Source organism: Miscanthus floridulus, chromosome 10 (assembly GCF_019320115.1).
Source record: "Miscanthus floridulus cultivar M001 chromosome 10, ASM1932011v1, whole genome shotgun sequence".
NCBI lineage: Eukaryota > Viridiplantae > Streptophyta > Magnoliopsida > Poales > Poaceae > Miscanthus > Miscanthus floridulus.
The window spans coordinates 50,116,218-50,188,306 of record NC_089589.1 but is presented as its reverse complement, the minus strand read 5'-3'; the positions used below and the strand labels follow the sequence as shown (position 1 = coordinate 50,188,306).

Sequence of the window (72,089 nt, the reverse complement as noted above, 5' to 3'; positions counted from 1 at the left end):
GCAAAAGAGTCGTGATCCTGATGAACAATATAAACAAGATGCTTACTTGAATTAGAAGTTGATTGCCAGAGACATCTCAGAAGCAAGCTCAAGTAGAACTTGGATCCACCAAGGTACAAGCCGTTAGAGAGAGCACCGATAGCCGGACACCTCCTCCAAACTCTTACCTCACTCTCTATCTCACTATTTCTATTAATAAGACTAGATCCTATGGAGGACTAATCTTCTCTTGATTGCTGGCTCTGATGCTGAAGATATGAATTAGGGTATCAGGGATGGCTCCAGGGAGGGGGTACAGGGCTGTATATATAGGGGGTAGCATCAATTCTAGACCCTCGGATCAAACCGACTTGAATAAACAGGGTAGATGCAATCTTTAAGGCGGTGGAGAACCGACGTTCTAAGGAGGGGCTGCCAGATGGGGACAGGAGACCGATCGACCTGCAGGTGGGGTCGGTCGGCCCCACCTAGCAGTGCCTCGAGCCAGGTTTGGTGGAGTGCCCTCTAGAGTCCTCTGGAACCTTCTGGTGCTATTTACGCCATGGATAATCGATGATTTACTTTGACGAATAGGTCCACCTTGACGGTTTTCTGGATAAACCCTGCTGGAAACACAGATTCACCAAAACTCATGAAATTTATTAGTTTAAACCCCCTAAACTTATGTTTAGTGATGAATTAAGTATATATGCAGGTTATGTTGACGGTTTATGATTGATGTTAATGACCGTCAACAAGCTCCCCTAAGCTTAACCTTTGCCAGTCCCTAAGCAAAGCTAAACTCAGCAATGGATCAGGAGTTGCTACAATGCTTTCACGCCTTAAAAGTACACATGCGTTCAATCAAGAATTCTCCTCTGGATTAGAATAAACTGATCTAACTTTCAAACTTACCCATATTACCTTCAACCATGGAGCTTCTTAGCCTTCACTTGGGTCTTGAGCAATTGAAAGATAGAACGATCAAGTTCAAGCACTATGTCTCAAGTTCTTTGTTTCACCATTGTTCTAGAGTTTTTATAAATTTTAAAATAAAACTCAGAGATTGCCATTGTATAACACTCTGAAGTCTCTCAATATATGTGGTATTTGTGGATCCTCACTAAGGCAATAAAGATGTTATGCCTTTTCTCTTCCTACCACTAAGGCTTATGTATGAGTTCATAGGTAGGGAGAAAGCTAGAGCATACTTGCAATACATATATTGTAAAGTCAAACAACGGATCCAAAGAGAGTTGAGTCATACAATCAAATCAAGATGTGCATGTGTGTGGATATATGGTGGATATATATAGTGGCTAACTGAAAGGTCTCTAGTTTGGTTTTGGTAATTAAGTGACAACCTAGGTGGACTAATGTGTTTATGAGAGATACACAGAAGATTAGTCCACAGGTGAACATGTGATGAAGGAGCTTATTGCATATGAGACATGACATTGAGTCATGTGAGCAAGGTGGAGAAGATCAAGACAAGGCTTGGCTTAACGGACTAGTTGCAAGTGTGAACGGCAAGTTGAGTAATGACTTGGAGGCAATGGACTGAAGCAACAGTGAAGAGCAAGTGAAGTCAAGATCGATGAACCAATGCGGTCACGTGATGATATGAAGTGGATCATATCATTTGGTGATATGGTTGGTGCATACATTGCATTAACATCGGAGGAGATGGAATGGAATGCGCAAGGCAAAGGTATAACCTAGGGCATTTCATTTCGCCGGCCTAGGGCATTTCATTTCGCCGGTCATAGGTGTGTCAAGAAGTTTATGACCGTGTTTAGGATAGATGGCCATACTATCAAGAGGGGCAAACTTATTTGTATATCGGTCATCTAGTGCCATTCAAGTGATCTAACTTTGTATCGTTGCTAGGATCGAGTGGCTTGTCAAGGTGAGTGATTAACCCTTGAAAAATGTTTAGAAAAATGCTAACACACTTGCACTTGGTGGTGTACACTTGGTGGCGTTAGCACATTTGAAAGGGTGGTGAAAAAGAGAAGAAGTAGCACTTAAAAGAATGAAATTAGTAGTGCTATCTCTCAACAAGCCATTCTCTTTTCTAACCAAGAAATTCTTGTTGAAGAATAGTAGGGGGACAAGCTTGCATGCGTGTGTCAGTGAGAGAGAGAAGAGCTCAACAAGCAATTTCTGTTTGTGACCAAGAAATTCTTGTTGAAGATAGTGTTTGAAAGCGACAGTCAGCCAATAGGAATGCAGCGGGCACCACCTAGCAGGCTTCGAGACCTGGTCGTGGTCCTCGGACCCGGTGGCATGGGTCCGGCTCTCCAACGCTGGGACTGAGGCGCGCACGCTTGGCACTTTTGGATCGAGGAAGCAAGTTGCGGGTCCGACACAGGGTATTACCGGGTCCGGTCGGCCTGTTTGGGTTCGACATAGAGTGAGCGTTAGCGCGTGGCTTCGGATCGCAAGGAGCTGCGTGGATTAGTCACTTGGTCGCACGGGTTCGATGCTGGCTAATGGGTCGGACTAGGGGCGCCGTCGACATTGGAGGATTCAATGGATTTCTCTTTGTTCATCATGTGTTGAATCAAGTTATGAAGCTTAGTGCACATCCAAACCCAATGTCAAGTGAAAATTGAGTGAAGTCTAAATGCTACTACATACAAGTGCTATAATTCAAGTTGTGGATGATTTATTGGATTATTTGATGACTTGCAAATAATTGAGTTGAAGCTTGCTACAGATGATCATGAGCTAACCAAGGTATATCTCTAGTTGATCTTATTCATTTGGGTGCATATGAGTTGGTTGAATTAGATAAATATGCAATGTTGCTTGTTATGACATGTTTAAATGGATAAATAGCTTAGTAATCAAGTTTGGATTGATTTGCGTTGGATAAATTCATGAGATAACTTTGAGTAAGTGGATTAAATGGATATATGTCTTTTGAAAGTATTCAAACAAGTTAGTTTCAAGTTTGATTCACATTTGATGAAATATAGCTCAAGTGATTGAAATCTGTCCTATATTTAAAAATCTGAGTGAGCTGTGATCTTAGCCATGTTTGAGTGATCAAAACTTATTGAATTGGCATTAAAATTGGTGTACATGCTCTAGATTTATGGTATAATATGCTGTGCAAATTTCATGAGAATTGGATAAGAGATGCTTCGGTTTTGGAGTAGATCTTGTCAGCTATAGTGCAGCAGTTTTCAGCCTTAGCAGTGGTGGACGAATTAAAATCTGGTAGCAATCTAGAAGTCAAATAATGCCCAATTTTTTACAGCTTCTAGATGACTTAGTGAACAACATATACACCAAATTTGTGGTATTTGGATCTATACATTGGGATATATAGTTTTTTTTGAGGAGTACAGAATCTGCTAGAAAAGTAACATCTATTGGATTGATCAAGAGTCACTTTTATTGAAAAGTCCTCAAGTTGGAAACATGTTTATAAGTGATTGAGGCATCTAAGTTTGGTTTTGAGAGGATCTAGAAGCATGACAAGCAAAGAGTACGTGGCCGTTTGATTGTGGAGTATACTTGGCACACAATTGGTACTCAATTGAAGATTAAGACCAAGCTCAAGATGAAGATGAAGTTTAAGTTCTAGTGCTTGTTGAAGATCATTTGGCAGAAAGAAAAGGACTTAGACAAGTGAAAAGAAAAAGGACTTAAAGATGGATTCAAGGTTAATCATCAAGTTAAGTTTATCACTTGTATCAATCAATCAAGATATTTCAAGTGAGTGTCAAAAATGGTTCTTTGGAGAGAGGTCACTTCTCCCTAGTGTAGGAGCGTGCTGCCTTTTGTAGGTAAACCAAGTGTGGTGCTTGGAATGCTAATATGGAAGTGGTGATCTAAGGGACATTTGAGATGCTTAGTTGAAGCAATCAAAAGGGTTAATCAAGAAAAGCAAGCAACATCCAAAAGAGAGCTAGTCATGATATTTTAAGTGGTATTCATACAAGTGGTATCTAGCACATCAAATGGTGGTTCCACAAGTGATCCTCAACTTTAAGTGATCATCAAGAAAAACAAGTTCCCTCATCTACAAGAGCTCAAGTCTATCAAATGGATGACCCATGCTATGACATAGGGGGAGGTGCCCCACCGATTGGTATCAAGGTCAAAGATCCTACATGAGGTATCACAAGGGCTACAAGTGGTGTCATTCCAACATATTTAGTAGTGTCCAAAAAATGGAAGATTCAAGTGTCAACCATCTACCCCAATGCAGTCCTTTGTATCAATAAGAAGCACACCTTTTATGAAAATTGATGACAAAGGGGGAGAAGTTGGAAGAAAGATATGAAAATGCATGGGGAGAAGTAGATGTTGGACATGGACAAAGAGGGAGCAAAACGTTGGACCTAGAAAAAGAGGGAGCAACATTGAAGAATTGAGAAGGATCAAAATTCTTGGATAAGAAAAGCACACAAGTAGGGGGAGCAAGCTCATGAACTTTGATTGGTTGCATTTGATTTGTGCATATTCATGTACTTGCTTGTATTGCATAAGTTTTAAAATTTGATATGCATGCTTGTGTGGTGTATGCTAGTTGTAGAATTTAATTGATGAAATGGAAACTTGCATGCATAGGATGATAGCTAGACACTTGGTTTGTTTTTCAAGTAATACTAGTACCTTGCTTCTAATGTTGATCTCATGGGGTATCTAGTGTTTTTGTTTCCATGTGGCATCTAGCTAACCATGGTGCTAAGGATGAACTTAAAGGTGCAACTCCGATTGGTATATCATGCTTCAAAGGTTTATTCTTTACACCTTAGCATCATTTGGTAGTAATTACTCTCCCACAATTCTAATCTATGTATATGTGCGAGCTTCAAACCAAACACTCTAGCACATATGTAGGGGGAGCTAATACTACCAATTCGGGTTTGTGGTACTTGTCCAAAATCATTTACACATGGTAAAATTGTTTGGGCAACCAACATGAATCCACTAGAGCTTAATTTCTATATCTTTGTAGAGTTGTCATCAATTACCAAAAAGGGGGAGATTGAAAGGTCCCTGGTTTGGTTTTGGTAATTGATTGACAACCTAGGTAGACTAATGTGTTTATGAGAGATACACAGAAGATTAGTCCACAGGTGAACATGTGATGAAGGAGCTCATTGCATATGAGACATGACATTGAGTCATGTGACCAAGGTGGAGAAGATCAAGACAAGGCTTGGCTTAACGGACTAGTTGCAAGTGTGAATGGCAAGTTGAGTGATGACTTGGCACCAATGGACCGAAGCAACAGTGAAGAGCAAGTGAAGTCAAGATCGATGAACCAATGCGGTCACGTGATGATATGAAGTGGATCATATCATTTGGTGACATGGTTGGTGCATACATTGCATCAACATCGGAGGAGATGGAATGGAATGCGCAAGGCAAAGGTATAACCTAAGGCATTTTATTTCACCAGTCATAGGTGTGTAGAGAAGTTTATGACCGGGTTTAGGATAGATGGTCGTACTATCAAGAGGGGCAAACTTGTTTGTATATCGATCATCAGCCATTTGAGTGATCTAACTTTGCATCGTTGCTAGGATCGAGTGGCGTGTCAAGGTGAGTGATTAACCCTTGAAAAATGTTTAGAAAAATGCTAACACACTTGCATTTGGTGGTGTTAGCACATTTGAAAGGGTGGTGAAAAAGAGAAGTAGCACTTAAAAGAATGAAATTAGTAGTGCTATCTCTCAACAAGCAATTCTCTTTTCTAACCAAGAAATTCTTGTTGAAGAATAGTAGGGGGACAAGCTTGCATGCGTGTGTCAGTGAGAGAGAGAAGAGCTCAACAAGCAATTTCCGTTTGTGACCAAGAAATTCTTGTTGAAGATAGTGCTTGAAAGCGACGGTCAGCCAAGAGGAATGCAACGGGCACCACCTAGCAGGCTTCGGAACCTAGTCATGGTCCTTGGACCCGGTGGCATGGGTCCGGCTCTCCAATGCTAGGACTAAGGCACACACTTGGCGCTTTTGGACTGAGGAAGCAAGTTGCGGGTTTGACGTAGGGTATTACCGGATCTGGTCGGACCGTTTGGGTTCGACGTAGAGTGAGCATTAGCGCGTGGCTTCTGATCATGAGGAGTTACGTGGGTTCGTCACTTGGTTGGACGGGTTCGATGCTAGCTAACGGTTCCGACTAGGGGAGCCATCACAGGCTGAGGTAAGGAGGGACACGGGTTTGATGCAGCGCCACGCGGGATTGCTATAGTAGGGTCTCGGCCCTATCCTTAGTCCCTAGAGATAGAGCGAGTCTAGCCTTGGGGAAAGGAGCAGCGCAACTAATGGGTAGGCTAGCGCTCGCTCGGCTTTGGACCATGGGTGGAGGAGAGTTCAGACCCAAGCGCTCGGTTCCGGCTGCGGCAAGGAGGAATGTGGCTTCGCACACTCTCTCTAGACTTAGGAGCACCATGATCAGCGCTGCTCACATAGCGTCAGACCCTGTGCTGTGCTGGCCTTGGTCCATAGCGGGAGAGTCTAGTTTCCTCATAGTTTTTCGCACGAGTATGAAGGGGGTACGTCTCCACTATGGGTTCGATAGGAGGTGGCGTCGGACTCCTAGAGACAGTCCAGATGCTGGGTCCGAACAAGGTCTGAAGGTTTTTCCCCTCTCTGGAACCTTTTTGTTAGGGTCCGGACCCTGAGGGAGTTGGTCCAGATCTAGGGTCCAGATCGTGAGTTCGGTTTCATGCAAATAGAATGATAAATAGTGACCATTGGGATTTAACAGGCGCTGTTAAACATGGGGACACGTGGCGCAATCTGGGGGTTAGGACCTTCACTGTAGATGGTCCAGACCATGGGTCTAAAGCCTGGGTTTGGACCTCCCCGAAGACTTTTTATGCAACGGCTCTTTTAGCCCGTTGGGGATATAAGTAGTGACCTTGGCCGTCCTTGGGCTTGATGCTGAGCACCCTCATGCCTATGTGGCTTGTGTAGGAGTGCTTGGATGCCCTCTAACTCACTTGTGCTTGCAAGAGTGTGAATCAATTACGTGTGAGTGATTCTAGTGCGTTGCTTTGAGAGATTGCATCGAGTGGCACTAGGTGTTCATGTTGCAAGCCGGTGGTGCTTGTTACTCTTGGAGGTTGCCATCTCCTAGATGGCTTGGTGGCAAGTTCTCTGTCGTGAATCCCATGAGAAGATTGTGCGTAGCTCCAGAGAAGGATTTGTGAGAGGCATTGTGCTCGCCCCGCGGGAGCAGCGAAGAGAAACTCTAGTAGAGCATGTCATTGAGCTACCCTCACTTGTGGGTAGGTTCTTGCGGTGCCCAACATGTGGGTATGGCGGGTGATGCCAATTAGCTGCCAAACCACCAAGTAAGCAGTCAACACAACGGGGACTATCATGTTGGCAAGCACGTGAACCTCGGGAGAAAAATCACCGTGTCAACCTTGTTCTTCCCATTGGTTTATAATCCCCCAACACAAGCTTGTATTTACTTTCATATATCTTGTGCTTGTGTTGTATAACTAGTTGTGCTTGTGTAGCTTGCTAGTTACCATCTTGCTTGTGTAGCATAGAAGTAGCTCTTGCGTGACTAATTTGATTTGAGTAACCTTGTTAGTCACATTGCTTAGTTTGTGTAGCTAAGTTTTTTGCGCTTTGTAATTTGGCATTAGTTGCCTTGTTATTGAGCATTGCTAGTGAGCTTAAGCTTTGTGCTTTTGCATACTAGTTGTGTAGGAGCTCCCCTATGTTTGAAGTACTAGCGGCATATGTTTCTGTGACCTTGCAAGCTAGAATTATTTAGAAGAGCTCTAGCTAACCCGACACCTTTGTTGCCTTATTAGGATCTTTTCTAAGGTGCTTGTGAACTTATATAGAGGGGTGTAGTCTTGGATAGATCGGTAGTTTTAATTTCGCATTTGTTTTGGTTAGCTGGCATGATTAATTTTTTAGAAAAGACTATTCATCCCCATTCTAGTTCGCCATCTCGACCCTACACAAACCTAATTCTACTTTGCTCCTTGAAAACTTATCTCTCTTTTGAAACTTGGAAACATTTGCTAGAGAACCATCTCTTCTTTTTTTAGGCGGGCATCTAAGTACCCATTGTTTTAGATATCTCAGACACTTGTTCATTTTTTCTCAACTCATTTTTTCTCTCTTTTTGTCGATGCAAAAAAAATGACCAACAAGTAAATATTTGTAGTTTTGCCGTGCGTTGTGATCGGATGTGGCCTAGCACTCAATAACATAGGATTTATACTGGTTCAGGCAATATGCCCTATGTCCAGTTTCAGTCGGTCGGTGACTTTATTCCTGAGCCCAGGTGCTCGAAGTTTGCTGTGGGGTTACAAACGAGTAAGAAGGGGGTGTTAAAGGCCTAGTCGGACTCTGAACCGAGGGGCCGAGAGTGACGGGGGCTCTAAGGTGCGCTAAGTATTGGAGTGTATGCTCTGTGTAGCTTTAGAGTTCTAGAGCTATTGAGCTATTCAAGTTCTCAGGTCGTTGAGTGCTCGAATCATCTAACTTCTCTTTTTTAGGAGAGCCAGAGAGCTAGAGTTAGAATAGCCAGATCCCTTTTCAGAAGAGAGCTCATTCCCTTTTATAGTTGAAGGGGATGGGCTCTTACAAGTCAGAGAAAGAGAGAGAATGTATACATTTGCTACCTAGTCTTGTTGCCCACGCTATTGGATACGAGACGGTCATCTACGCCCACAATACTATTTATGTCTAGATGCATGTGGCAGGTTCTACCGTGTTTGCCTGGTATGGCAAATGTCGGTGCCTATAATACTATTTGGCTTCTAACATGCCTGGAAGGTGGCATAGTGCCTATCTAGCATGGCCTGGTGGCACCATCCTGCAGGTGTGCAGGGTATGGCAGGGTATGGTCCTTGGTATTGAGGTTTGACTTGAGCGCCTTACCTTATCTGCTTCGCCTAATCTCCGGGCTCTTACCGAGTGCGTGTCCCTGGTCGGTTGTTCCTAGTTGGCCCCGACCGTGTCGGTTAGGGAAGAGCTGCAAGTAGAGGTCCAGCGTATCCCTAGTTAGAAAAGGAGGTCGGAGTCGGACTATGTCCCCACCTTGGCTAGACCTTCCAGTTGGGGACCGAATCATTCTCCTGGCCTGTCATTAGGTATCTGGGCTAGCTCGGGTGGCATGAGTTGTCTCTACATCGTCTGCTAGGCCAAGTTTTTGCTACAAAGTGGGCCCATTGGGGACCCTAGGTTTATGAACCTGATAGGAGCCTTCGAGCCCTTTTAGGACTTCTATGAAGTCGTGAAGGGGTTGTTTACACTCGTTTCACAAGCGCACCCGGTGGGTGTAAGATCATGGGTCACCGTCGGATGAGACAGAGCTCCAACCCAAGTGTCAGGCATGGCTGAGGGGTCGGGCGAGATGGAGCGCCATCCCAAGTGTTGGGCATGGCCGAGGGGTCGGGCGAGACGGAGCGCCAACCCAAGTGTCGGGTGCCAACCCAAGTGTGGGGCATGGCTGAGGGGTCAGGCGAGATGGAGTGCCAACCCAAGTGTTGGGCGCCAAACCAAGTGTGGGCACGCAGCCGAGGGGTCAGGCGAGATGGGGCGCCAACCCAAGTGTCGGGTGCGACCGAGGGGTTGGGCAAGGCGGAGCGCCAACCCAAGTGTCGGGCGCCAACCCAAGTGTGGGCCACGGCCGAGGGGTCAGGCGAGATGGGGCGCCAACCCAAGTGTCGGGCGTGACCGAGGGGTCGGGTGAGGTGGAGCGCCAACCCAAGTGTTGGGCGCAGTCGAGGGGTTCGGCGAGACGGAGCGCCAACCCAAGTGTGGGGCACGGCCAAGGGGTCGGGCGAGACGGAGCGCCAACCCAAGTGTCGGGCACCAACCCAAGTGGTAGGCATGGCCAAGGGGCCAGTCTAGTTTCGTGTGTTACCCCATTCGTGGTTTTCACAACCAAAGGGGTTGAGCTAACGTCGCTTGCCTTGATGGCTCTAGTGACATGCTCGGTGACCTTAATAATGGGTATGTTTGAGTGGAATTCGGGTCCATCATTTGTAACGGGGTCAGCATAGCCCTCATGTGGCATTCCACTGCTCCTTAACCTACCTCCTAGTAGATGTCCGAGCTATTCTAGAGACCGACATAGGTGGCCCGCTGGCCTCCCCTCGATGGAGATTCTATGGGCATGGCTCGAGGTCAGGATCGAACAAGAAGGTCAAGATGACCTTGTCCGCTTCTAAGTGGATCGGGCAAGGGCCACTAGGGCTCACCTGCGGTTTCTCCCCTAGCTCTGTTTGACGTGAGGTGGCCTCGAGCCCTTTGCGGGTTGACCTTCGAACCTCGGTCGGTCGTCGCTCATATCGAATGAGGCGACTACCGCTTCGTGACGCAACACGAAGCATTGTGATGCAACAACTACATGTACAATGCTTGGATGTATGGGATGAATGTATGAATGCATGCATGAGAATGGATGAATGGTTATGCACTAGGAAACAAAAAAGGGGGTTTGATAAGGTTACCTCGATGGCTCGAGTGAAGGGTCTGGGGAGCTCCTATCAAATATGTCCGAATGGGATCCGTGTCCGTCATTTGTGATGTGGTCAGCATAACCCACATGAGGCATCCCGCTACTCCTTACCTATCACTCGGTAGCCGCTCGAGCCATCCGATCAACTCGGGTGGCCCGTTGGCCTCTCCTCGATGGAGATTTCGTTGGTGGGCCCTTCCAAATCCTGCTTGGGAAGGCGGAGGATCATTTGCATGCAATTGCGCCTGATTTCCCATGCCAGGGTTGTGGTAGTGGTAGGCCCTACCTAGACCATGTCCCGCTAACTGGGCAATGTTTCATCGGGCAGGGCGTGTCCCATCAGCCAGGGCCACGCCCCGCCGCACGCTTTTTTGCATTAAATAGGGGGAAGGGAGAGGATTTAACTCCCATTCTTTTGCCTTCCTTCAACTGCTATCATTCCTGCTTCCTCCCTTTCACCAAGTCTATTGATGTGCCATGGCGGTTTCTAGGAGAGAGGAGGGTAGAGCGAGGGAGAGGAGAACTCACAGATTTATTCATAAATTCAAGGCGCGATGTCGAACTGGAGGCCTTCCAATGTGGATGAGGAGGTGTTGGCCGCCTTCGACGAGAAGGGGCTGCTCCCATCGAAGGAGGTGGTGCATTAGAGGGTTCCTGTGCCAGGGGAAGTTGTTCCGCAACCCTAGGCCGATGAGGTCATCTCCTTCCTTGCCTTCCACGAGTGTGGGCTCAGGTATCCCATGCACTGGTTCTGGCGTGGGCTCCTCAACGAGTGGGGCCTAGAGATGCAGCACCACAACCTGACTGGGCTACTGCACATCACCAGCTTCATCACCATTTGTGAGGCCTTCCTTGGGATGGCGCCGCATGTGGACCTCTTCCAGTAGATCTTCAGCTGGTAAGCCCTGTCTGAAGGGAAGCCACCTAGAATCACACCGGTTGGGGGATTCGCCTTGCAGAAGAAGCCGAAGCCATCGGTCCCCTACCCTGCGTACTCCCCCTATGACTCCAACTGGGGGTGGCACGGTGAGTAGTTCTACATTAGGAACCCAGCAGAAGCGCCATTCCCAACGTTCACTGGTAAAAGGCCGGAGAGGTGGGAAAGCTAGTCATGGGGTCCCGCCGGTCGGCAGAACAAGTTGAAGGTTATCGAGATAGAGCTTTAGAAGCTTGTGCAGCATGGCCTCAATGGGTTGTGGGTCTTCCATACCTTCTTCCACCATCGGGTTGCCCCGTTGGTGGAAAGAACATGGCCAATGTGGGAATACTTTGGCCCGATGGATCCCAACCGCCCGTCACCGGAGGAGTTGCCAAAGGTTGAAGTCTGGAGTTGTCTCAATCAGGTGCTATAGTTGAGGGAGTTGAGGGATAAAGACTCCCTCAAAGGGATGCCTAGTCCCCTTCATGCCATGAAGCTGTCCAATTTGGTATGCCCCCCTTTTTTGTGACCTTTTCCTTCTTGTTTTGATGTTTCGATTGATTTTGAGTTGCCCATTTTGAAGGGACTCGTAGGCTATAAATCCCAGCTGCATCTTTCGAGAGGGCCAAAAGGCACGGCTCGCTAAGCTACCTAGAGGGAGGCGGTGCTTGCCAACAAGAAGAAGAAAGCCAAAAAGGCCTAGAGGAGGTTCGATAAGGAGAAGGAGATCAACCGACGGGTTTGGGGGGGGGGCGAGAGGAGTGACGTGGAGGCGGAGCTTGAGTCGGAGGAGCCCACGGAGATGGGTGACGACACAAGTGCCTCGGAGGAAGAAGAAGTTAGGGGTGCTGTTGTGACCTCAATGGAGCACCGTGAGCCAGTAGCTGCGTCCATCGGTGGCGGGCGTGATGTGGAGATGCACAGCGATGTTCCTAAGTCGAGGAAGTGTGGGTCACTGCGCCCTTCAGAGGCATCATCGGCTTCGTGCCCCTCTGCTCTGAGTATGGTGGAGCATGCTGGTCGGTTGGGGGACGTGATCGTTCCCCTGCATCTTTGGGGTCGGTGCATGTGCACAACCCCCAACGTGGGGATGCCCCACCAGTTGCTCCAGTGTTTTCACCATGAGCTGGCGGTAACAGCCGTTCGTGGGCTGATCGGGGACCGGCTGGGTCAGCCCCTCCCTCGGCCGATGTGAGGTGGCATGAGTCATGACCTGTGAGTGGTCCTCATCCGGTTGGCTCGTCATCAACTGGTTGGGGATTTAGGGCTCTGCCACTTTCATCTAGGTATGCATTTATGCTTCTTTTTGTTCTCATAGTTGAGTTTTTGAGTGTGGCTAACCTATGGTTGTTTGATAGCGGCTAGGGGCTAGCGGGACTATAAATCTCCCCGCCTCCCATGTGAGAAGAGTGGAGAACCAGCCTACAGCGGGTCGCATTGAGTGGCGGGGGAAGCTGGTTGGCGGCGACGCAACCTTCCCTACTAGGGGTTGTGTCTTCCCGACTGGTCGTGAGAATGGCGGCAGCGGCTGTGATGGCAGCGATCCCCATGGTGATGGCGGAGGTCGGGTCAGAGGTGACTCTCGTGGTCCCTCCCCTAATAGTTTTGGAGGCGGAGAGGAGAGAAATCAGGCTCCCTGCCTCACCTAGTGGAGGAGCGCACGGTTCACCCACCTAGTCAGAGCTAGAGGGCTCTGGGGAATCATGGCTAGGCTAGAGGTTGTGCATCCAATGATGAGCCGTGGAGTCCTGGCGGTGGATATCCCCTTCTCCGGCGAGGAAGATACCAGGGTGGAGCCATCGGCCATCTCGCTGTCCCGGGAGCTAGTGATGATTCGATCGTCGCATGATACTACAATGGCTAGATCTTCTAGTGGTCTAGGGGCGACCCACGAGCTAGTGTGGCCTTACCCTGGTGCACTAGGAAAGGCCCGATTCATCCTTCGTGATGAGGATGAGGTGAAGCTCTAGCGCCTGCTCGGGGAGAGAGGACTATCGATGGAGTCCGATATCGCCCTTACCAAGGCGAGGCTCAAGGAGGCCTTGGAGAGGGTTGAGCTCATCCATCAGGCTATGACAGCCGACCTGCCACATGTTGCAGAGGTAAGTTCTCTATATTTTCAGTGTTGTCCATCACTCCTTGGCCTTTCAATAGTTGTCTCAGCATGTCTGCTTCTTGTCTCGTAGGATCTAGAGATGATGTCGATCCGTAAGTATTGATTTCTTCGGGAGGAGCACGGTCGGATGGAGTAGGAAGTGATGGCATCATGGTGGGTTAACGAGCTCAGGCACCAGCTGGAGTTTGTCCACCATGAGTCCCAAGACTAGGCGGCCGATGCGATAGGAGCACGGGTGGCAGAGCTACGTGCGGTCGAGTGGTGATTGCTACCTGAGCGGGAACTTGACACGATAAAGGACCACTTGGTAGAGACCGAGGTGGTGCTTTAGAAGTCCTTGGAGGCTCTAGAGGTGGAGCGAAAGGCCCGGTGGGATGCTAACAAGAAGTGGTTGCGCTCCAAGGGCAGATGCTCGGGGTAGAGGAGTCGAACGCTCGACTACTCGAGAGGGTGACCCATCAAGAGTAAGGGCTCTCCATTCTTGAAAGCCCCTACCTTGGTACGTACCTATTCCACCCTTGGTTGATACCTTGATTTTTCCTTTCCTTTGCTCCTAAATTTGATTGTCTTTTTCTAGAAGTGGGTGGAAAGATCGCCTCTCTAGAGCAAGAGCTGGAGACGGTCAAAGCCGCGGTCGGTCAGGGCACGGAGGCACTAGCCTAGTCCCTTGAGGAGTGACATGCTCTCGAGGGGGAGCTCAACTAGATTTGCAACATCGCGCAGGTGGTCGTCTACGAGGTGTTCGGGTTGGGACCGAGCACTAGTACGACCATCGTCCAGCTAGCGGAGGTCCCGAATGAAGTTTGGGTGCTCATCTCCAATGGCATGTTCTATGGAACAACGGGGGTGTTAACCTCGGTGGTGACCCATCACCCCGATCTGGACTTTGTGGCCATCTAGTAGAGGATACACCAATGGGTGGAGCGCAGACAAAATCCATGCATTGGGGGAGAGTTTGGTGCCACATGCACAGATGGTTGTGGAGCAGGTCACCGTGTAGTGGGTGATGCAGGCTCAGCCATTCAGTCCGTGGCTGAAGACGTGCGCCAAGAAGATGTCAATCTAGCCTATGGTGGGAGTGGATACCAGGGTCAGAGGTGAGCGTCGTCCTGCCCCCAATAGAGCCGAACGTCGTCTTGATCAGAAGCGAGCTGCCTTCGTCCTTGTCGACCAGTACCGACAGCCGATACTACCGGGGGGCCACAATAGAGTTTAGGGTAGAAATAGTTAGTTCATGTAAGAGATGAGTTCATGGGGGAGCCCCTGTGTGAATAGCTTTACATTCGTGAATATTCTAAGTTCATTTTGTGATGAAATCACTCGTGAGGGGAAGCTTGTCCCATCCGCCCTTGTTTTTACCCTAGCATAGCTTTGTTTTTTGTCCTTTCTTTTTCGCACCTGCCCGTTGACCCATAGGTTGCAACCTTAAGAACCCGAGCGTGGCCCACGAGGCTCAGCTACTCATAACCATAGGTCATGGTGGGGTGTGATCCGTCAGGAGGTTAAAACACAAGTTACATAGGGTAATCAAAGGAATGGAGTGCCCTTTCGTTGGGGCGATGCCCTTGCAGTTTGGGTGAAAAGTATTAGTATATGATAGTAAAAGAGGAGGGTGGTATCGCACCCCCTAGAGCCCCTGAGCGACCTAGGCCAAGAGTGCTTGGGCTGGGGTGTTGTAGGAGCAAATGTTGAATGGAAAGAGAATGGTAAGACCGAGTTTTAAGGGAAGAAACGACGTAACTGTTCAATGTTCCATGTGTTGGCGAGAATGTTGCCATTGTCGTCCTTCAGTCGGTAGTCACAGTGTAGGGTCGCCGTGTAGGGTCCTTCCCATGGTGGAGAGAGTTTATGTTTCTCTTTGGGTGACTGGGTCCTTTGGAGTACAAGGTCACCGACCTCGAGGATCCTCCCCAAGATTTTTCTTTCATGGTTCCCGCAGAGAGTTTGTTGGTAATGAGTGGAGCCAATGACGGTCGTCTCATGAGCCTCCTCAAACAGGTCGACCACATCCTGCTGAGCCTCCATGGCTCAGTCTTGGTTGAAGGCCTTTACTCTCGGGGTGCCGTGATTGAGGTCGGAGGGCAACACTGCTTCAGGCTCCGTATGCGAGGAAGAAAGGGGTGAACCCTATGGACTGATTTGGCATCAGTTCTTAGGCTCCAGAGGATCGCTGGAACTTGTGCAACCCATCGCTCGGCATACTTCTTGAGTCAGTCAAAGATGCGGGGCTTGAGTCCTTGGAGGACCATACCATTGGCCCGCTCGACCTGACCATTGGTACGCGGGTACCCGACCGAGGCCCAATCGATCCTGATGCCGTATCGTCATAGAAGTCCAGGAACTTCTTCCCAGTGAAGTTTGTTCTGTGGTCGGTGATGATATAGTTTAGAACACCAAACCAATAGATGATGTTGAGGAAGAACTTGATCGCCTCTTCTGAGCGGATATTGGTGATGGGCTTTGCCTCTATCCACTTGGTGGATTTGTCCACTACTACAAGCAGGTGAGTGAAGCCTCCCAGGGCCTTTTTGAGGGGTCCGACCATGTCAAGACCCCTAGACCACGAATGGCCAGGTGATGGGGATGGTCTGAAGCTCTTGTGCTGGCAGATGAGTTTGCTGAGCATAGAACTGGCATCCTTCGCACCTATGGACAACCTCCCCTACATCTCATAGCATAGTGGGCCAGTAAAAACATTGGCAAAAAGCTTTCTTGACCAATGACCTAGGGCCACGTGATGTCCATAGATTCTAGCATGGACCTCAAGGAGGAGCTGCTTCCCTTGGTCGGTCAGGATGCACTCCATGAGTACTCCTGATGGACTTCGCTTGTAAAGTTCAACACCGATGGCGACGATCGTCTTGACGTGTCGAGTGATTCATCGTGCTTTAGTCCTTTCTGGTGGGAGAACCTCTTGAGGAGGTAGGCGAGTAGTGGTGCTCTCCAGTTAGCCTAATTGAGTGCCACCATGGCGACGTCGGCGAGCGACATCGTTAGGAAGGTGACAAGGTTAGAGCCCCCGAGCACTTGGTCGGGGTTAGGGCACGTCGGGAAGTCGGAGCCCCTGAGTGCTAGATTGGTGTCAGAGTGTGTTTGGATCGGATCCTCTAGAACATGGGTAGATGGTTCATGGAGATCGTTGATGAAGACCCATCTGGAGATGGAACCCACCTGCCCACCAGTTTTGCGAGGAAATTAGCGGCATCATTGTCCTTTCAGGGGACATGATGTAGTTCGATCCCTCAGAACTTGTCCTCGAGCTTGCACACCTCCTGGTAGTATGCTACCATGAGAGGGCTCTTGTAGGAGGACTCCTTCATGACTTGGTCGACGACCAACTCTGAGTCACCATGGACGTACAGCCACGTAGCGCCGAGCTCGATGGCGATGCGTAGTCTATTGATGAAGGCCTCATACTCTGCGACGTTGTTTGAGGCCAAAAAAAGGAGACAAATCGCATAGCGGAGCCTGCTCCCATCCAGGGAGATAAGAACCACTCTAGCCCCCGAGCCAGGCACCATAACCGACCCATCGAAGTACATTGTCTAGTACGCATGGGTGATGTCCGGGGACAGGAGCTGGGCTTCTGTCCATTCGGTGATGAAGTCGGCGAGAGCCTAGACTTGATAGCGGTGCGAGGGACATACCTGATGTGTCATGACCCATGAGCTCAAGAACCCACTTGGAGATTCGTCCCGTGGCATTGCGGTTGCGGATGATGTCTCCTAGCGGGTACGAGGTGACAACCATGACCTCGTGGTTGGTGAAGTAATGCAGGAGCATTCGGGTCACCATCAGAATAGCGTACAGAAGTTTCTGCACCTAGGGGTATTGAGCCTTGGCATCGGTGAGTACCTCACCGATGAAGTACACCACTCGTTGCACCTTCAGGGGGTGTCCTAGCTCCTCCCTTTTGACAACGAGGGCAGTGCTCACAACATGGTTGTTTGCCACGATGTAGGAGGAGGAGCTCTCCCTATTCTAGGACCGACGAGGACTAGGGCCGATGTGAGTGTTGCTTTGAGGCTTTCCAAGGCCTATTGTGCCTCTTCTGTCTAGATGAATGCATCTGTCTTCTTGAGAAGTTTATAGAGAGGCATCCCCTATTCCCCTAGTCAGGAGATGAACTGGCTTAGGGTGGCCAATGAGCCGGTGAGCCTCTGTACGCCCTTGACGTTGCATATAGGGCCCATGTTGGAGATGGTCGTGATTTTTTCGAGGTTAGCTTCGATGTCGCGCTCAGACACAATGTATCCAAGGAGCTTCCCCTTCGAAACTTTGAACACACATTTTTCGTGATTCAATTTGATATTGAACCTTCGGAGGTTTGCAAATGTTGTGGCCAAATTTGCGATCAGGTCGCTAGCTTGAGCCGTTTTCACCACTACGGCATCTACATAGACGGCGATTGTTAGTTTTGGCCGCTCGACTTGGTCAGGCTGGTCGGGCGGGTCGATTTGGTCGGCAAAGCATCGCTGCATACACCGTTGATAGGTGGTGCCAATGTTCTTTAGGACCGAAAGGTATGGTTACGTAGCAGTACGAACCATATAGGGTGACGAATGAAGTCGTGACCTGGTCAGACTCTTTCATCGTGATCTAGAGGTAGCCTTAGTAGGCATCCAGAAAGGAGAGGATTTCACATCCTGAGGTGGAAGTCGACTATCTAGTCTATGCGTGGCAAAGTAAAATAATCCTTTGGACATGCCTTGTTGAGGCTAGTATAATCAACACGCATTCTCCATTTCCTGGTCTTTTTTCACAAGAATAGGATTAGCTAGCCAGTCAGAGTGGTATACCTCTTTGATGAACCCAACTGCTAGGAGTTTGGCGATCTCCTCGCCTATGGCCCTATGCCTCTCATCGTCAAAGCGACGCAAGCATTGCTTGGTAGGCTCGATGACCTCCCTTGGTATGCTCGGCATGTCAGAAGGTTTCCATGTGAAGACATCGCGATTGGCACATAGAAAGTCGGCGAGCTCGCTTTCTTATTTGGCCAAGAGCTTGGGCCCGATCCGCACCATCTTGGTTGGGTCGGCGGGGTCGATCCCCACCACCTTGGTTTCCTCGGTCGGGTGGAAGGCACTCGAGGAGGTCGGCTCATTGCATTCTGGGACTGCTGGAGTCGACGAATTCCTAAGCTTCGGGAGTTCGGCAGAGTTGATGACGGTCGTGGCGAGCTCGTGATGCTCATGGTCGCACATATAGGCATGCAAAAAGGCGCTACCCATGGTGATGATGCCATTTAGTCCTAGCATATTCAACTTGAGGTAGGTGTAGTTGGGGATTGCCATGAACTTGGTGTACCATGGCCACCCCAAGATGGTGTGGTAAGACCCTGGAAAGTCCACCACCTAAAGGTGAGGACCTCCGAGCAGAAGTTGGCTCAGTCGCCAAACATGACAGGTAGGTTGATCTGCCTGAGTGGGTACGCCTGCATCCCTGGGATCATGCCATGGAAGGGAGAGCTCACTGGGTGGAGCTCCGACCAGGGGATGTGCATGGCGTCGAGGGTGTCGACATAGAGAATGTTGAGGCTACTGCCTCTGTCCATCAGCACCTTGGTGAGGTGCTTCTTGCGGATGATGGGGTCGATGATTAGCGGGTAGCGACCCAGTTGAGCAACATGGGAAGGATGGTCTCTCTAATGAAAAGTGATCGAGGAGTCTGACCAGCTAAGGAAAGAGGGGACGACCGTCTAGGTGACACATGCCTCTTTGTAGCGTACCTTGTGCTGGTGCTTGGAGTAGATGGCATCGGATCCCCCAAAGATCATGAGGCATTCCTCGGGGTTGGGGAAGCCATCATCATCCTTGCCCACCGTGCCTCCTTTCTTGGCTGCCTCCTACCCTTCCCTTCCTTTGCCTTGCCGGCCTATCGTAGAAAGCGCTTGAGGAGCCCGCAGTCCTTGTAGAGGTGCTTGATAGGGTAGGCATGGTTGGTGCATGGAATCTCCATGAGCTTGTCAAAATGGTTGGGCTGGCCCTGTTGGGGCTGCTTGCCCACACGATTAGCTACGGTGACCAAAGCTAGGTTGGCCGGTCGGTGCCGATCCTTCTTAGTTCTTCTTGCCCCTTGGCGTGGAGGGGCCCTCGCCTTGGTCCTCAGTGCTTGGACTTGCCCTTGTCCTAACCATCGTGGAAGACCGCCCCGACCACCTCCTCGCTAGAGGCATGGTTCGTGGTGATGTCAAGTAGGTCACGAGTGGTACAGGTGCTTCAGACAAGCTGAGCTTATGGATCAATTATTCACAGGTTGTCCCTAGAGAGGAACACGCTGATGATGTCCGGGTCAATGACATCAGGAAGGGAGTTGCACCAGTTTTGAGAACCTGCGGATGTAATCCCGTAGGGACTCATTGGGCTCCTGCTGGCAGCTCTTTAGGTCTCAAGAATTCTCAGGATGGACATATGTCCCCTAGAAATTCCTAACGAAGACCCTCTTGAGATCCGCCCAGTCGCAGATGCTGTCGGGCAGGAGGAATTTGAGCCATGCTTGAACATGCTCCCCCATGCAGATGGGGCAGATACTAAATGATGAAGTGGTCATCATCCACTCCTTTGGCTCGGTAGGAGAGCCAAAAGTCTTCGAGCCATATTCCAGGGTTCATTTCCTGAGTGTATCTAGTGATGTTGGTGGGTGGTTGAAAGCGTTGTGGGAGTAGCGCTCTCTAGATACTATGACCAAAGGCCCATGGCCCCAGGGCCATTCGAGCTGGGGCTCCGGTCGCTTTGTCGGCCACCATGCTTGGGATGCATGTCCCCACACTCCTCGATAGTCAGGCCAGGGCCCAGTGCCAGCCTGCTCTCGCCACCACTTGATGGACGTCATCATCATGCCAGGCATGGCATCGATTGTTGATGACACCACGAGCGTCACGATTTGGCCCGAGCCATTCGCGCATAGGTGGTCGGTGTGGAACAGGCAGCCGGGTCAGGCTATGGTGCAGCTATAGCCTCCTGCCCCATGCTCGACAACTGTAGTGGTGAAAGGATGGAGTGATTCAACAGGTGTGGCCTCATTCCCCCTGTGGGGCAAGAGGCCATGAGCCGGTGTCATGACGTGGAGCTCTCTGCCTATTGAATGATAGCGGTTTCCACCTGCGCCCTAGAGGTTCTAGGTGGATTGCCCATTCCTGGGGGTCGGCAGGCTCAGGAAGGCCACATAGAAGCATCGCCGCAACAGCGATGTTCTGGCTAGCCCAAGCAAATTGTGGAGGATCGTTCCCCCCATCTAGGATGTTACGTTGGACCTAGGTGGGCAGTGACCCTGAGCAGTCGCTCATCGGGTTACGCGCACGTGGCACGGCGTGCTGCACCAAGCATGCCAACGCACAGTGGCAGCTGACTCTACCGCCTTTGTTGTAACTCCTCGCTGTGCTCCTGTGCACGTGCGAGGGCCTTCACATGAGGGTTCAAGAGGGGTGTGAGTCTGTAGAGATTCTGCTACCACCGGTGGCTGTCCCGAGGCAGTCCGCCATAGTGCACTCCGAGGATAGAGGGTGACATCACCTGATGCTGGAGCCGTCGCTTTTGACCTCATCATCTACGAGGTCATGAAAGGAGACGGGAGCATAGCCCGCCATCCCCATGAATTCAGATGTGAGAGGGGGCGGCGTTAGCATCTTTTGAAGCCCCCGCACACGCGTCCACGGGGGACGCGAAGCCATAGGGGAACCGGTCGTACAGCGGTCGCGGTGAGGACAACGGGGTCCCTTCGGAGAGTCAACGGAAGGTGTTAAATAGTGAATAAAGAACAATATGTATGTTACTCACCAAGGAGTTTGAACCCAGTATGGGCTCGAGGCAAAGCACGGGTGTCTTGACGTTGAGGTCGTCGAGTGGCCCGGGGCCAGCAGAGGGCGCTCTTCCTCCAGTGGACGCCGAGATGAGCGCCTCCTCACTGGAGGTAGAGTACGCTGAGCCGGTCAGCGATGAAGTCTAGACTCCCAAAGAGGAAGGTTTGGAGTGGCACAAAGACGGGAGGAACCCACATTCCAACAGGTGGGAGCATGGGGAACTTTAGTGAGCCAAAGCGAATCATATCGCTTGAGCCCGACATGAGGAAGATGGTGGAAAGGTGGGCCATCCGATGACAAAAAAATATTTGTAGTTTTACCGTGCGTTGGGATCGGATGTGGCCTAGCACTCAATAAAATAGGATTTATACTAGTTCAGGCAACATGCCCTACGTCCAGTTTCAGTCGGTCGGTGACTTTATTCCTGAGCCTAGGTGCTCGAAGTTTGCTATGGGGTTACAAACAAGTAGGAATAAGAAGGGGGGTGTTAAAGGCCCGGTCGGAACTCTAAACTGAGGGGCCGAGAGTGATGGGGGCTCTAGCATGCGCTAAGTATTAGAGCGTATGCTCTGTGTAGCTTTAGAGTTCTAGAGCTATTGAGCTATTCAAGTTCTTGGGTCCATGAAGTGCTTGAATCATCTAACTTCTCTTTTTTGAGGAGAGCCAGAGAGCCAGAGTCAGAATAGCTGGATCCCTTTTCAGGAGAGAGCTCATCCCCTTTTATAGTCGAAGGGGATGGGCTCTTACAAGTCAGAGAAAGAGAGAGAATGTATACATTTGCTACCTAGTCTTGCTGCCCACTGCTGTCGGGTACTGAGACGGTCGTTCGGCGCCCACAATACTGTTTATGTCCTAGATGCATGTGGCAGGCTCTACCGTGTTCACCTGGTATGGCAAATGTTCAGCGCCTACAATACTGTTTGGGTTCTGACACGCCTAGGAAGGTTGCATAGTGCCTATCTAGCATGGCCTGGTGGCACCGTCCTATAGGTGCGCCGGGTATGGTACGGTGCGGTCCTCGGTATTACGGTTTGACTTATGCACCTTACCTTATCTGCTCTGCCTGATCCCCGTGCTCTTACATAGTGGGCATCCTGGGTCGGTTCGTTCCCTAGTCGGCCCCGACCAGTGTCGGTCGGGGAAGAGCTACAAGCAGAGGTTCGGCGTATCCCTAGATGGAAAAGGGTCCTGACCTTGGCCAGGCCTTCTTGTCGGGGACCAGATTGTTCTCCAGGCCTATCATTAGGTATCTGGGCCGGTCCGAGCGGCACGCGTTGTCGCTACATCGTCCGCTAGGCCGAGTTTTTGCTGGGAAGCGGGTCCATTGGGGACGCCGGGTTTATGAACCCGACACTTTTTTTATATGAATAACTTTTGCATCCCCATGCCTCTTTTCTACAATAAAACTTTTGAGAGATAGCAACAAGAACTTGAAGCATTTATTTGGTGGATGAAAAACCTATCAAGCATGTTTTTGTGTTCACTCACAGTGTAGGAGTAGAACATTTTTGGATGGATCTAGATGGAAGGCATGTTTTTGCGCCTACCCCCAGTGTAGGAGTAGTGCATATTTGGGTGGTGTGTACGTGATCTTGATTTTAAGAGCATGACAAACCTCACATAAGGGTCATAAAGCTTGACAAAACTCAATGCAAAGGCAAACAACATATATGTAGAAGTTTTCCTAGCCTAAATAACATATATGGCTCTGGTGAGAATTCAAGCTTTGTCATACAGGAACTCATCATGTAGCATTTTTGTGTTTTTCAAAAAGTAAATCTTCAGAACTTTAGTGTCACTTGGAACAAGATAAACAGCAGCTCAGACCTTCTCATATCATATCCGTCAATTACCTAGACTTAGATCAAGCATATGCCACCCATGAGTTTCAAGTTCAGAGTAAATCCTTATATCAAAACAATTTTATCCAAAACTCAGGAGAATTCAAGGCTGAAAACTAGGTACTTGAAAGGAATTACAACAAAGCAACTATTCATCATTTCTATTTAAGAGATTATTCTGAGTCCTCTTTATTTTATTCCGCTCTTAAAAACAAATTAAAGAAAACTAGACACACCTTGTTATTTTGTGTTTCAATTTTACTAGATGACACATTATTACTATAAATGACTAATGCAAAGTTAAATTTTTATTTTGTTTTTTATTCAACATTTTTGAACTAATTAAAAGAAAACTAAAACTAAAACAAAAAGGGGAAAGAATACTTACCTAGATACTCAGGAGTACTTCTCTCCCCTAGCTAGCTCTTTCGGTGAGGGTTCGGTGTTGTAAGTTCTTTGAGCCGGACTTCTCTTTGTGAAGTTCATTGATCAAGTACCTTGATTCGCTCTGAAGATGAGGATTCTTGAGGTGGCGCCTCTAATGGTGATGCCACCTTCTTTCGCCAAACCCGTCTTGGTTTTGAGTTTAACAGGTTCAGAACTTTCACTTGTAGAAATCTAGGGAATCGATTGACTCCCCCACACTTTGCTTGAAATGTGTCCTGCTCATAGAAACAAGGTAGAGATCAGTACATGGGCTCTGTTGGTAGAAAAACACCAACTAGAACCAAAACTTTATTTATTCTTCTCTAGCCTAAGGCATATAGAACAAGATGAAGTTGATGTTATGTGCTTTGTTCAATTATATCATGGGGGATAAGATTAGAAGATTGACTATGAATGTAGCATTTAAGTACATTTGGCCAAAAGGGTTGAATTGCTTAACCCATGGAAGGATTGTCTATCTGTGCATAATGTATCAATCTTTATATGATTCTGACTATCATCTTCTAGAGATAGGATGTGCACTTTTCAGCTTATTTGGTTAAAACTATGAGATAGGAACAAGCTTAAAGAACATGTTGAGTTAATCAGGTTGGATAAGTAAGTTGTAACTCAAACATGTTTGTTTCTTATTTATGTGCCTACCAGAATCAAGGAAAAACTCTCTTCTTCTTTTTTAAATAATGACCATTTACCTTAGAATGTTACCTTTGTCATTGGAGCATGATGACACCATTTGACGAAGGATAGATGACTTAGGATGGCCCTTCCCTTTTTGCTTGAAGTTTTCCTTGTTCGGCTAGCCTTGCAGTTTGACCTGTTCATGAGCTTCTTGTTTCCTAGATTGCACCCTTTCTTTCTCATCCTTTTGTCATGTCATCTTTTTGCTCTTCGATCTTGACATCTTGGTCCTTGTTGCCGATGTGCGAGCTGGTCCTTTTGAAGGTAATGAAACCAGGCTATTCTGTCTAATATGAGGTGGGCTGCATACTGCTTTTCATCAGTCATCCTAGCTTGAGTTTTAGGAAGACTCAATGCTATGTTGTCTTTGATGTTGCTCATAGCCTATCGATTTGTTTGTCCACTTCCTCATCATGATTCATCTCTGATATGAATTCATCTCTTGACTTATCTAGATTGGATTTGAGAGTTTCCTGCAGGAGTTAGTCCAACAAAATATACAGTGTCTACTATAAGTAATTTTTAGTTCAATAACCAAACTAGACTCTATGTCTAATTTGACTAAGGGAGGCTATTTAACCTAAGCACCATGCTTAATTTGAAACGCCTATGGAAGTATGTGCAGTACATCCAAACCAAAACTTACTATGGCAGGCAAATTTAGCATGAAAACACTATAGAGATTTATTCAATTGGAGATGAAAGAGCACAACTATTATTGAGCATGACTTAAAGGTAGAGACAACCAAGATGAATTAGCAACATGGCATAGGATTTTTCAGAGAAATCCATCCCCCGATTTGAAATTTGTAGCAAAATCAAGTTTATATGATAGACCTCTCATGTATGAATGTGATTCAATGTTGCATGATAATTGGTTAGACATACCTTGTGTCGTCATCCTTCATTCTTTTTGCTCTAAACCTAGAATGGTTAGTGACAAAAATACCCGAAGGAATATTTTCACAATTATATTTCTATGCTCCTTTCACAAACGCATCACAGCAAAAGGTCAAAGCTTGTGTTAACACCCGAAAGTGCTTGTTTTAGGATAGAAGCTCGTTCTTGGGAAACCTTCGAATTACGTTTCTAATTGGTGATATGGTTTCCCCTCCAACACCAACCTTTGGGTGGCTATGTCAAGATTCATGCCAACAAGATTTGTAATATTTATGATAAACATATGCATCTACAACCTCCCTTTCAAAATCTTTATGAACAAGAAGCATGAGGGGGTTTAAGATCTCACTGTGTGGTAATGTTACAGAGACCAATTGATTCAGGAAATTTCTCATAGCGAGCATGGATTTGATGAGGTGTTCATGAAATAACTTCCATGCTCATCGATGTCATCTTCCTTTTTAGGACTCCAAGGTTATTTCTTCATGAATGTATATAAATGGAAACATTGTCTCTATCATTCTATGCCTATGACATTCATTGGACATTTTATTGTCCAAGATTTCCCTTGGATTGGTGACTCTCGAGTTGATCTTGTACAATGCCTTGTCCATCCATTCAATGGCAACGGCACATAAGTTCTTAATATAGTCCGGTCATTGTTGTTGCTCTTCTTGGTCTTCCTTGTGGCCTTTATGACTCCTATGCTTTGGGTGTCTTAGTGGATTTCTAGGATCATCATGAGACCCATGAAAAAGAGCATAAAGGGAATCATCGGGGTCAAGGATGGGTTTGAATGAGACATCTAATGTGGGCATAGAAGGGAAGAAAATAGGAATAGCTTCTAGATGGCTTGGCTCTCCTTCTATGGGTTCACTAGTCATGCCATCCTTGAATTATTCCCAATGTCCTATATGGAAATAAGGATGCTTTCTAAGAGATCCCTTCTTGAAAGGATTTGAATTATATTCGCTCGAAGGTCTCTTGTGGAACTAGAAGTTTAGGCTTTTCCCAAAATTGGCATAAAAAAGATCATCCTCACAAGAAATTTCAAATTATTGAATTTCTTCTTCCCTTGGAGGATTTAGATTCTAGGGTATTGATAGTTCGGGGTTGATAGCTAAATCTTGGGATTAGAGTGGTTGTGATTTGGCTATCAAAACTTCCTCTAATTGATTGGGGGATGATTCCTTCTCTACCTTGGGGAGTTCATTATGAATGCTAGTGTAGGGAGTCTTTCCACCAATTCTATCAAGCATAGACCTTGTTTCAATATCAGACAAATGAAGGAAAGCTCCTCTAGAGGCTTGATCAAGGGATTGCACAGAATCCTCGCTAAGACCCATATAAAAATGTTGAAGGAGCATTGGGTCTGAAATAGCAAGGTCTGGGCCAGTGGTGATAACGCTATTAAGACATTCCCATGCTGTGCCAAGAGATTCTTCTTCTAGTTGTCTAAAATTTAGAATATCTTTCCGAATGCTAACCACTTTAGAGATGGGAAAGAAACATAAATAAAATTTAGTGCATAATGTTTCCTAATTCTCCTTACATACTTCCTACAGGTTCGACTATACCATTGTTTAGCTCTTTCCATCAAAGAGAACAGAAACAACTTCCATCTTAAGGTTTCATCAGACATGCCAGCGATATGCAAGCATACATAGGTCTGTGCAAACTTCCATAGGTGTGAGTATGGGTTTTGTTGCCTTCTCCCAAGAAGGATTGTTCCCGAATCAATTTTATTAAACACGGGCGCAGCTCATAACCAGGTGTTATGATAGGCTCTGAAGATTTTGGTGGATTTAGGCTTGCGCTTGTGGGTTTAGCATATTGATATATAGGTGTGCTATCCATGCTAAACGAAAAATAAAAGCAAAAGAAAGAATAAAAAATAAAAGGTTAAGCTAGGCTCGTAGTTAATTTAGCAACCATTTCCCCAGCAATGGCACTAGAAAGCTTGTTGGTATTTATTAACGCACACAGATAAATCCGAAAGCGCACGGATACCACTATAGCTTTCACCCAGAAGTATTTCAAGTATCGTATCCACAGGGAAACGTGTGAGATTAACTACAATCTAACTTAACTAAGGGTAGCAACAAAGTTAGGATAAACAGGAGTGTAGAGAGGGTTACTAAGGTTCTCTAGTTCAACTGGGGACATTACTAGGGAAAGACACCAGCAGAGGATGCTTTCCTTCGCAATCCGGGTCCTACTTGGCCTACAAACAGGAGGTGGACTATAGAGGACTCAACGAAAGTGTCACACTTGCATTCTAACGCTACTTCACTATCTACCACCGGTCAGGAATGTAGGATGCATCCATGATTAACCTAACTCTAAGCACCACGCTTACACTTACGATTAATACTTTACTCTCCCTAGGAAGAGAATAAAGAACGCAAAAGAGTCATGATCCTGATGAACAATATAAACAAGATGCTTACTTGAATCAGAAGTTGATTGCCAGAGACATCTCAGAAGCAAGCTCAAGTAGAACTTGAATCCGCCAAGGTACAAGCCATATAGAGAACACTGATAGGCCGGCACCTCCTCCAAACTCTTCCCTCACTCTATATCTCACTATTTCTATTTATAAGACTAGATCCTATGGAGAACTAATCTTCTTTTGATTGCTAGCTTTGATCCTAAAGATATGAATTAGGGTTTTAGGGATTGCTCTAGGGAGGGGGTACAGGGCTGTATATATAGGGGGTAGCATCAACTCTAGACCCTCGGATGTAATCTTTAAGGCGGTGGAGAACCGACTTGAATAAACGGTGTAGATGTAATCTTTAAGGCGGTGGAGAACCGACATTCGAAGGAGGGGCTGCCAGATGGGGACAGGAGACCGGTCGGCCTGCAGGTGGGGCCTAGCCAGTAGTGCCTCGAGCCAGGTTTCAGTGCAGTGCCCTCTGGAATACTTTGGAACCTTCTGGTGCTATTTCCACCGTGGATAATCATGATTTACTTTGACGAATAGATCCACCTTGACGGTTTTCTAGATAAACCCTGCTGAAAACACAGATTCACCAAAACTCGTGGAATTTATAAGTTTAAACCCTTAAACCTATGTTTAGTGATGGAATTAAGTATATATGCAGGTTATGCTGACGGTTTATGATTGATGTTAATGACCGTCAACAGTGTTGAATATGAACTCCACCCCTCTCTTTATACAAGAGTATGGTCGGTTTGGCGCAGGAAAACTAAGGAAACCGCCGTGGACAGGCATTGCATGCCTCCATGCAACCGCTAGAGCATGCCGGGCCTAGGTGGTAGAAGCTAGGGTGCGGCTACACCCTTGGTGGGGCCACCTTGCGACCTGCCTTCAGCGTGATCGGTTCCTAGGTGGGCCTGGGCCATGTCCACGTCGGTGCTCGGCCCAGATTTGCTGATTGGATGGGCCTTTGCATGTATTTCCTTTGCGCATTTTTGCATTATGCTTTCTGCTTTGTGCCTTTTGCTTTGTTTTCCACTTGTATTGAAATGTGTGTCCTACAAAACATGTTTCTTCCAATATAAGTGGAACTATGTCAAAAGTATATGCATATGTGTCAAGAGTTTGTTCATTTCTCCCGTTTTGGACTTTAATTGGCGATTGGATATGATCGTTAATGACCACAACAAAAAGTAAATGCCATATCTATTCATTTTATATTGCGAACACAAGGTTAATATCTGCTCTTCTTGTGTCAGCTTGTGATGAGTGATTGTTAGGAGATGATGGGTTTTGGTTGAGTTTGGAGACAAACAATTGTGTGCATGTGCAACATGTCTCTTGGTTGTGTTGGTGTGCAGGTGTGGAGCACAGATACGGTCGACGGACATAGAGAAGGTCAAGTAGAGATGTAACGTGCTAATGGACCATGAGCAGTGAAGGACGGACGTGAGGCTAGGACTGAGGGGCCAAGATGGCCGAAAGATTGACCGTGGGTGGCTGATACATGGGGACATCAATAAGCAAGAATACATGAGGAGGAGACCGTGTTGACCAAGTCAAGATGGGAGTTGACCAAGTCAAGCGGAGGCACAAGAGGACTTGGTGATTAGGCTATCGAGGACAACGGTGACACGTGTTGAGATCGTGGAGGAGGTATAGCATATGCGCTTCTCTAGGCGGTTTGGTGGTTTAGGCCTCAAAACCACTAGTAGACGGTTTCTCGGGTTTAGGCCTCAAAACCCGGTTGGAGTTGGCATCACTGTGAAGCTAACATCAAGGCGAAGCAAAATCAGTAAAGAGCATGTGGCCATCAGAATGCTTGGATTTCAAGTTGGACCATTTTACTCCTAGGGTTAAGTTGTTTAGCCAAAATATCTAAGGGCAGGTTTCAGATTGTGTAATACCTCTATAAATAAGAGGATGACTGCTCCTAACCAACACATCTCTCTAGTTGTCACTATCTAGGTTTTCCTAGTCTCTAGTTTCCTAGTTTATTGCTGTTGAGATCCACAATGCAGGAGATTGATACTGTCTATGTTAATTATTCCTATGTAAGAACCAAATCTTGTTGGTGAAGAAATAGAGCAATCATTCATGGTAGATCTGAGTTCTTGCATTGTGCTTTTGTTTTGAATCGGTTTTTCCTCACCTGGACTCCCTTCTCTTGTCTTTTGGGTGATTTTGTTTTTCGAGGAGATTAGGACTGATTGGCATGGTTTGATATGTGCTATGACACATGAGAAACATATATGCGAGTCGATTTGACTAGATTCCTCACGAGCACAAGTTTGAGGGATTTTGAGAAAAGTTTAGAAACCCCGGTCCGATCCAAAGATTTCTTGATCTATAGAGTTCCCTTGGTCTTTTTGGCTTTGATATTCTGGTATTTCTTCCTGACATCTCCTACCTCCTTATCAAATTCCATCTCATTTGGACTTGATTTGAGGTGATTTTGCCTTTTGGGAAAAAGTTTCATGGTGTTGCTGCACAGGGTAAGGTGCCTAGGCCGGCCACACCACTTGGCCAGGTCGAGTTCACTGCTGCCAAGGGGGAGCTCAGGGCGGCCAGACCGACTTCTACTAAGTTGTTGCCCGTTTTGGTGTGTTTCGTTGCTCTCGGTGTCTGTTTTGAGTTCGGCTTGTTCCATAGTGTTCTAGTAATATCCAAGAACTTTGCTCAGTCCTCAAGTCACCAGTTGACTTAGAGGATTTTGAGTCGGACTCCTGCTTCGTTGTGACTGAAGTTGTGACTCCTGCTTTGGGGAATTCTCCTCAAGCGCTTGGTTTTTCGCTGTTTCTGAGTGTCCCATTGTGTTCTTCGGTCATCACCGAGAACATCCAGCCACTAGTTAGCTCGAGAACACCACGTTTGTGAGATTTGGGGTTTTGTAGGGATGATTGGGTCAGCGGCCATTTTAGAAGAAATTTTGATTAGGCTCCCATTTACCCTCCTTTGGTCGCCTTTCTCGGTCCTTTATATATAAAGAAAATGTTTGACCGGAAATAAACTATTGATTCAACAAAAACTACTGAAGAGAAGAAGAGGCGAAGGGAGGTGCAGAAGAGATCTTGTGAGGAAAACAGAGAAAAAGTTAATGCATACCCTAGACCATCTATAGTTATGCCCGTATTCACGGCTAACAATTTGTCATATAGTATGTTTGATACAATAGCTAATTGCTAGCTAGCTAAAATGACTAAATTAGTACCAACCCATCCAAACAAGATGGTTAATATGTTGGCTAATTTTTTAGCTACTTCCTAGCCAACATCAATTAATTTAAGCTAATTTTTAGCTCATCTACTAACTAGCCCTAAGAGCAACTCCAGCAGTCCTACCTAAAAGAGACTATCTATTTGTCTCTTTGGGTAGCCGTCTATTTTCATCCTACCCATATTTTGCTCCCAACTCCAGCGGTACCACCTAAAACATGGCTCCCAAATTCATTCTAGCAATACATGACATGTGGGGCCCACGTATCATCCTCTTCCATGTCACCATCTACAAACTCGGTCATCAATCGCTTGCCGCCGATAGGGGAGTTACCGGACAAGGGTCTGTACGGGGAGGGATGCCGCCGGGAGCCATGGCCGCACGCGAAACTACCAGGGAGGGTCACGCCGGAGGTCACGCCGGCGATAGGAGACCGCCGGAGGTCACGCCAGAGAGGGGAGTCCGCCGGAAGTGGCGTGCAGCCGTGGAAGCGCAGCTGGACCTCGTTTCTCCCAGATCTGGGACGGCCGTCGCGCCTGCGCCGCGCCTGTACCGGGGATGGCCACGACGGATCGAGCTTGCTTGTGCCGGTGATGGCTGCTCCGCGCCTATGCCGGTATGTGCCGGGGATGGCCGCGCACCGCGAGTTTCCTTGCGTGGAGTGCTCGGGCGAAGAAAGAGTCACGTGGGGAGGAAAGAGAGGGAAGGAAAATAGATAGTCTGATTTATTAGGCCCAACAAAAATAGGTGGTGGAGAGGAAAAATTTGTTGGGCCAATAAATTTGGGTACCTCGATAGCTAGCCTGCTGGAGTTTTTTTTTTGTCTTCACTATCCAAATTGAGGACAGGTGCATTTTACTGGAGTTGCTCTAACTCATCCAAACATGCCCTTATCTATATAAAACTTTAAATGTGAGGCATTTCACTGTCCATCCGGAGCCCCGAGACCCAGATACTGTAGCTCAGCTGTGCCGGGTACCGGTTCTGTGATGAACAGTACCGGATTGTCGTGAACAGTGTCCAACCCAATACAGAACAGTGCACACCCACTCCGTTTTTTCTCCCTTTTTTTCCCCACCATCCTTCCCACGCAAAGCGTGCACACCCACGCTAGTTAGGCTTGAATTTGGAACAAATGTAAGGATCATTGGTGCATTTTACTCTAGTGCAGTTGATGCACATTGAACCAGTTTTAGCAATTTGTCACTTTGATATTGTGGTGTAAGATTTTAATTTGCACAGTGTTAAAGCATACGGCTTTGGCCCGTTAGCTCACACATTACGAATTTGCGCTTCAAGGCTCCGTCCCTGCTGTCTATTTTACCTCATATAACATTAGGCATTTGAGTGTAGACAAGGACATGAACAGATAGTCAACTAATTCCAAGGGACTAAACTTTAGTTTAGCTTGTTTGGTTTTATAGGACTAATTATCATTAAAGCTTATGAATAAAGACCAAAACGTCCCTATTAAATGAACGGAATCTTTTGGGCTGTCATGTTTGGAGGTGTGGAGGCTGTCCTTCTGGGCTTAGTCCCCTTTATTCACCCCTAAGGGACTGAATGACTAAATGATTTTAGTCACCTTTTAGTCAGCCTGTTTGATACTTTAGGGACTAAAAGAGGCTAAAATAAGGTGATTAAACTTTAGTCACCTAGAACGAAACGGGCCCTTCGGATGGCAGACACAAAATACTGATGAATGATGATGCCGGAACTTGTTTCCATTATAAAAAAACAAAAATCGAGAAAAAAAATCACGATGTGTTGCAATAGTAGAGCATCCAATTTAGGATGACCAATGCTTCTAGAGCAGTGGCAAATAAACTTGTTTGACATCTAGTAGTGCATTTCAGGAGAGGTGAAAGAACAAGCAGTATGATACAAAAACGTGAAAACTTTCATCGCAAGACTGCGACTGGTACGCCTAGCGTATACACCGACGGAAACTACTCTATTTGGCCTCCAGTACAAGCAAAACCCGTGCAATTAACAGATCACTGTCACAGCCACAAATCTCAAACAAACACAACTCATGTAGCGGGACCATAAATCAACAGAGCACACACAAGGCATTGACAATATTAATAGTAACACTTCATTCAAGTACTTGATGTCATTTAACACTACCAAAACAACTGACATGTTTTGTACCAGGAGGCACTGAATCCATAACTGTAATAGGGAGATAGCAGACTGACGGTGATACAAATGCATCATAGAAGACACCAACGTTGGTGATATTCAGGAGCCTCCAGGCGCAAGCGCAACACCAAATCTTTTCTAGGAATTGCAGGCAGCAATCTGCGCACAAAGATAACTTACATAAGACTTCGTTGCATCAAGAAAAACTGGTGCAGCCCCGAAACAGTACATGGATGCAAATGGCAAGTAAAGTATTGAAGACAGTAATTTACTTTTTTTGAACGAGAAGACAGTAATTTACTAACCTTGAACAAGTACAATAGAGTAAAATTTGCAGGCCGCTAGTTGTTCACTGATTTTTTGCTGCCACCTGTGCATTGAAATTAGCCTCAGACCATCGGTAGATTATGTAATGATGTACTTGTGAGAAAAATCAGAAGCACAAGATGCTAATGTAGATTTCATGACGTGTACCTAGCGGTGATGAGTTCAGGAAATCTTCATCTTTTTTGAACGAAACAGGAAATCTTCATCTTCTGGGAACAGCTGCAGGTTTTTGAACTTCAGCAAGAACGCAACAGCGGCAGGCTCGAAGTCCAGTAAGCTGCCAATTTTTATGAGTTCAGCGAGCGAAGATATCTGATCTGGCATCTGAAACAGCAACCCATGAGATATCTCATGTGCAAAGTAGGTCGCAAATTCAATCTTGTCTTCGTAGCTGGATACGCCATCAGTTCTCTGCATGTACAGCTTTGAATTCTCCCTTTCCCACCGAAGCATTCGTCTGGCCTTCACCTCTACCACCTCTCCAGAGGACAAACTCACACTGTATGACATTGTGATCGGTTCATCGGTCTCTTTGATAGTCACATTCAGGAGGCAAGAAACCATCTTGTGCCTATCTTCGGCAGGAATGTCAAAAGCAGGATTCGAAAGGAATGCGATGACTATTTGGAGCAACCCAACCTTGATCACCTTACTCAGAACCACTGTTTTGAAACGGCTATTAGCTGAAGTGAAGGAATCATTCTTGGTGACTGCTTTTGAGATCGTATTGACACCGATACTACCATATATGCGGTTGAACCTTGCTCGAGACATGGAAGGTAGAGCAGAAGAAGGATACCAGATGAATAGCGATTGCTGAGGATGCTTGCTGAACAAATCTGCCAGCAGTAGATCATCAGGAATGAACACATTCTCCTTGTTTGATAAAATAATCTTGCCATCAGTACATACTGGAACCTTGACACAACCAGAAAGAATTTCCTCTGTTTTCTTGGTCCAGTTCGTTGCAATAAATTTCCAGAAAGCGAAGCAATCAGATATGGCTAGCTCGTGGACTGAACTCTCCCATGTGGCCCATAGTTTGCAGTAGTCTTCAGAACAAGGTCCATGCCTCACACTGAAAGCAAGTGAAAAGAATTCAAGCAGCTTTCTGTCATAATATTTGTCCAGAACATGCAGCTGCAGGCCAAATAGATTGTTCTTATCATACAGAACACAACTTCTTGAGCGCACCTAGTCTCCACCCTCTGTTTCATTTGGTATCAAAATCCAATTTCTGTTGTTGTTGTCAGGCTTCCAGTCACATTTCTTCAGATACCTGTAGATCCGGGAAATAGTATCTGTATCTGTTTTGTTCCTCAGATACTGGGCAATAAGATCTTGTGCACAATTAACATCCACAGTCACTCCAATCATCGCAAGGGGATGTTTGAATGAAGCTATCTCTGAACCATAGAATGCATCATCGATGAAAGGGCCATCTTCCATGTGTAGAAAACATTGTTTTGCATCAAAGAGAATACATTCATCAGGACATTGGTAGCCCAAGGATGTCTTCAACCACTTCTTGGAAATCTTAGTCTTTAAATCCCTTTGGAGGTTCAGTTGCAGAGTCGAAGTAGTTCTTCATACACTCCAGAAACGACAAAATGGTAGCTTTGGACATAATGGAAGGATCATCAGGAATGCTGAGGCCAGCAAGGACAAATCTGGCACCAAATTTCACTTCAACAGTAACACCCAACTCCCTAAGCTCATCTTTATAACCCTATATATCCTTCCCCAAACCATGACAAGTGTCACCATCATCAATGAACGGTAATATTGCTATGGGAGATAGATATTGCCATGCATTATCAAATTGGATTGTATTTGAGGAAGATTGGAACCCGAGTGATGTGTGTATCCACTTCTCTGTGCGCATGCAGTTGAAAAGCTCAACAGGAAGTGGGCTGTGTGTTCTCAGCTGCCAATAAGCTAGTAGTAGAGCTAAGATATTAGCCTTCGTAAGTGATGACTCAGATACCATGCGCTTGAAAACATTGGCTATAGCCTTCGATGCCTCCTCAAATCGTGTGATCAAACCGGCCTTCTTCAACTCTTCTTTGTATGAACTGATCACACTCCCATAGAATCCTAAATCAATTATTGGAACTCCTTTGAAGATCTTCACAAGGCACTCCCATTCAGAATCCACAAGAAAAGAGACATTTGGAGCACAAAAGGCCACATTAGTCTTCACCCATTTCAAATCTCTGAGCTTCCTTATGAAATCTTGACATGAACCAACATAACGGATGCATTTGAGGATGAATACAGTAGACTCAGAAGTAATAGCAGAGGATCTGAACTTGAAGTTATCAATAACAAGATGGTAATTGTTTTTGAACCCAACAATAACACCAAGCAACTCCAGCTCTGGTTTATATGAAAGGATGCCCCTACCATAGAACTCGACATCAAGGAATGGTTGGTCACTGATACAAGATGCTACTGCCCATTCTGAATCTTCGATGATACAATCAGAAGGACACCTATAGCCAAGAGTACTCTTCATCCAACCTCCACCTTTGACACTGTCAATCAATTGACTTGGAGATAGAACCTTCTCTCGTAGGAACCGAATGAGCCGAAGCAAGGAGTACACACAATCTCTGGTTAACACGTTGCTTGCAGCCATGGACATGAGATGGCTTCCAATGTAAGATGATGCCTCCTGAAATTCAAATCTCACCCCAATTGCCTTGAGTTCCTGTTTGTACACATGCACCTTGTTTCAATAGAATTGTTGATCAATCATTGGTATATCGATGAATGAAGTTCCACTTTGCAAAAGACTTCCCCAGTTAGCACTGGACAGAAATGATTCATTTGGTGGCTTGTACCCAACGGATGTCTTTAGCCAACTCCCTTCTTTTACACAAGCCAGGAATCGATCTCGTAAAATTACACCATTTGACTTGATATTCCGTATCCATTCCAGTAGCAAGAATGCATTGTCCACTGTGAGAGGCGATGAGACAGTATGGAACCTCGCATTTGGTGGGTGTATGAAAGGCACATCTGAGGCATGCAGATGCATCTTGAGAAATTCCAACAGCTGATCCTTAGATGTGTAGTTCCCAGCAAAATGGCCTACTGACTTGTAATCTGCTGACAATTCAATGTAGCCTTTGTCCCTCCATGGGTTTGCACCCAACAAACCAACCCATTTGCTCCCATTGGCTGGAACTATTATGCTTTTTCTTTCCTTGACAACATGGCCACCGCTGTCAATTACTGGCATGACATGGCAGAGTTCTGATAACCAGTACTTCTCTATATAATTCATCTTAAATGAGTGGTACAGAAAGTGTGCAAAAGCAATGACAGGCCTTCGATCAATACTCAAGGAAGCAGCAACAGTCAATCCATAACTGTAGACAGAGACAACCTCCATTCTTGCATGGTTCCGAAGCCAGCTTTCCACTGTCATCTTCTCTGAGAAACTATCCAGAGCAGCCTGTGTGCTGGGATGGAGAAAGAACCGATTAGAAGATGGAAACTCCCTGTTCCAGCTGATTAGCCATGATGTACAGTTCATATTAGATGCAGTGCATAACCTATCATCCCGTTGACTAGCTCTGGATATGCTCCAGAAAGAGAGAACACCATTCCGATCAACATATTTCAGTAGAGGAACAGACATCATGTTTATACCAGAAAAACAGTTTTGCCAATTACTCGCGACAAAATATAAGATTTCCAGGTAAAGCTGCTCATGTACCTCCTTGACAAGATTAGACCCTTCAATGCATTTTGCGTACCATTCAGTGCTCACGCTTTTGATACCAAGAAACTCAAGCACACTGTTGTATCTACTATTGTCAAAATGGGAACTAAGAATGTAGGTTCCATGAGTTGACAGACTCTTCAAATCTGCACCAGATTCCCGTGCTTTGCCAAGGATAGTCCAAAAGGCTGGCTTAAGCCGTGCAACTTCACTGGGCTTGCAGAATATCTTCTGTGAAGCATAAGATTCACATGGAACTATATCGTCGGCGAGAACCTTGTTTTTGATGCCAGACCTAACTGGCTCATGCAGTGGAATCAATGAAGAATTGACAGGTAGGAAATTGAACATTGATGGCAGACACATTTCAGGTGCAGCTCTGGACTTCACAAGTGTTACAAGAGCATTCATGAAAGCACTTGGAACACACTCGAGAATTCCCTTGTTCCATGGACTGTCGAACAGTATTGCCCCCCTTGATGATGCAAGGAGGAAGTCAGCCTGGATGATGAAGGGGAAATTTGTTACCATTTCAGTAGGGAGGAAAGCATAGACTCCAGGTGATAGTTGCTTCCCACGGGACAGACGCTGACCATGTGAAAAGGCCAGGCTTAACACCCATTCATCGATTTCAGCACGTTTATCAACCCTGTTCTCTGGCTTGACTGGGAATTTCTGCCTCCACATATAATAACCACATTCTTCTTCTCCTTTTCCACTCTCTTCAGCTGATAAATTGAGTGTATAAGACTCAGCATGCATGTTCTTTCTGGCTTGGTAGTTCTTTTCACTGGAAATTGAGATCTCACTAACAGTGCTACTCTTTGGATCAGAGTTATGCTCCTGGATAGAAAGCTTTCTGATTTTTGATAGGAACAGCAGCATTTCAGGATGCAAGCTTCACAGCTGTTTCTTCACTGTAATGCAGTTTATCAGGGAAAGACTCTTCATTTCAGCGATGGCTCCCGTCTCCCCCTCTCCCTGTCCCTCTCCCGACGTCTCGCCCCCCTCCCCCAGCCCCACGCCGGTGCTCACCCCGAACCCGGCGGCCACCCCTTCGGCGCCTGCGCCTCCCCCCTCCTCGAAGACGTCGGCTTCCACCTCCTCCTTGTCTCCCTCGGAGGCACCTTTTGTGTCGTGCGGTCGCACCAAGCTCGAGCGCTGGACCGCCGATAGCCCGGCCTCCTCCTGCTCGGGTGACTCGCTGCCATCCTACCGCGACATCGTCCTCTCGTCCTCAAGCGCGGCCCCTTCTGCGCCCTCGACGGCGGGCGGTGGCGAGCCTGTGGAGGTGGCGGCGGGCGCGTCATCCTCGGCGGCCCCTGCTGCGGCTGGCCCTGCTCCCCCGCCGGCGGCTCCCAGATGTGCCCCCAGGATCACGCTCTTTCGCCGGTCTCGTCCTGGTCGGTGCGGCACTGCTTCCTCGACTGGCGCGGCTCACCCCGATCCGGGTGGTTGGCAGAAGGCTAAATCCCATGGTGCTCGGCGGCGGCGTCTGCGTGCGGCTCGTCCCCCACGCTGCTCAGTGCCTACTGACCTCACCAGCAAATGCTTCAATTGTCTTTCGCCCTCTCACACCGCGGCCTACTGTCATGAGAAAACTCGTTGCTTCCGCTGTCGGTCCCAGGGCCATCGCTCCTACGTGCGTCCTAGGGTGGCCAGTGGCGGGAACGCATCTTCTTACGCTACTGGGCGTTGTTCTGTGTGGCGGCGGATCTGCCAGGGCTGTGATGCTGCTCGCGCTGCCCCCCCCCCCCCTCCCCCCCCCCCCCCCCCCCCCCAACCCCCCCGGCAACGGTCTTCTCGGCGGGTGTGGCTAGGGGCCCCGTGTGGCGACGGATCGGCTTGGCTCGCGAAGCTGCTAGCGCGGCGACCCTGCAAGGGTCTTCTCCGGCAGGTGTGGCTCGTGGCGCTGGTACGGCGAGGGGTTCCGTGTGCCAACGAATTGACTCCGGTCGCGAAGCTGCTAGCACTGCACCCCCACAACGGCCTTCTCCGGTGGATGTGGTTGGTGGTGCTGATACAACGCGAAGCCCTCTAGAGATGCAGGCCCAAGACCAAGGAGCACAGGCGGGAAGGTCACGCCGGCGTTGACGTCCGTGCAACCGTCGGCGTTCTGAGCTTGGTTTTCCTGACCCTGCTCCGGCGTCTGACCCGCTGCCGGGCGCTGCCTCCCCTTCAACAATCTGTGTTGCTGAGAAGGCACGGATAGCTCTGCTCCCATTGATGTGGTGCAAGTGACCGAGAAGGCAGCGGGGCAGGACCTCCCAAGCGGGGTTCTCTCTGCTTCCATTGATGTGGCGCAAGGAACCATGGAAACGACGGCTGTTGTTAATGAGGTGTGCCCGACTGTTGCTGAGAGGCCTCTTTCTGCTTCCGTTAATGTGGCGCAAGGAACCGAGGAGACGGCGGCTGTTGTTATTGTGAGGCCTCGATCCGATGAGATGTTTCCCTCGGTGGCCTCCCCTACGCTAATGCGCTTTGAAGTTGATGTTGGAGCCGGCGGCTGTTCATGGAATCATGTGAACAAGGTTCCTGGGTCTCTTCCATCCCCCAAGCCCATCACTGGGCATCCGGTTGATCTTGGGCCTACGATGACGGCTTCAGCCTCTTGCCACCATTTACCTATTTCATGTGGGTTGGACCGGGATCTTCAAGTAACCTCTGATTCCGATACAAGTGGTGTGGGCTTGGGTGAGGCTGCAGCCTGGAACTCCCCCGGCCAGTCGACGGTGTTGGTCTCTTTCGGGAACCTGCCTGTCGGTGCAGCAACGGATGGAGTTCCTCCTCCGACCTCGCCCAGCTCGCCTATGCAATCGCCCCCCCCCCCCCCCCCCCCCCCGCTATCCCGGAGTTCCATCTTCTGGCGATCCCCGCTATCCGACCTCGCCCAGCTCGCCTATGCAATCGCCCCCCCCCCCCCCCCCCCCCCCCCCCCCCCCCCCCCCCCCCCCCCCCCCCGCTACTTCTCCCCTGTTGGCGGGATTGCAGATGACGCCCCCACCAATAGATGGCCCGGATGCTGAGGAGAATCGGCCCTCATCACCTCCTTTGGAGCAGGAAGTTCCCCCCTCGGCTGCCGGCATGGTAGTCCCGTCAGTGACTCCATCAGTGGCTGGGGGCCCTCTGCTCTTCCTCTGGCCATGGGCATGGACGGCGTGGTGGGCTCGCTGGTGACCCCGGCAGCAGTTGGGGCTGCCCCCATGCTTTCTGCCCAGGTAGACTTCATCAACAAGCTGGCCCGACGTGCTGTCGGTCTGCTTCCTGTCCCCCGAACTAATAAGAGGAAGGGCAGGTCATGCTTGCCTAGGGAAGCTTCGCGGCAGAGCCGGCGGCTTGCTAGGAAAAAGGTGGAATTTGGCCCTGAAGACTTGGAGAGAAGAATGAAGAAGGCAATGCAAGCTGTGGATATTCTTACCGAGCAAGATGGCATTGATCAACAGGCTCTGGACGACTACGCAAGGCTGTTTGGTAAGGCCCTTTCTGATTCACATATCCGTGCCTTGACTGCTTTATTCAACTGGTCTCTTCCTGATGATTTTGGCCCTGGTAATGAGGGGTTTGAGCTTCTAGCTGATTAGTGAGAGAAGGTCTCTAGATATTTGTGGTCGTATTTTTGTTTGTCATTAATGGATCCAACTAAAATTCTTATCAGGGGCCTTAATTCTTCAGCCAGGCAAGACTCGGTTCGTACCATTGTTGATTCAGCTCGTCCAGACATTGTCTACATTCAGGACACTAAAATGGTGGAAGTAACAAGAAGGACGCTTCTGTCGGCATTTGGCTCTGATTTCTCTGAGTTCATTGAGGTCCCTTAGGCAGGTGCTAGTGGAGGTATTTTGGTAACTTGGCGACAGTATATTGGAATTCTGGAGGTCAATGTGTCGATAATCACAGCAAGACCATACAATTCTCTTCAGCTGAGGGGCAACCTTGGTGGCTTACTTGCGTTTATGGACCACAAGGAAATGAGGAGAAGATACAATTTCTGCAGGAACTTCCTAATATCATAGCTGACTGCCCAGGCCATGGGTTGTAGCTGGGGATTTCAATCTGATATATAAGGATCAGGACAAAAACACAACAACAACAATAAAGCCTTTAAGTCCCAAACAAGTTGGGGTAGGCTAGAGTTGAAACCCAGCAGAAGCAATCAAGGTTCAGGCACGTGAATAGCTGTTTTGCCAAGCACTTTTATCTAAGGCTAAGTCTTTGGTATATTCCATCCTTTCAAGTCTCCTTTTATTGCCTCTACCCAAGTCAACTTCGGTCTTCCTCTGCCTCTCTAGGATTTCACTACGCACTGGTGCCTCTGGAGGTCTCCGTTGGACATGTCCAAATCATCTCAACCGGTGTTGGACAAGCTTTTCTTCAATTGGTGCTACCCCTAATATATCACGTATATCATCGTTCCGAACTCGATCCCTTCTTGTATGACCGCAAATCCAATGCAACATAAGCATTTCCGCGACACTTATCTGTTGAACATGTCGTCTTTTCGTAGAGCAACATTCTGCACCATACAACATAGCAGATCTAATCGTCGTCCTATAAAACTTGTCTTTTAGCTTCTGTGGTGCCCTTTTGTCACATAGGACACCAGATGCTTGGCGCCACTTCATCCACCCTGCTTTGATTCTATGGCTAACATCTTCATCAATATCCCTGTCTCTCTGTAGCATTGATACTAAATATCGAAATGTATCCTTCTTAGGCACTACTTGACCTTCCAAACTAATATCTTCATCCTCCTAAGTAGTAGTGCCGAAGTCACATCTCATATACTCAATTTTAGTTCTAAATTCGGGTTTCATCTCCATTAGAATGGCTAGATTTAACGTTGGCTCGCCACGCCTATCACAATCCTCCTCCTTTACCAGGGCTTGGGACCTGCTATGTTGAGACAACATAGACGGAGTTAGATGAGGACAAAAAACAACGCCAATTATAACAGGGCCTCGATGGGTCATTTCAGACGCTTTATAAATGACCTTGCTCTTAAGGAAATCCCTCTACATGGTCGCAAATTTACGTGCTCAAACCAACAGCTCTCCCCTACCCTAGTCAGGCTGGATAGGGTCCTTTGTTCAGTAGATTGGGAGGAAAAATTCCCTTAATTGTTTATTGTAGAGTATGGCTTCCAATGACTCAGATCACTGCCCTCTCTTGCTTGGTCTGCGGGACAACATGGTTGGTTGCCAAAGATTTCATTTTGAAGCCTTTTGGCCGAAGCTTGAGGGGTTCCAGGAGGCAGTTTCAGTAGCATGGAATTTTGTTCCAGCTAGGCCATGCCCGTTCATTTCTCTGGACCGCAAATTTAAGGAAGTCTCTAAAGGGTTGCAAAGTTGGAGTGACAAGAAAATCGGGCATATAAATTCCCAACTTGTCCACGCCAGGGAAATTCTCCACCAGCTTGAGATTGCACAAGATGCTCGTGTGCTCGCTGCAGGAGAAGCATTGCCTCGCGTTGGCTTCCCTTAAACGCACCATCGCCCGGCTGCGTTCAAGGATCAATTGGCTAAAGAATGGCGACGCCAATACAAAACTTTTTCAGCAGCATGCTCGTCATCGGAAGAGGAAAAACTTCATTGGGAAGCTAGATTCTGATGATCAAATCTACACAAATCATGCCGACAAAGCTTTCATTATTGATGATTTTTATAACAGTTTGCTAGGTACACATGTCGATAGGGAAAATACGGTGGACCTCACTGAATTGGGGCTGAATACTCATGACCTTACTAAACTTGACCTCCCTTTCAGTGACGAAGTATGGAGAACCATAGAGCAGCTACCCCCAGATAAAGCGCCCGGGCCTGATGGTTTCACGGGTAGGTTCTACAGGTCCTGTTGGTCAATCATAAAAGATGATATAATGGCTGCAATTTCAGCCATTTGGAGCAGAAAGTTTGTCAACTTCGAGGTCCTCAACACAGCCTTCATCACCGTACTCCCTAAGGTGGACTCAGTAGAACGGCCAAAGGATTTCCAGCCTATTAGCCTAGTTCATAGCTTTGCTAAACTAGTCACTAAGCTGCTGGCCAATCGTCTGGCAAGCCGGCTGCAACAATTGGTGTCTCCCAACCAAAGCGCTTTCATTAAAGGTCGTTTTATCCAAGATAACTTCATGTTGGTCCAGCAAACAGCAAGGTTCCTTCACCAGCAAAAACAGCCACGAATTCTACTCAAATTAGACATTTCTAAGGCCTTTGACTCGGTGTCGTGGCCTTTTCTCCTTGAGGTGATGCAACATTTGGGTTTTGGGCTAATTTGGAGAGACTTGGTCAGTGGGCTGTTAGCATCTTCTTCTACTCAGGTTCTGCTGAATGGGATTCCAGGCAACTCTATTGTTCACCAACGGGGCTTGCGTCAGGGTGACCCCCTATCACCTATGTTGTTCATCTTGGTTATGGACGTTCTAGGACACATGGTTTCAAAGGCAGCCAATGAGGGCGTCGGTGTTTTGGGTCCGGCGGGTCCTCAACCGACTAGTGAAAGTGTACTGCATGTTCCTAATCCCGGATGGTGATGCAAAGAGACACAAGGTTTATACTGGTTCGGGCAATAGGTGCCCTACGTCCAGTCTGAGAGGGCGATCTTGTATTCCTTGCACCGAGGTGCTTGTAGTATGGGCTTACAAGCTGAGCGAGAGGGGGACCTAGTCCTAGGTCTCTGCGTGGAGCGGCGTGAGTTGCTTGAGATGTTGATCTCTTACAGTGAGGAAGCGTGTGCGTTACAGAGCGTTGTGCGTTGCTTGCCTGTGTGTCTGTGTCTGTGTCCGTGTCCCCCTAGAAGCGGCCCTGGTCGCTCCCTTTTATAGTTGAAGGGAGGCACAGGGACGGTATATGTATTTGCTACGTGGCGTTTTGTGAGCGGAGGCGGTATGCCGAGCTCTGTAGCTCATCACTGTGGCGGCATGGTCGGTGGAGCGGCCTTGTCCTCGGTGCACTGGAGCGACACGCCGGTCACGGCTGATCCTGTGCGACGTGGGAGCTCCTGCGGCTTGGCGCAGGGTATGGTGCGTACTGCAGACGACGTGTTGGTCGTTGTATGTTGACAACGTAGAGAGCCGAGACCCAGTTGGTGCAGAGGCTGAACCATTGTGGGGGGCTTGGTGGGTGCGAGTCCCGAGGCTATAGGAGCCCGGAAGTGGATAGCCGAGGCTCGGAGGGAGTAGTTGGTCTTGTACGTCGATTCCGAGGCTACAAGGACCCGGACATGACTCTCCACGCCGCGCTGTCCTTGGAGCAGGTGGGGTTAGGCAGCACGGGTGTCAGTCGTGGGCACAGCGCCGAGCACAGCGACCGGTAACCCCCGCCCCGTCCTGTCCCGGACGGCATGGCGTTGATGTGACTCCCATTTCGTCGGCCACTCCGCTGTATCGAGCCGTCGTTCGGCTGACGTCGCGGGAATGGTTGGGCGCGTTGGTTGGATGTGACGTCCTCGTCCGAGGCCTCGTGGCGCGGGGCCTCGGGCGAGGCGGAGAATCGGTACCTCGCCCGAGGCCTTGCGGTTTCATTTTGGGCCGAGCCTTGGATAAGGTGGGGGTTTGCTGGTGGTTGTCTCTTGGCTTCGATTTTTACAAGGTCTAAGCGATTTTTTCAGTTCTTGCTTAGGGGACCCCTTTTTATGGTACCCGACAGAGGGACTCCTGCAGCCCCTCTCTAGGCCGGTTTTGCAGCACAGGATCTCTCTCTACGCCGATGATGTGGTGTTGTTCCTCAGTCTAGAAGCTGGTGACATCAATCTGGTAATGGAAATTCTCAATCTTTTTGGTGATGCTTCGGGGCTTAAAACCAACCTTCAAAAGAGCAGTGTTTTACCCATCAGGTGTGGTGACATGGAGTTGACCGCCATCCAGAACCTGTTGCCTTGTGCGGTGTCCGAATTCCCTTGCAAATATTTAGGTTACCCCTCTCCCTTAAGAAGCTCACTAAGGGGCAGATCCAGCCTATTATTGATAAGATTGCAGATCAGCTACCAGGTTGGAAGGCGGACCTCATGACTAGGGCTAGAAGAAAAGTGCAGGTACAGTTTGTGCTCACTGCTATGCTAGTGTACCTTGTTATGGCCATAGACTTCCCTCCCTAGGTGAAGGGTTGAGATGGCGACTAGAGGGGGATGAATAGTCTTTTCTAAAACTTAATCGTGTCGGCTAACCGATACAAATACGGAATTAAAACTATCGGTCTAGCCAAGACTACATCCCACTATATATGTTCACTAGCACCTTGCAAAGATAACAATTATGCAACAAAGGTACCGGGCTAGCTAGAGCTCTCCTAAACAATTCTAGGAGTAAGGTTACACAAACCTATGCCACTAGTACTTTAAGCAACAAGGGAGCTCCTACACATGCTAGTAAGCAAAAGCACAAAGCTAACTAAGCTCACTAGCAATGCTCAATAATAAGGCAACCAATGCCTAATTAGAGAGCGCAAATACTTAGTTACACAAACTAAGCAATGTGACTAACAAGGTTACTAAAACCAAATTAGCCACGCAAGGGAGCTACTTCTATGCTACACAAGCAAGAAGGTAATTAGCAAGCTACAGAAGCTATCTAATTACAAGAGCAACTACACAAACTTAATATGTATAAAAGTAATTGCAAGCTTGTGTAATGAGGATGCAAACCAACGGGAAGAACAAGGTTGACACGATGATTTTTCTCCCGAGGTTCACGTGTTTGCCAACACGCTAGTACCCGTTGTGTCGACCGCTCACTTGGTGCTTCGACGGCTAATTAGCATCACCCGCTAAGCCCGCACGTCAGGCACCGCAAGAACCTACCCCTTGAGTGAGGGTAGCTCAATGACACGCTTTACTAGAGTTGCTCTTCGCGGCTCCCGTGGGGCGAGCACAATGCCCCTCTCAAGCACTTCTCCAGAGCGCCGCACAAGCTTCTTGCGCGCTTCGACGAAGACCACCACCAAGCCGTCTAGGAGGTGGCAACCTCCAAGAATAACAAGCACCACCGGTTTGCAACTCGATCACCTAATACCACTCGATGCAACCTCACGATGCAATCGTACTAGAATCACTCACTCACACAATCGAATGATCGCTATCAAGTATGTGTGAGATGGAGGGCTCCCAAGCTCTCTCAAGCATGGACACAAAGTCCCTCAAGGTGCTCTACCAGCCATGGCCGAAGGCCACTTCTATTTATAGCCCCAAGGGCTAAACTAGCCGTTACCCCTTCACTGGGCAACGGTCGGGCCGACCGGACGCTCCGGTCGTGCTGACCGGACGCTGGACCTCAGCGTCCGGTCGCCCGCAGACGGTCACGTGTCCTGATTCCAACGGTCACTTGACCTGACCAGACGCAGCAGCTTTCAACTGACCGGACGCTGAACCCCCAGCGTCCGGTCGTTTCTAGTAAGGTACCGACCTCGACCGGATGCGTCCGGTCACACTTGATCGGACGCAGCCAACGTCCGGTCACACTCCAGCTTCTGCGTCATCGTACGTCAGCCTGACCAGACGCAGCCAGCCAGCGTCCGGTGCATGCAGATCCAGCATCTAGTCAGTTGACCGACGCCAGCATCTTCGCGACCAACTCGTTTTCACTTCTAGCTTCTTCACCCTTTCTCCAATGTGCTAACCACCAAGAATTTGCATCCGGCGCAATAGAAAATAGGCATTTCATTTTTCCGAAAGCGCCGAATGTGCCAACACCACCAAGTGTACACCACCATGTGTATATGTGTTAGCATTTTCACAATCATTTCCCAAAGGATGTTAGCCACTCAACTTGCCACGCCACTCGATCCTAGCGATAATGCAAAGTTAGATCACTCGAGTGGCACTAGATGACCGATATGCAAACAAGTTTGTCCCTCTTGATAGTACGGTCATCTATCCTAAACCCAGTCATAAACTTCTATACACACCTATGACCGGTGAAATGAAATGCCCTAGGTTATACCTTTGCTTTGCGCATTCCATTCCATCTCCTTCAATGTCGATGCAACACATGCACCAATACGATCAACAATGATATGATCCACTTCATATCATCACATGATCATATTGGTTCATCGATCTTGACTCTACTTGCTCTTCACCGTTGCCATCGTCCATCGACGCCAAGTCTTGCTCAAGCTTCACCGCCACGTGGTCCATCACTCCAAAGCCTTCGACTTGCCCTTCACGCTTACAACCGGTCCATCAAGCCAAGTCTTGTCTTGATCTTCTCCACCTTGATCACATGACTCAATGTCATGTCTCATGTGCATTTAAGCTCCTTCATCATCACATGTATGAGCTTTGCAACATTTTCAAGCCATTTTCACCTCCATGGCATATGTTTGTCACACATGTACCTGTGGACTAATCACCTATGTATCTCACATAAACATAATTAGTCCAACTAAGTTGTCACTCAATTACCAAAACCAAATAAGGACCTTTCACTAGGCCATCAAAGCTGTGGATAAACTTAGACGGGGTTTCCTATGGAGGGAAAGAAAGGAAGTAAAAGGGGATCATTGTCTTGTGGCATGGGGCAAGGCGAGCCGTCCACCGGAGCTTGGTGGTTTGGGGATCTCGGACCTGAAATATCTTGGATGGGCGCTGCGGATGTGCTGGGTTTGGCTTCAGAAAACGGAACCCCATAGGCCCTGGGCGAACTTTCCTATCTAGGTGTCTAGACAGGTCCAAGCCTTCTTCAGATTTGCGGTTGTCTCTGAAGTTGGCAATGGGGCAAAAACTTTTTTCTGGGCTGATAAATGGCTGAATGGACAATCAATTGCAGACCTAGCCCCTCATCTTCTTGCTGGAATACCAAAAAGGATAGTAAATAAACGCATAGTTGAAGAAGCTCTTACTAATCGTGCTTGGGTTCTGGATAGCTGAGGTATTATGACAGTGGAAGTAACGGTGGAGTTCCTCAATCTCTGGGATCTCCTTTATGAGTTTCAACTACAGCCGGAGGTTGAAGACGCTCACATTCGGCGTCTTTCTTCTAGTGGTTAGTATTCGGCCAAGTCAACATATGAGGGTTTTTTCATAGGATCCACTCTTTTTGGCCCATATGAGAGAATCTAGAAATCTTGGGCTCCACCCAAGTGTCGTTTCTTCATATGGCTGGTCGCACATGACAGGTGTTGGATGGCTGATCGGCTTGCAAGGCAGGGGCTGCCACATCTGGCACAATGCCCCCTCTATGATAAAGAGGAGGAAACTGTTAATCATCTGTTGGTTTCTTGTGTCTTTGCTCGGCAATTTTGGTTCTATTTGCTCCAGCACTTTGGGATCCAACAATTCTATCCACAGCCTTCGGATTTGTCTTTTGACGTGTGGTGGGAAAATTCAAGCAATGCTACTGTTGGGTTAACAAGGAAGGGGTTCAACTCTCTTGTGATCTTAGGAGCATGGACCTTGTGGAACCACCGAAATAGGTGTGTTTTTTACGGAGCTACTCCCAGCTTGGGTGGTGTTTTGGGTTTTGCTCTAGAAGAGAGTCGGCTTTCAGCTGTAGTGGGGCTCGAGGGCTATCTTTCTTGGCTTCCCAGCCTCCCCCTCCCCCTATAGCCCTATAGTGTAGAGGACGTCTAGTCTTGGTCGCCTCTTTGTTTCCACAGGTGTGTTTGTACTTTTATTTTGGAGTGGTGTGGTGTGTTTTAACTGGGGTCTCTCCCCCCTTTTTTTCTTAATATAATGAAGCGCAGTTCTCCTGCGTTTTCGATAAAAAAAGTTGTTTCTTCACTGCATCAACCTTCTTGCTCTTCAATGGCAAGATGATTGTGGTTGTAGGTAGGATTTTGGAGCATCCATATATAGCTTTGATATCTGAAAGGGTAGGTCCAAATTCCACCCACTCAGGGACAATGTACCCAATATTGCATTCAGCACATGGTTTCTCATCAAACTTGATCTGGTAACCATTACTAAATATATGGGGCTGGCTTGATATCAAGAAAACACTCTTTAACCCATACCTAAATTAAAGGCACAAAATATTAGAACTGGTATTGAGGCAACTCTTTAACTCCGCCTATGTTGTCTCAACATAGTAGGTCCCAAGCCCTGATAAAGGAGGATGGTTGTGATAGGCATGGCGAGCCAACGTTAAATCTAGCAATTCTAATGGAGATGAAACTTGAAAAAAACCGTTGGGGCGTAACCCTCTTAGCGACGCGCCATATTAGAATCCGGGTATGGTGTTAAATGGGCAAGGGCCGGGTCGGCACCCCCAGTGACACGCCGTGTCGCGATCTGGGCATGGTGTCACGTGAGCAAGGATCGGGTCGTCGCTTCTTTAGTGGCGCGCTACATCGGCGCCCGGGTGTAGTGAAAAATGAGCAAGGGTCTTCACATCTGAGTCGATGGGTGCGAAGGGTAAGGAAGCTAGTCGAACCAACTAGGATCCATTTAGGTAGTTAGAATGTAGGGTCGCTTACAGGTAAGTTAAGAGAATTAGTTGATACCGCGACTAGGAGGCGTGTAAATATATTATGCGTTCAAGAGACTAAATGGAAGGGTCAGAAGACGAAGGAGGTGGACAATACAGGTTTTAAGCTTTGGTACACAGGGACAGTCGCGAATAGAAATGGAGGAGTTTTGATTGATAAGAGCCTCAAGAATAGTGTGGTGGGAGTGAGAAGGCAAGGAGATAGGATTATCTTAGTTAAGCTTGCCGTTGGTGATATAGTCTTGAACGTAATTAGTGCGTATGCCCCAAGGAGGCCTCGCCGAGAGTGCTAAGAGACAGTTCTGGGAAGACTTAGATGGCCTGATTAGAGCTGTACCTAGTAGTGAGAAGCTTTTTATAGGAGATCTTAATGGACATATAGGTACTACAAGCGCAGGTTTCGAGGCAGTTCATGGAGGTTTTGGGTATGGTAGTAGGAATCAGGAGGGGGAGGAAGTTCTAGACTTCGCGGTAGCTTTTGACCTGATGATAGCCAACACTTTCTTTAGAAAGAGAGAATCTCATCTAGTGACCTTCATTAGCGGACACCACTCTAGCCAGATTGACTTTGTCCTCGCAAGAAGAAAGGACAAACAAGCATGCTTGGATTGCAAGGTGATACCAGGAGAGTGTTGTTTCTCAACATAAGCTTTTAGTGGCAGACTTTCATTTTCAGGTGCGGTGCCCGTAGGGATAAACAAGCTAATATTGAAAGAACAAAGTGGTGAAAACTGAAAGGGGAGATGTCAGAGGTATTCAGAGAAAGGGTTATCAAAGAAGGCTCTTGGAAGGAAGAAGAGGACATAAACAACATGTGGGAGAAGATGACAACCAACATTCGGAAGGTGGCCTCAGAGGTGTGTGTGGAGTAACCAAAGGAAGTGGAGACGAGGCTAAAAATACTTGGTGGTGGAACGAGGAAGTCCAAAGGGCTATTAAGGAGAAGAAAGAATGATATAGACGCTTGTATCATGATAAGAGTGTGGACAACATAGAGAAGTACAAGGTGGCAAAGAAGACTGCAAAGCGAGCTATAAGTGTAGCAAAGGATAGAGCGTACAAGGATCTTTACCAACATTTAAGTACGAACGGAGGAGAGAAGGACATTTATAGGATGCCTAGAATTCGTGAGAGAAAGACAAAGGACTTCAACCAAGCCAAGTGCATTAAGGATGAAAGGGAGCATCTCTTGGTGAAGGAGGATGAGATCCGACATCGATGGCAAGAGTATTTTAACAAATTATTCAATGGTGAGAATACGGACACAACCTTTCAGTTGGATGACTCTTTTAATGACATCAATAGGCATTTTGTGCTGAGAATCCAAGAATCTGAGGTTAGAGAGACATTGAAAAAGATGAAAGAAGGTAAGACGATGGGACCGGATGGTATCCCAATCGAGGTGTGGAGATGCCTCGGGGACATAGCTATAGTATGGCTAACTAAGCTGTTCAACCATACTTTTCTATCGAACAAGATGCCTGACGAGTGGAGAAGAAGTATATTGGTACCGATCTACAAGAATAAAGGGGATATTCAAAGTTATACTAATTATCGGGAAATTAAGTTGATGAGCCATACTATGAAGCTATGGGAGAGCATTATCGAGCATCACTTGAGAGTAATAACGCGGGTCTCTATGAACCAATTTGGTTTCATGCCCGTAAGGTCAACCATGAATGCCATTTTCTTAATAAGACAAGTTATGGAGCGGTATACGGAGAAAAAGGACATACACATGGTTTTTATTGACTTGGAGAAGGCTTATGATAAAATATCAAGGAATATTATGTGGTGGGCTTTGGACAAACATAAAGTCCCAACGAAGTACGTCGGGCTCATTAAGGACATGTACAACAATGTTGTGACTAGTGTTTGAACAAGTGATGGAGACACGAATGACTTTCCGACTAGGATAGGACTACATCAAGGGTGAGCTTTGAGCCTCTATCTGTTTGCCTTAGTGATGGATGAGGTCACAAGGGACATACAAGGGAACACTCCTTGGTGTATGCTTTTCGCGAACGATGTAGTGCTAGTTGATGAAATCCGGATAGGAGTGAATCAGAAACTTAAGTTATGGCGGGAGACTTTGGAGTCCAAAGGTTTTAGACTCAGTAGAACTAAAATTGAGTATATAAGATGTGACTTGAGCACTACTACTCGGGAGGAGAAAAATTTTAGTTTGGAAGGTCAAGTAGTGTTTAGGAAGGATACCTTTCGATATTTAGGATCGATGCTACAAAGAGACGGAGATATTGATGAAGATGTTAGCCATAGAATCAAAGCAGGGTGGATGAAGTGGCGCTAAGCATCTGGTGTCCTATGTGACAAAATGGTACCACAGAAGCTAAAAGATAAATTTTATAGGACGACGATTAGATCTGTTATGTTGTATGGTGCAGAATGTTGGCCTACGAAAAGACATGTTCAACAGATACATATCGCGGAAATGTGTATGTTGCGTTGGATTTGCGGTCATACAAGAAGGGATCGAGTTCGGAACGATGATATACGTGATAGATTAGGGGTAGTATAAATTGAAGAAAAGCTTGTCCAACACCGGTTGAGATGGTTTGGACATGTCCAACGGAGACCTCCAGAGGCATCGGTGCGTAGTGGAATCCTAAGCCAGGATACTAACGTGAAGAGAGGCAGAGGAAGGCCGAAGTTGACTTTGGTAGAAGCAATAAAAGGAAACTTTATACCCAAAGACTTAGCCTTAGATAGAAGTGCTTGGAAAACAGCTATTCACATGCCTAAACCTTGATTTGCTTCTGCTGGGTTTCAACTCTAGCCTACTCCAACTTGTTTGGGACTTAAAGGCTTTGTTGTTGTTGATTGAGGCAACTCTTTGAAATGAAATGAAACGGATCGGCATACAGTCAAGCAATAAATGACAAGAATGCATAACACATTTTGGCTGCCAAAACACATTCAGACCCAACTTATATGAATTTGAATTGATATACATAGAAGAAAACTAGCACATCTAAGGAATAGCTCACTGGCAGGGTTAAACTAGTTCATCAAGACATGAAAGAAAATATGAGCATATGCTCTTTGAGAGTAATTGCTTATATTCATTAAAAACATTAATGTGCCAATTTGCTACAGCAATCAAACCCAGGAGCAAAATTTAATAATGTTCATGCCAGAAAAAATAATATGTGCAGATCTTAAAACAAAACATTTGAAGGTCATGATCAATGTTTTCCATTGTTATACATACTAATACATGTATTAAAAAGAACTTGACCCAAATAAATTGGATACATATGTGTGAGCTCCAGTACCACAATTAAGGAGGTCTCTCTCCCAACGTCACTGGCCACCCAATAAACTTATAGGAAATGCATAAATTCCAACAGTGACAATTTTAAGTAGTGGTCATACTTAGTGTCATATCAATGCATCAAGCATTAGACAAAGTTCCAGTAATTAGGAATTAAAGTACTATTTGGCATTTATTTGCTATTATATTGCTTCAGTTTGACAAAACAGTTCTAACTAATCCATGAAAAGCAAACCAATTTGTGATGGTGAATAGAGAAAACAGAATGCTCTAAGCAACGCTTAACATAGTTCCTGCCATTTAACAAAATAATTTCATCTGTATCAGCTATCACAATCTTTGACAATTCCAACAAACTTCTCCTTTAAAAAAAGTTCAAGATATTCTAATAGCTTAAAAACAAAACACAAAAGATTGACTCAGCTGCAAATATTTACCTTTCTCTCCGATGTAACCATGGCGTCTGTTTCCCTTCTTTGTCGATTTCCCTACACGACAAATGGAATCTATATTGGTCGATAAGAATCCCCTCTCATTGTTGAAAATCAGCAAAGTCGAGGATGCACCAGATCCAGTAATATCCTTTGATGTAATTAGAAACTCCAAAGAAGGTGCTACTCCAGACGGGTACTCATTGTCTTCGGCATTCTAGTTTTTTTTAGAAAGGAGACATTAATATGGGAAATAATATTAAGATTTATGCACTAACAAATGGAAACATGAACCAATGAGGTAGACTGATCACCAAAAATGGTAACACCAATCACAGTTGGTGCTGTGTCATTGTGGGTGTTAGTCTAGTGTCCAAAAAGTTTTAACTATAGTTTCTGAGGAATGTATTTTATGGCGCTGGGCTGGTGCTAAGTCACTGCAACAGCTTCTATGTAGGTCGCTGCCTATGGCTGTCTAGGCACCAGGTGGGCTGAGGTCGGCTGTGTTTTCTAGCGGGTGGCGCTAAAAGTCCTGTACTAGGTTTCTTCGGGGAGTAGGTTCTGCCTCTCCTTTGTTAGTTTCTCTTCTTAATGAAATGACATGTAGTTCTCCTGTGTCGTTTCAGAAAAAAGGTCTGGGTGGCTTCTGTATTGGAACTCTGCAGTTGTTCAGACTTTGGGCCCTATTTTCCAAAATAATGGGATCATTCCTTTTCGTCTAGTAAATTATGGGGTAATGATCTTGTCACCCTTTCTAAAAAAAGAGAAACAATTAGCTTTTGTAGGTTTCACAAGTCGACAGAAAACAAGCCTGCAATGACAGACAATTACAGTGTTTCTTTTCCAGGAGTATTGTTTTTCATTGAAGAACAGGAACAGAACAGTATTGTAGTTTTCCAAAGTTATCAGGGATCAAAATACATGAAGCAATACTGATCGCACACATCAAAAAAAAAAATCTGTAGAAAAATGACAAGGGCAGCTCAACTACAATTATCAAAGAAACCCCATAGCTGAAATTGTTAGCTAAAAGGGAACATCCTTTGAGCATACATTTTATAGCGAGTGAACTGATGCATGAACTTTAGGAAATGGAAAAAGGTATGTGTTATCATAGCCAAATACTACCTCCGTTCTCAAATACATAGTATCCAAGCAATTTTGAGACAAAATAAGGAGCCTAGCAAAAGACTGCTTTACCCCTTACAAATTAGGATGGAGTAGTTCAATTATTATTTTCCTTAATTACTAGCTAGTTGTTTTGGGTGATGCCAAGTTTAAAAAGAATCTCAATATTTCCTATCAAAAAGGACTGAGGAGAAAGGGGGTTGAGGACCCAGAATACTTTGTATTTTGGTACAAATTTTATACTCGGGATCCCTTATATTTGAGGACAGAGGGAGTACACAATATCATTACCAGTTATGTGCATAAATGGTAACGATAATGCAACAAGAGTAGCACAAACTAAGTAATAAAATTCTACTATAACCCATCTGCTCATATAAACTATTTTTTTTTTCTCAAATACTCAGGAGAGCTGCATATAATGCATTAAGAAGATGCACACATAAATTCGATCAATGTCACTTTGGTTCCTGTCTACTCTACTCTTCTGTTACTTGGTTCATGAAGAATGATGAAGTACACGTATGTTAATATCATACATTAGTACCCAATTTGGGAGCTTACTCGGGTGCCTATAGTAGAGGGAATGCGACACTATGTTTTGTTTCATATTCAGACTCAACTGCATCATCTGGCCTATAGTGTTATTGTTTATTTGTCCTCAAGTACTGGTTCATGTGGGGTGCCAGTTCATACAACAGGGTCTTATATACTTATACATACAAAATCATTGCTATAGGCTGCAACAATCAAAAACATTTTACCTCCTGTTTCCGGGACTTTTTCCTGTATGATGCAGAGAACTGTGTTTCATTTCATTAAGAAGAGTACTAATGTACAACGACACGCACAACACACCCAAGACCAAAACAATCTAGAACAATTTATACATGCTAACATGCTTGCCATGCTTGAACAAAGGACATGTCCAAAGCACATGAAGAGCACCTAGAGGTCAGAAGCCAGCCACGCCATAGGGCCTCCATGACCTCTACCGTCCGCACTCCAAGGATACAATAGGACTAGTACTCTTGAAAATATAGTTATTTCTGTGTTTACAAATCTCCAATGCTACTAAGTTGATCAAAGTATTGAGTCTTTTTTGGCGCTCGTTCTTTCCTGGAATAAATAATGAGAATTTTATAATTGCAACTATTTTTCCTTTTATCAGATTTGTAACTTCTAATTGTGTTAACCCCTAAGATTTAAGTGACATGGCAGTGAAATGAGTCTGGTTTATTAATACAAGCAAAACAGAAATATATGTTTTGTTCAATAGGTGTTACTCTTTCCGGATACATGATGAAGATTTAAGAAACATGTGCCACTAATCAAAAACTTTTTGAATCATTTTTTTGGGCAATTGTAGGAGTCCTCCTGAGGGAGGGGGCTGGCAGCTATGGTGGAGAGGGGTTGGCGGCTAGGGCTGGCGGCGTGGGGAAGGAGACGGCGAAGGGAGAGGGGGCGGCAAGCGCAGAGAGGGAGAGAGGGAGATAGGGAAGGAGCAATCGCTCTTCTATTGCTTGATTAGATTGATTACATCCTCCTTGTATTTATAGTCCCTATTGGACTTGTATCCCAAGCAACTACGGGAGATCCTTATAGATTGGATTCTCCCTTCCATAACTAACCAAACTCTAATATGGTAAACCTCTCTAATCTAATCCTTCCTGGATGACGGCGGCAGCGAGGGCGACGGCGCACCTCCTCCTGGCGCGCGGACCCTCTAGGGCGCGCTGGAACCGGTTGAGGCCGGCCAGCGCCCTTCTCTGGGCCTCACTAGGCCCGTTAGCTCTGGGTTGCGGGCCTCTCATTAGACGTATGACAGCAATAGACCTTAAACATTGGCTGGAACTGATTTTGTTGATTTCATGTATCTGTTGTATGCTTCAAAGAAATGGACTAAAATTTAATAAAAATAATACAAACTGCCGGCCTGTAGTTATGTAATACTGACTCGAGTGGCAACATAGATATTTGACACATGAAGTTACCTCAGTCCCAAAAAAGAATACAATTCTAGATGCATTGTCAGTTTAAGCACTCAAAGTTTGTTTGACCAGATACATAGGTAAAAATATTAATGTTTATGATGCCAAATAAATAAATTATGAAAAAAATATTTCATGACAAATCTAATGTTACCTATTTTGTATGATAAATATTAATATTGTATCTAGAATTGATTTTTTTTTAGGATGGAGGGAGTATGCATGTACCTTATTTTAATCAGAATTGGTGAGAAATTAAGGTCACAGTAACAAAATTCTCTTTTCTCAATCGAGATTAATTGTTTTCTAGAGAACATTTTCCACAGGCATGCAACATACATAAGTTCCAGCAGGCTTTTAAAATTCTATACATAATGAAAGAAATAGGACCATGATCAAACACTTTCATGAATTCCAGTCTAAATTTAAGGAAATCTTCTGCAAGCAGCAAAAGAAACCAGCAGAGGAATATGTGAGCCCACAAGACCGCAAGCGTGGAATTGCAGTCTACTTTTTACAAAACTGGGAGCAGTTTTTTTTTTTTTTACCAGAGGGTTTTTACAGCAAAAGGACACATCTAGTGACAGAAAGAGACCCTGAAAACAATTTGAAGGTCAACTCTTTTTGTTGAACTGTAGGAGTATTCCTAAAAAAAATACATTTTCGGTTGCAAAGAAGCAGAAATAATGCATTTATCATTTGCTCGTTCTCAATCAAATCTCGAGAATAGGAATGTCTCCGAATCACAGCTAAACAGTAATTTTGCTTTTTCGTGCTACCAGTCTAGGTGCGTCTTAATTTCTCAATTAATTTATCATTTATCATTTGCTCGTTCTCAATTAATTTCTTAGGCAGCCTAGTCATAGGACTTGTAAAAGGCATCTCCAATTGTTCCTTAAAACTTTTGGTAATTTGGTAAATTGATGAGTTTTCCAACTGACTAAAACAAGATGGAAGCATATGTTGGGTTGCTCAAACAGTTTCCAAAATCTCAGCCTAAAATAGAAGACAATTTTACATAAGGAATCATATACTATTTCTAAATTATCCTAACCTAACCACTTTTATATATTCTCTCTTATAATTTACATTAGGAACCCTGTCGTACTCTTTATTCTTTCTCACGTCCTTTCACATTTAGATTGGCTGATGGATATGGGCGTGGTAGGCGCGGATATATCCACGTGATCGGTTGATTTTCCCAAGCGCGAAAAGATTGGGAGTTGACATAGGGAGTTTTGGAGCGCAATTTTCTTTCAATCTTGGCAAAAAAATCAAGATTGAGAGTGCTTTTTGGAAACTCTTGGAGATGCTCTAAATTGTAATCGCATTTGCAAATTGTAGAACTTGAAAGAGTACTCGAGAACCAGAGAGGGAATGCGGTGCTAATAATAAGGTATAGAAGTAAGAAGTCACACAATAACTAATTATGGAAGGAGCAAGAAATAAATATAGCAAAATTGTAGAGCATACTATCCTTCCGCTCACACTAGAACAGCGACAGCAAGATGCGCCGATTACCTGCACGAGCTCCATGAGGAAGTGCACGTCCTTGGAGTAGAGCTCCTGAGAGAGGTAGTTGACGGCCTGGTGCATGTCCTCCGCCAGCGGGTTCTGCTCGCCGCGCCCGATGAAGTAGCGCTCCCGCCGGATCCTCTCCACGTGCTCCCGCGGCGACGCCGGCGGCGGCATCGCCGAGGACGATGACATTCTGGTGGTTCCACTTCCACTCGACTCCCAAGGGAAAGGGACGGCTTGGGTTGCGACTTGCGAGAAGGTAAAGATTTATAACTGCGGTGGTGATGCCAACGGCGGTGAACTGGACTACCAACGGCGTGGTTCCCGAGACAGCGGAGAAGGGAGACGAGGGGGCACTTGGCGTCTCGGCTTCGAGGCCGATTTTGTAACGCTGGGGGACGGCGATAAAAATGCGGCGCTTGGATTGGCGATGTTTCTTCTCGAAGCCTCAGACTGGACTTGAGCAATCTGCGGCCTAAGCCGGGTTCGGGCTGGCTAAAAAAAATCCCGGTTATTCCGGGCCGGAAAAAAATCCTGCCATGGACATCTTACTAGGCAAGTCAGGCTCCATTTTTGGGCCAGGCCGGGCCTGGCCGGGGCGTTCCCTGTATTTTATAATGTAAAATAGCCAAAAATAGCATTTTGGGCTAGGCTCGAGCCAAGAATTTTTTTCTGGGCAACAGGATCTGTGACCAGACCCTGTCCAGTAAGGTTCGTGGGTGGGCCAAAACCCATCGGGCTCGGGCTGGACTAGGATCAATTTGCTCAAGTATACCTTAGGTCAAATTAGGACAAATTTTGGTTCGCTAGACATGTCTTACCTTCTTTGCTTAGATTCTAAACTTTAGCTGGTAGGGATCTAAACGAGGCAGCTACAACTTAGCTAAACTTTAGCAAAGGGCCAAAACATACATAATCTTTCTAGTTGCTCCAACCCAGCTAAAACATAGTTAAAGGCGAAATTGCCCCTCTATTTTTCTATATCCATATCGGCCTCAACAAAAGTAAGGGCAGCATTACAAATAAACATCAATGAGCTAGAGGATCCAAACAATCCTAACTAAATTTTAGCCCGCTAATTTGGCTAGCTAAGGTTTAGCTAGGGTGGATCAAACAGGGCCTTAGCTAGGAACCGAAGAAAGCACTGGGTTTGGTTCTCTTGTCTTGCTGTCTTGATTTCTGCGCAAGCCATTTTTTTCTTGCTCAAGTGAGCTACCCAATTTAATTATCCTCGTTAGGCTTGCCTCGCTAAGCAAGGTCAAGCAAGACTAGTTCCACATCCACTGTAAGAGCGTCTGCAATGGGCGGCAGTTTTAGGCCGGTTCCATTCATGTACATTAGGACTTGTTTCTATATAGAAGCCGCTTCCATAATTAGAACCGACTCCCATGAAATAAATATCTTTTGTTTTCTTTCTTCAGCGTCTTCAATCTCCCCTGCCATTGCCACTCGACCCTGCAGGATGAATTCTAGAAGCAGTAAACCATGCAGATCCGCCCACTATAAGGGCATGTTGCCGATGGCAGCCGAGCCAGAAGTGGTATGAAGTGGTCAAGGAAGAAGGTGCTCCTGGTGGAGAGAGTGCAGCGGTCGACCGATATGGTCCGGGGTTACGGCTACAAGGATGTCGTTGATGCGTGGATCTGGCACAGTTGAACACGGTTGAACAGTTATATTAACATAATTGGGTTAATTTGAACCATGCCATTAGAAATATCACGGATGGGAGATCTACCATTACTATTCGTCTATTTATAAATATACTGTTACAATTCACATTTTACTAAGCATGTCATTTTCTACATCTTAGATGTGTTTGGACCCTGTTGCAGACCACTATTGCCTGAAATGCCCCTTTCTTCCTCATCTGTTTCTTCTCCTCAATACAAGGCATGGAGGTATTGTCGGCGGCGAACACGGTGGTGGCAGCGTCGGCCCTCATCCCCAACACCCTCGCCACCGCTTCCCATGGCATGGCTGCCGTCGAGCTCAACCACCACTACCGCTCTCCTGGATCAAAATTGCCATCGCACCAATCGAGCTCGTGGAACTTCGCTGGCGCGGGCGATGGCCTTCGCCCTGTTGGCCGGCCGGGGTGCACTGCAGCCCACCACAACAACTCTGCGGAGACAAGTGCCTCACTCGTGCCTATACCCCTGACCCTACCACCGAACATCCCTAACCACGCACCGACGGGTCCAAGCAGCGGGTGGTGCCCTCGCCGGCGGTCGGCTACATACGTTCCGCCCGACGTCCCTAGGCCAACATGAGGCCCACGTGCTCCGGGACCACCTCACGGAGCAGCTAGGCCAGGCTCTTGCGCCCTCCTCTCCCGCATCAAGCGCTCGGCAGGCTGCCATGGCGCTGCCGGCTGACTCAGCCGCACTGGCGCCCGCAGATCCGGCCACGCCGCTGCAGCAGGTTGGGGGCCCACACACATGAAGCGCCGTCGCGATTGCTGCAACACCGCCGCCCTCCTTTGGTGCGCAGGATCGTCGGGTTCACGGCCACCCTTGTGCTGGCCCTGTTGCTTTCTTCATCGACGGCGAGGGAAGGGAACGAGATGGTCCGCCGTTAGCTGGTGGTTTGAGCTAGAGAGAGAGAGAGAGCGAGAGAGATGATGTATGTGGAGGACTAATGCACCCGCGCTTCACCGGCAGTCGCCCCCACTCCCACGCCTTGTGCTGCCCACACACCTCATCACGCCATTGTTCACGCTTCACCGGCAGTCGCCCCCACTCCCACGCCTTGTGCTGCCCACACACCTCATCACGCCATTGTTTTGAGATTTTAGCTTCTTGACAGAGGAAGAAGAAAAGGGTAGTTTGGGTAATACAGAAATACATGCATATCTAGACGGGCCTAAGGGGTAGTCAGGCGTATAAAATGGCACAGTTCAAGGAAAGTAGAAATTGTAATGGTAGATTTTCAATATTGTAAATAGTAATGGCAGATTTTCCAAGCGTGATATTTATAACGGCACGGCACGGTTCAAATTATCCGTTTCAATCTACTCCGAATCACAGTTGAACAGTTTTTTTCTTTTTCGTGCTACGAGTCCCGGTGGGTCTAGTCGGGTGTTCCATCCCAAGGATATATATTTACGAAGGGGACATCATTTTCTCCATTCATCCCATGCAACTGACGTTTGGGTCCAAGAGCTGAGGGCCCACAAGCCAGCCACTGAGCACACACAAGAGGTAATGGGAACGCCGCGCACCAAGAATAGAAGTGCCCAGACTCCAAGGAAGCCTCACTTCACAATAACAGCGTACGCATAAAAATGAGGCTTAGCTACCAGAGAGAGATCATAACTACTAGTATTTGAGAACAAAATATTCGGGTTAAAAAACAAAATATTGCTGAAAAGTAACTGTTGCTATAACTGGACAGAGAAAATGAGGGGCATCCAGAATATTTAAAGGGTTAAGTCCAATTTACACCCTCCAACTTGCAGCAAATTATATAAAATTTTAAAAAACAGAAAACCCTTCAATACGATGTTGGATGAAGACAATTTTTATATGTAAATTATAGACCTCGATGAGATCTACAACTTTGTAGTTTTGAGTTTTTTCATTTGAGGACGCTAAGATGCTCGAAAAAATAATATAAAATTTCGGCGCTTCCGAAAATATCAAAAGTTACTGTTCACCCGTAAAACCGGCCAGAAGGTTGAAAGTTGAACTTTTTCGAGAGTTGAAGGGCCAAAGTTGTCCGGTTTTAAAGTTTGAGGTTGAAATCCGAACTATGCTGCAAATTGGAGGGTGTAAATTGGACTTAACCCATATTTAAACCATTTCTTTTTATATGTATATACGTATACTCTTATAAAGCTAAATCCCACTAAATATTTTATCTCTCTTCGTAAAAAGTGTCTACGTCATTCTCCACTAAATGTCCCACTAACTTGCAATCCTTTCATGCAATATATCCATATCATCCCTTATTAATTATATAAAAAATATCCATGTCAACTCTATTATATGCAATACTTTTTATCCTTAATCTATTAACGTAGTCATCTAGATACGCTATTGCTTCATCATATGCTCTTTTATAATGTGATCAAATATTCCATTAATTTTTCTTCTATTAGCTTATCGATTTTTCACCGGATCTAATACAATAAAACAACATGGAAGTCAAATTCATCTATATAAAGTATACTGAATATCATATAGTAATATTATTTATATAACATATTTATTTTTTAAAGAAAATTCCACGACAACACGTGTGGTATGCTTAGTTTTATATAAAGTTGAGTGCACTTAGGGTAAAAAGGAAAATTTAGTACCAAATTTGACGAAAATTTATTACATTAAATTTATTAATTTCTTACGCAGCCTAGTCATCATAGGACTTGTAAGTTGTAAGCGCAGAAGGGCAAAATTGCAGAAATCGCAAAACATACTAGCCATCCGCTCACACAAGAGAACAGCGACAGCAAGATGGGCCGATTACCTGCACGAGCCCCATGAGGAAGTGGACGTCCTTGGAGTAGAGCTCCTGCGACAGGTAGTTGACGACCTGGTGCATGTCCTCCGCCCGCGGGTTCTGCTCCAAGTTTGTGATATCACATGTGATGATATCCTGATTTGTGAACATCATAAGTGATGACGTCCTCTAAATGTTTTTAATTTTTTACCACCGCATATGCATATGATATCACGACATCTCGCCAAGTTTCATGATTTTCGGGATTCGTTTGAATTTTATAGAATTAAATAACCACTCGCACGCAAGTTCGCGACGTTGCCCCCGTGAGCACGTTGATCGAAATTTGGAGACAGTTCCAAGATTTAGCATAAAGTGACACTAACAAACAAGAATAACATTTTTGGAATGGATCAAAACTATTATTTGATGCACCTGCAGTTCAAACCTATATTTTCCGGAAAATTGCATGAAAACGAAATAAAGTGAAGAAATATAGCAAACAGCAATGAAATTGTGCCAAATTTGAACATGTTGTTCATGGTACAAATACAAATCTAAGAAAAAAAGCTGGTGGCAAAAAACAAAAAAAAAATTATTTTGCCGAGTGCCAAGGTTTGGCACTCGGCAAAGTGAATATTTTGCCGAGTGCTAGCCCTAGGCACTCGGCAAAGTCAGGACATGATTTTTTTTTAATTTTTTATTTCGCTGAGTGCCAGATCGGGGGCACTCGGCAAAATACTTTCTTTGCCGAGTGCCCCGGATCTGGCACTTGGCAAAGATGTTTGAAATATAAAAAAACCGGACACACGCACACACACCACGCACACACCACGCACACACCACACACGCACACACACGCGCGCGCGCCCGCCCCGCCGCCGCGCCGTAGCCGCTGCGCCGCCGCCGCCGCCGGCTCCCCGCGCGCCCGCCCCGCCAGCTCCCCGGCCCGCGCGCCCACGCGCCTCGGCCCCACGCCCGCCGCGCCCACGCGCCCGCAGTAGGAAGGAGGAGGAGGTAGGAGGAAGAGGAGGAAGGAAAGGAGGAAGGAGAAGAAGGGGAGGAGGAAGAAGAAGAAAGAGAAGGGAGGAGGAGGAGGAGAGGAAGGAGAAGGGAGGAGAAGGAGGCTGGGGAGAAGAGAGGAGGGGAGGAGAGAAGGAGAAGGGGAGAAGAGGAGAAGAGAGGAGAAGAAAGGTGCCGCCTCGGTTCGTCGACCCTCACGCCGTAGCGGTCGTCCCCGTTGTCATCGCCGGCCCTCGGTCTTCGCATTCTCGCTGGCAAGGTATGCTCTAATGTTAGTATTAGTTAGTAAGTAGTAGTGTTAGTAGTAGTAGTTAATTAGTAGTGTTAGTATTAGTTAGTAAGTCGTAGTGACAGTAGTAGTTGTAGTTGTTGTTCATAGTTTTAGTGTTAGTAGTAGTTATTGTTGTATGTATGTGGTTGATGGCCTTCGTGCCTATGTTTGGTATACATGTGGTTGTTGGCCTTCGTGCCAATGTTTTCTGCAGGTTTTGGGAACCTCTCCGTGCAGGGGAGGTGCTACCGAAATTTTCAATGGAGTCTAACCATTTGCCTTTTCTTTGCAGGACAAGGACCGTTGGGTGGCACTCGGCGACCCCGATCGTCTTCGTCGGCGTTGCGGTTCTGCCTGCACCGCGTCGCCTCGCCACTGCAGCGACTCGCCACCGCCCCACTAGCCTAACCTCACCGACACCCTAGGTATAACCCATCTTCCATACTTGTATCTCGTGTAACCCCAGTTAGGCATCTCCCGTTCGAAAGAGATACGGTCGTTGGTATGCAGATCTTTGCATACCAAATTCTGTACCTGTTTCAGATTATCCACGTTTTTTGGACAGCCCATGGATGCGTAGATGGGTTGGTTTCCGTGGCCCGCTCCTGTCCGAGACAGAGTTTCGGCACCACCTCCTCGTTGTTCTCCTGATACACAATCTCCCTGCCAGGACGTGTATCGGGAGAACAACGGGGAGGTGCTGCCGAAATTCTATCTTGGATAGGAGCGGACCATGGAAGCCAACCTCATCTACGCATCCTCGGGTGAGATTAGGACCTATCCTTCACCTATTAGATGTATAGTAGGAACGCCTTGTGGATTTACCTGCAGTTTTTATTACTCGCTTACATATGCATGTGCCAGAGGATGGATAACCGTGAGTGGATGTACACGAGCCACGCAAGTATGACCCCAGAATGGATGACCAAGACCAATGCTTTCCTGGAGCATGCATTTAGCGAGGCTGCTAAAGGGTCAGCTCGGATGCTGTGTCCGTGCAGCAGATGTGGCAACAAGAAAAGAAAAATTAAGAGGCTCGTGGGGGAAGATCTTATCAAGTATGGATTCATGGCAAACTATACCCGCTGGATCCACCATGGTGAAGCCGATCGTATTAGAGAGGATGTGGTGAGACAGCGTCTCGAGGATTATGATGGAGATGGCGGGGTAGCAGACTGGATGGATGACATTCAGCAGGCACGGTTCGGTGAAGGATTGGAGGAGAAGCTAGAGGAAAGCGCAAAGGCGTTCTATGATATGCTGTCTTTAGCGCAGAAGCCCTTGCACGAAAAGACAACGGTATCGCAGCTGGATGCAATTGGACGCATCATGGGGTTGAAGTCACAGTTTAGCATGAGTCGGGACAACTTCAATGGTATGTTGGCAGTTTTTGGATCCCTGCTTCCGGAGGATCACATCCTGCCGAAGAACTTGTACGAGTCATAGAAACTTATTCGTGCACTTAAGATGCCGTATGAGCAGATCCATGCTTGTCCGAATGGATGCGTCCTTTTTAGGAAAGATCACGAGGGAGCAACGCACTGTCCAAAGTGCAAATCCTCTAGGTACCTGGAGGTCGACACTAGTGATGGCAAGAAGGAACAGCTGAGTATCCCTACGAAGGTCCTACGGTACCTTCCTTTCATATCGAGGATCCAACGGCTGTACATGACAGAGGAGTCCACGAAACAGATGACATGGCACAAAAATGGCAAAAGGTACAATCCGGATAAGATGGTACACCCATCGGATGGCGACGCCTGGACCCATTTCGATGGCATACATTGTGTTAAAGCTGAGGAGGCTCATAATGTATGTGTAGCATTGGCAACAGATGGGTTCAACCTGTATGGATTGTCCGTGGCCCCATACACTTGTTGGCCCATGTTCGTGATACCCCTGAATCTCCCCCCTGGTGTCCTCTTTCAACCCAAGAACGTATTTTTGTCGCTGATAATTCCTGGACATCCGCGGAACAATATGGGTGTGTTCATGGAGCCTGTGTTCGATGATTTGATCGATGCTTGGGAAAAGGGGTACTGACATACGACCGAGCTACAAAGAGAAACTTCACAATGCATGTGTGGTACCACTACTCCTTTCATGACTTCCTGGCGTATGGCCTATTCTGCGGGTGGTGTGTTCACGGGAAGTTCCCATGCCCAATATGCAAGGCAGGTGTGAGGTTCACTTGGCTGAAGAGTGGTGGCAAGTTTTCTTCGTTCGACCAACATCGTCAGTTCCTCCTCCTTGACCATCCATTCAGACGAGACATCAAGAACTTCACGAAAGGTGTTGAAGTCACCGATCCTGCACCTCAGATGATGACCGCTGCCGAGATCCGCGCTGAGATAGAGGCTCTCAAAGTTGATAAAGAGAAAGGTCATTTTGATGGATATGGTTAGTACCACATGTGGACTCATAAATCAGGCTTGACTAGGCTTCCCTATTTCAACGATCTTCTTCTTCCACACAACATTGATTTAATGCACACAGAGAAGAATATCGCCGAGGCGCTTTGGGGAACACTCATGGACACAGAAAAGTCAAAGGACAATGTTAAGGCAAGAGTGGACCTGGCAACACTGTGCGATAGACCAAAGCAAGTGATGAAGACTCCCGTGCCTAGCAAGAAATGGAAAAGGACTTCGGTCGATTTCGTTTTGAAGGACCAAAGGAGGGAAGTATGTCAGTGGGTTCAGTCGTTAATGTTCCCTGATGGGTATGCAGCGAATCTGAGGAGGGGAGTGAACATGTCCACTTGCCGAGTGTTAGGGATGAAGAGTCATGACTTCCACATATGGATTGAGCAGCTCCTTCCAGCGATGACCAGAGGTTTCGTCCCTGAGCATGTGTGGCGTGTCCTGGCAGAGTTGAGCTATTTCTTCCGCCAGCTTTGTGCCAAGGAGCTATCTCGGGCCGTGATTGATGACTTAGAGAAAGTGGCACCTGTGTTGCTCTATAAGATGGAGAAGATCTTCCCACCCAGCTTCTTCCTCTCAATGCAGCATCTGATTTTGCACCTACCTCATGAGGCACGAATGGGGGGCCGTGCAAGCCCATTGGTGCTATCCAATCGAGAGATGTCTAAAGGTTCTTTGGAAAATGTGTAGAAATAAAGCCAGAATTGAGGCATCCATGGCAGAGGCATTCATTCTTGAGGAGGTGTCAAACTTCACAACATCATACTATAAGGATAGCCTTCCTAGCGTGCACAATCCAATCCCTCGTTACAACACCGACGAGAGGTCATCAAATCTTAGCCTTTTCAAAGGTCAACTTGGCAGGGCAAGCGCTTCGAGCACCAAGACCTTGTGGAATGATGAGTGGCGCACTATCATGTTGTATGTGTTGTTGAACCTTGACGAAGTGAACCCTTATGTGCAGTAAGTTCTCAATGAGCTTGTTACATACGCCATCACTATCGTCTATCTATCCAACCCCCTTGTCTCTTGCTTTTTCAGGGAATTTCTGAATACATACTGGATAGGAAATAGGGATCCTTCCCCTCAAGAACAAGATAGTCTTCTCAAAGATGGTGTGCCCGATTTCATTTCATGGTTCGAAAAGAAGGTACCATCCAATTTACATCGTTCCATCTGTGACATCCCACTTTGCTCCTACGAGCGAGTAATGATCTATCTGCCCTCACCTTATAGGCACGCACGGATGCGGAAATGGATGAAGAGTTGAAACAGGTTGTCAAAGGCTTCCCCTATAGGGTCAAGTCATTCACCATATATGATGTGAATGGCTATCGCTTCCACACAAGAAACCACGAGCTCAGTCGGCCTAATCGAAAAACCACGAATACTGGAGTTCATACGCCCAGCACCAATGACCGCGACTACTACAGATGCCTGTGTGCTGTCTCATGTATTATATATGAGTTTTGCGTGTTTGCTTTCGAAGGAAAGCAACAAACAAAAAAATAGCAAATTTCCCAGCTTTGCCGAGTGCCAACACTGAGCAAAGAAGTCTTTGCTGAGTGCTAGGGGTGTGGCACTCGGCAAAGCTGGAAAAAATGCTGCAAAAACAGCCACTTCCCCAGTTTTGCTGAGTGCCAGGTGGTACCACTCGGCAAAGACTATTTTTAAAAAGATTTTTTTTTAAAATGGTTTCTTTGCCGAGTGCTGAGCCCTGGCTCTCAGCAAAAATTCAAATTTTGTTGAGTGCCAGTCCCTAGGCACTCAGCAAAGCCGGCGTCAAATGTTGACGGCAGTTATTTTTTTGCCGAGTGCGGGCTTGGCACTCGGCAAAGACTTTGCCGAGTGTCGATTTTTGGCACTCGGCAAAGAAATTTTTGCCGATAAAATCTTTGCCGAGAGACCTTTGCCGAGTGCGGCACTCGGCAAAGCCTTTGTCGAGTGCTTGGCTGGCTTTGTTGAGTGCCCCCAACACTCGGCAAAGAGGGCGTCTGCAGTGGTGGCAGCAAGATGCGTCGATTACCTGCACGAGCTCCATGAGGAAGTGGACGTCCTTGGAGTAGAGCTCCTGCGATAGGTAGTTGACGACCTGGTGCATGTCCTCTGCCCGCGGGTTCTACTCGCCGCGCCCAATGAAGTAGCGCTCCTGCCGGATCCTCTCCACGTGCTCCCGTGGCGACGCTGGCGGCGGCATTGCCGAGGACGATGACATTCTGGCGGTTCCACTTCCTCCACTGTATTCCCAAGGGTAAGGGGCGGTGTGGGTGTGGGTGTGGGTTGCGACTTGTGAGAATGCGAAGATATATAGCTACGGTGTTGATGACAGCGGCGGTTTAATTTTCCACTGGACTCCTATGGGCAAGAGACGGTGGTGATGAGTGGTTATCGGCCGGTTTCATACACGACCTACGTCGATACATTGTGGTATGTTTGGATGTTATGTTTGCGTCTCATGGATCAATGTCTAGATTCCGTGGGCAAGAGGGTATGATGGGACATCAAACATGAGGAGAGAATTTCATGGGTTGCAAAGACATATATTAGACGAAAATTCATCCTACCTCTGTCCTCAAAAAAACTATCATTTTAGTGTTTGTATTCAGTCCCCGGCCCACAAAGAGAGTCGTTGAAGCCATGGGTCCCACATGAAACCATCTTTATCCCTTCTCTCTCTCCTCTCGGCTAGCTGTCACACTCACCACTCTGTCATCGGTGCTCATCACCTCCACCCTTCGTCGCCATTCGTCGCCACTGCCACCCTACGTGCACCACCATCTTCTCCTTCGCTGGCGGGAGGACAACGGCCGCCCTCCTCCCTCTTCTCCACCGCCTCGACCTTGCGCGTGACACCCTCTTCTCTTATGCCGGCGGCCAGCGTTGAACCCCGTGCCACCACCCTTCGTCTGTGGTGACACCGTGCACACCTCCCTCTTCTCCACCGTTGGCCTTGACCAACACACACTGCCCTCTGACCCGCTCTCCCACGCAACCATCACCTAGATCTAGGCGCACTCATCTCGTAGGGGTGAGGTAGGGTTCCTACGAGGCATGGCGATGGAGGCCACGCCGCCTCCCATGACAAACGTATGTTGTTGCACCACCACCAGCTCCTCCCAGCGCTTCAACTCTACGCCTCTACTACAGCCTGCTGAAGGTGGCAGTGGAGGTGCCACGACCGCACCACCAAGGCTAGACAAAGCATCCTCGGCACGTGGGCCGAGGCCGCCGTCACCACCAGCCACCCGATAGCTGCGGCTGCACACGCGGTGGAGGACGAGTGAAGAGACACGTGCGGTGGTGTGGGGAGTCGCGAGGTGGAGGCGGAAATCGACAGGCAGTAAAGCCTTTTGTTTCGAGCCTTGGTACATGTGTCCAGTGCTAGAACGACCGATATTTTGGGATGGAGGGAGTATGCTTTTTACATACACACTGTGTTACTTAAATTCTTTGGCACCTCCACTTTGATTGTTAACATTGTTAATAATGCTTCTTGTAAGATAAGGGATTAATTGACCCAACAACACCATGAGAACCTTGTGAATCAATTGGAGTGGGGCGAGATTTTTTTCATGGAGAGGACAAAGAAACCAACCTTGCACAACTAGGGGATACTCGATAGGGTTCACATCATAAAACCTTGTGTTGTATTCTTCTCATGTGGGATGCTATTGGAGAAGTACTAGAGAATTTGGCTGAGGATACCACTAATAGAGACAAGAGATATGTGGCTTCAGGTTTATTGAAACAGACGGAGCTCTTTGAATTTGTGCTTGTTTTTGCTTCTTATTGTAAAAACTAATGATTTGTCACAATGCTTGCAAAAGAAAGATCAGAACATTATCCGCGTTGTAGGATTGATTGGGACAACACCACAAGTTAGTGAAGTATGGGAGAATGGTTGGGAAGAACTATTTGAGTAGGCAAAGACCTTTTGTCTCTTACATAAGATCATTGTACCAAAAATGGAGGACACCATAACTGTTAGGGTCGCTCAAGGGGACGAGGAGAGCAATTAGTGACTTACTATCACCATTTGAGGTATGAAATATTTAATATGGTGTATGATCATATTATTGTGAAAATTAATAATCGCTTTGCTGAAAAGTCTACTCAACTATTGAGATGCATTGCTTGTCTAGATCTAAGGAATTCTTTTGCCAACTATGACAAATCTAAAATATTTATAGCTGGTTGAGATTTATAAAGATGACTTTTGCACATATATGACATTTTATGCCTTAGAGAACAAATTGACATATTCATTGGTGAAGTGAGAAATGATTCTACCTTTGCTCTAGTTGTAGCGGACTTGGAGATATTGCTATTAAGATGGTTCAAATTGACATACACACATAGTTTTTCAGTTAGTTTATCGCGTCATTATGTTAATCTTGACTTTGCCAGTTGCGATGCCACTGTTGTGAGATCCTTCTCAGTTATGAAATCTATCAAGACAGAGTTGAGGAATAAGATGGGGTGATTGGTTGAATCATAGGATGATTTGTTATATTGAGCAAGATGCCTTTGCAAGCATCAAAGATGAAAATATTTTATATCATTTTCAAGAACTAAAGTCTCGGGTGAAAAAGTTACCTCCATTATCTCAAACTAGTGCAAGTGGATGTTGCTTTGATATATTCCTATCATTTTTGTCAAATGATGAATTTTATTTATGGACTGCACTGCTAATATTTTTAAATACCAAATCTATGTGTAGGTTTAGGTTCAGATGATGCTGTTTATGAAGACATGAGAGGCGAGGACGAACCAAACCATCATTAGTTAGGTATTTTTAACCACTTTCATGTTAACATCAATTATATTGTGGATTTAAGTATGAAATTAAGATATAATCTAAACTTATGCATTTATGAGCTAGTTTTGTTATTTACCGGTATTAGCCCCGGTGCAGGGGCGTATTTTAACACGGTGTGGGTGATATATACGCATTGATAATTTCCCTAGATGTCAAAATTGACAAGCTACGCCACCGAATGTGGACTCGTTTCTAAAAAGAACTTGCTCCCACACTTGGAACCGACTCTCATGAAATAAAATATCTGTTCTTTCTTGACCATCTTCAATCTCCCCAACATGATGGATTCTAGAAGCACATGGAGAGGATCTGCAGGACAAATTCTAGAATCACCAAACCATACAGATCTGCCCACTGCAAGGGTGTGTTGCCAGTGATGGCCGGGACCGGAAGGCCAGGAGAAAAATGGTTAAAGAAGAAGATGCTCCTAGCGTTGAGGGTGCAACGGTCGATCGACGTGGCCTGGGGCTACGGCTACAAAGATGTCATCAGTGCACTTGGATCTGGTAGCCGCCAAGCTCACAACAGGTTGGCCCATGGTTGTAACAGGTAGTGAAGGTGCTATGGGGATGGGTGGTGGTGGCGTGGCACGGCAGGGAGGTGCCACGTGTTGGTGCAAGTCTGAGCCAAGGGGCAAGGTCGACCAAAGACCCATGGTGCTGGTGGTGTGGGAAAACTTGCCCCTAGGCATGCAGCACGAGCGAGCTTGCCACCAGGTGGTGGATCATGACACTAGTGAGATGATAGCCGGGGTTGTGAGTGAGGTGCTTCTGCAGGGCAGCGGCCGAGGCAATGAGCGGTGCAGGAGAAAGAAGGGAACATAGGTGGTTTAGGATGAGCTATTTTTTATTTTATGGGTCCCATGTATAGACTCAAATGGTGATTCTTACATTGGAGACAATTTCACAAGTGATATCACAACATTATGTAGACCCAAGGGCAGATCTATACACTAGAGATGCCCTAAGTTGCATCTACAGATAGTTGTAGTGCTATTGCATGAAGCTTGACTCTACCTATAAGCATTTAAATCCTCATATCCACCTATATTTAGATGTTTGTAAGTTTAATTAAAGGTTGTATGCTTCTTTAATTGGAGGTTCAAAACTAAATACATTGTTCTTCTAAAGCATATAATTAATTAGGTAGGTTCTCAAACTTTATAAGCATAGTTCTACAAGTCCATAGTTTTCATTTGCACATTTTTTAATTCGATCATGAGGTGTATTGCTTATAGGTATCCTGCACCCTTTTACAAAAGGTGGAGAATCATGAAGTTGTGTTTTGGAGGTTACCACAATAAAGATTTTTGCTAGTCAAGCATG

General features: G+C 46.7%; 1 long non-coding RNA gene and 1 pseudogene across 1 annotated transcript; one reads left to right on the top strand and one right to left on the bottom strand.

The window, feature by feature from the left end:
* Positions 1-33,062: 33,062 nt before the first annotated feature.
* On the bottom strand, positions 33,063-57,980 carry LOC136486580 (uncharacterized; annotated as a pseudogene).
* Positions 40,019-41,667, top strand: LOC136486581 (uncharacterized). The gene is made up of 3 exons (XR_010766874.1): positions 40,019-40,225; positions 40,303-40,478; positions 40,663-41,667. It is a non-coding gene; the product is annotated as an uncharacterized lncRNA (long non-coding RNA).
* Positions 57,981-72,089: the final 14,109 nt, after the last annotated feature.